Below are 72,089 nucleotides of genomic sequence, written 5' to 3' on the forward strand. Positions count from 1 at the left end.
TGGATGTTGTCAGAAAGTGGGGATAATTCTATTCTTCAGTATCTTAATAATTGTTTCTGGTATGTTGATAATTCTTATCTAGAAGATAGGAGAAGCAAAGCGAAGTGAAAGCTATATTTGGTTTAAAAAAAAAAAAGCAGGAGCCACTCATATTAGCCAAGATTGGGGAATGCTTGGTCTTTTTTGGACAAATTCTTATTTGAACAAATTCTTATCTTTGTCTGACTGTAGACGTGACTGCACAGTGGCTTTGTTCCTGTCTCAGTCTATCACAGTCACAGTGACCTTGCCTGATGCTGGTGTTTGGTGAGGTTATATTCAGTTGGAGAAAAGCAGGACCAAACTGTGACTGACAGCTTAGCTCTTAACAATACCAAGGTCCAGAGAAGTCAGGCCACTTCCATAGCATTTGGCTGTCAGACTGAAAAAGATGCCTTTGCTAGATGTTTCCATAGCCCCAGAGATGGATCTGTAATCCGCACCCATATCTCCCTTTGTAAGTGAAGACCCCGGCTGCTCGGGGTACTGTTAGTGAATAGCCTTCAGCTGTCGGCTGCATTCAGGGATTGCCTCAGCCAAAGTGAGCGGCCTCACCCAAGGTCATGCCCGCTTCGTGGAGAGACCTTCACTAAATCACTGGTTACCACAGGGGTACGAAAGCCCTGCACTCTTGCCCCAACTCAGAACAGTCCTGAAGGATTATCCTGTCATCAGACAATGCCAGCAGGTTACCCGAGGTTTCCAGTGAAAGTCTCAGTTCAGCTCAGTCAGTCGTGTCTGACTCTGTGACCCCATGGACTGCAGCATGCCCAGCTTCCCTGTCCATCATCAACTCCTACAGTCTACTCAAATTCATGTCCATTGAGTCGGTGATGCCATCCAACCATCTCATCCTCTGTCATCCCCTTCTCCTCCTGCCTTCAATCTTTCCCAGCATCAGGGTCTTTTCCAATGTGTCAGTTCTTCGCATCAGGTTGCCAAAGTTTTGGAGCTTCAGCTCTATCACAAGCCTAATTCTCTCCCTATTGGTTCCCACTTCCATCCCATCTCATCCTCAGGTGCTAATCCCAAAAGTCCTCTCTAAGCCTCTTGCAAGCTGTCTCTCTCATAGTCAGCCTCCTGGTAAACCTAGCCTGCAATAGCATCTCATACACATCTTTATTACTAGTCTTATAATTCTAGGCAGTAGTCATCTGTTACTAGGTGCAAAATCCTTAGCACCTAACAGAGCATCTTATTCATGGTGGTCCCCAATATATTATAAATAAACGAAAGCCCTGGGGAAGTAATCAGAAAGGTGTGCATTTAGCATCATACCATATGCAGAAGGATGATGGGAATGGACAGGCAAGAAAAGGGAAGACTTTGGAAAGCTCAGCACAGTAAGCAGAGTGTGTGATTAGTCACTCAGTCATGTCCGACTCTTTGCGACCCCATGGACTGTAGCCCGCCAGGCTCCTCTGTCCATGGGGATTCTCCATGCAAGAATACTGGAGAGGGTTGCTATGCCCTGCTCCAAGAAATCTTCCCAAATCAGGGATTGAACCCAGGTCTCCCTCATTGCAGGCAAATTCTTTGCCGTCTGAGCCACTAGGAAAGCCCAGTAAGCACAATAATGACCCTAAAAATGTCCATGGCATTCAGAACCTCTGAATATGTTAGTTTACATGGGAAGGCAGAAATAAGGTTGCAGATAGAATAAATTTGCTAATCAAGTGAGTTTAAAGTACAGAGATTATACTAGATTATTGGAGTTGATTCAGTGTAATCAGAAGGGTGTTTAAACTTGGAGGACAGAACAGAGCAGTCCAGAGAAAGGTATGTGGTGATAGAGGCGGAAGCAGACAGATGTCACATTTCTGGCTTTGAAGACAGAGAAACAGCACTGGGAACCTCTAAGAACTTTCAGTCGCCTAAATTAGGTGGCTTCTAGAAAATTTAAGAGGCAGGGACGTGGGTTCTCTCAGAAAGGAATGAAGCATTCATAAAGGATTTTAGCCCAATGAGACTTCTGTTGGCCTTCTGAGCTCTAGCATCACAAAAGAATACATTTTTGCTATTTTAAGCCACCAACTGTGTAGTAATTTGTTATGGCAGAAAGAGACAGCTAGAGGCTTCAGAATTTTTACAGACGTGGGCTTAAGGGGCTGTGGTCAGATGGCAGGGACTCTCCAGAAACAAGGTTGGCAAACTCATTGTTCTCTCCAAGACTGTGTGTTCACTTGGGCCACCGTGGCACTGCTTCTGCACAAGCACACTTATGGTTAAGCCACGAATGCAGTTCACTTATAACATGGAAGGTTTGCATGGTGATAAGGCGAAGGCTGAAGTCCTTCTTCAAGCCACAGCTTAATGTCACCAGATTGTTTCATTGCTGGCCAAAGCAGGAGGGAAGTTGGATGGATTTTGTGTTGTATGAGAGCTTACATGTGTATACATGCTCAGTCATGTCAGACTCTTTGAGACCCCATGGACCATAGCCCACACAACTTCTCTGTCCATGGGATTTCCCAGGCAAAAATACTGGAGTAGCTTGCCATTTCATCCTCCAGGGGACCTGTCCACAAGGGATCAAGCTCCAGCATCGCAGGAAGTCTTTTTTTTTTTTTTTTTTTTTTTTGATCACTGAGTCATCGGGAAGCCCTAAGAGCTTACATAGGAATAGTGTTTTGTTGTTTTGTTACAAAACATCTTCCCACCTGTGTGTGTCTGAAAGACAAAACTGGGACAAGAAGATAAAAAGTAAAATGTTGCAGATCACAAATCAATGCAAAAGATAACAATTTACCTCTTCCCCAAATGAGAGCTCGGTTTTGAAGGAGTATAGTACACATAAAGGAGAGCTGATATCTAGCTGAGAAAGGTGAAGGAGGGCGTGAGATAAAAAATGAAAAAAGTTTATCTTGAGATTTCTTCCAATTTTAATACTATATAATTGGAATTGTTTTTAAACTAAGACAATCCTAATATGCTTTTCAGACCTTACCTGTGATATCCTATGAAAAAAAGAAAACATTCATGCATTCCTAAAAGGCAAAAGGAGCACTTTCATAGGATTCCAAGGATGGTGACAGTTAGTTAAATAAAGCAAAGCTCATTTGTAACATTTTAATGTCTCCCCAAAGTGGTGTTTATCTTTAACTTTCACATCTAATGTAAACACCAGAAGTCAAACGGTAATAAAGATCCCTTTAACTCAAACTGTCAGCAAACACTCACTCGCCATATAGTTTATTCACGGGGGCCCAGGTTTTTTCTCCTTTTAAATTAGCTGTCCTAGTTACTATTTGGTCTCACTGCAAATTATAAAATGAATAAAATGCAATTTATAGTGTCTGTAAATGTAAAAGAGCATCTGGTCAACCCTGAAAGATTTTTTTTCTTTTTTGGTGAGGCAACACAGTCTAGCGAAAGTGCAGGAGCATTTGTATTTAGAAACCCGGCTTTGACTCTCAGCGTTTTAGTGGTTGTGACCAAGGCAAGTCACATCCCCTTCCTCATCTCAGTTTTCTCATCTGGATAACGGGTTAAAGAAAGTCATGCTCTTCTTCCTTCAGAGAGTCCAACGCCTCAAAGGACATCATGGGTATAAGAGCGATTTAAATGGGAATGTGACTCCCGATAACGACCCATTGAGTTTCTGTCCTGCTTGTAAAGTATTCCTCTGCCATGCTCCTTAAGGCTAATAAGGCGAGAGCTTCCATCCCACGCTAATACTATTCCAAGCTCTGCGGATCGCCAGTGCTGAAAGATTGCAAAATGCGATGATAATGTTTCAGCTCTGTGGAGGGAGGGAGGCTGTGTCCCTGCTTCATCAGCTGCAAGCTTGCCCATCAGATTCTGAATATCATGAATAGAAATGTGTGCACGGGAATGCGAAGAAACACTTCCCTATAAAATTGCTAATGAATTTAATCCTTTATGCTCTTTACCACTTACAAGATTTGCAGAGGGAATGGAGGGAAACAGGATTATTCTGGAGAATCTGAGAGCAGAGAGAGGGCCGGAAATGAGGTATCATTTGGTCGTTCATATATGGTACACAATTCATCCACAATGAATTGGAAAATAAGAACACCCTGTATTTTTTTAAGTCTTTATTGAATTTGTTATAATATTTCTTTTTTTGTTTTGTTTTGTTTTGTTTTTTGCTGTTTCGGCCATGAGGCTTGTGTGATGTTAGTTCCTTGACCAGGGACAGAACCCACAACCCCCGCATTGGAAGGCAAAGTCAATGCACTGTACTGCCAGGGAAGTCCCCACAGACAAGTCTACAGCTCATTTGAAGGCCATCTCGATCTTGACCTTCCTCTCAACTCTTTCTAGAGATAATCACCATTCAACTTCATATACATTTAAGTCTAAGACACTTTCTTCTGTGTTTGCATACATACATCACGTGTAACTACTCACAGAAGTCATATTGTGGAGAGGCTTTTTTTAGGACATAAATAATATCACACTGAATGTCTCATTCAGAAATATAAGAATGTAGACTTCAAGTTCAGACTGCCAGATTCAAATACCTTGACTTCATACATGAGTGACCTTGGGAATCACGTAGCTTCTATAACTCATGTATTCATCTGTAAAGTGGGGACAATAACGCAACTCAGCTCAGGAGATTTTGATGAGGGTTAAGTAAGCTCATTCACGTGATAAAGACAGTCCAGTGCCTCAGTTCAGTTCAGCTCAGTTCAGTCGCTCAGTCGTGTCCAACTCTTTGCGACCCCAAGAATCGCAGCATGCCAGGCCTCCCTGTCCATCACCAACTCCCGGAGTTCACCCAAACTCATGTGCATCAAGTCAGTGATGCCATCCAGCCATCTCATCTTCTGTTGTCCCCTTCTCCGCTTGCCCCCAATCCCTCCCAGCATCAGGGTCTTTTCCAATGAGTCAACTCTTTGCATCAGGTGGCCAAAGTATTGGAGTTTCAGCTTCAGTCCTTCCAATAAACACCCAGGACTGGTCTCCTTTAGAATAGACTGGTTGGATCTCCTTGCAGTCCAAGGGACTCTCAAGAGTCTTCTCCAACACCACAGTTCAAAAGCATCAGTTCTTCAGCACTCAGCTTTCCTTACAGTCCAAATCTCACATCCATACATGACCACTGGTAAAACCATAGCCTTGACTAGACGGACCCTTGTTGGCAAAGTAATGTCTTTACTTATTAATATGCTGTGTAGGTTGGTCATAACTTTCCTTCCAAGGAGTAAGCGTCTTTAAATTTCATGGCAGCAAGCACCATCTGCAGTGATTTTGGAGCCCAAAAAACATAAAGTCAGCCTCTGTTTCCCCATCTATTTCCCATGAAGTGACGGGACCAGATGCCATGATCTTAGTTTTCTGAATGTTGAGTTTTAAGCCAACTTTTTCACTCTCCTCTTTCACTTTCAACAAGAGGCTTTTTAGTTCCTCTTCACTTTCTGCCATAAGGGTGGTGTCATCTGCATATCTGAGGTTATTGATATTTCTCCCAGCAATCTTGATTCCAGGTTGTGCTTCTTCTAGCCCAGCGTTTCTCATGATGCACTCCGCATAGAAGTTAAATAAGCAAGGTGACAATATACAGCCTTGACGTACTCCTTTTCCTATTTGGAACCAGTCTGTTGTTCCATGTCCAGTTCAGTGCCTAGCAGATCACCAACATCCCATTAATGTTAGCAGCTAGTTTGCTGTTACTCTTGGACATGTGAGCATATATATTTCTTATTAAAGATTTGACAAGTCTCTGTTACTAGGATCTGTAGTGAGCACAGCAGATGTGTTGCAAATATGGCTCAACCATATTAAATTGTTCAGATAAAAGATTTCTTTTCACTAAAATAGGTTGTTGTAAAAAGAAACCTGGTACCTCTACATACTAACATTGAGTAAACATTAGCTTCAAAGATGCATTTCACATGTAAAATCAATGAATGCCAGTGGAAATGTCTTAGGTAAACTTGTGTGGAGAGCCTATGATGACAAAATCCAAATATAGTATCAGAAAAAAAAAAAAACCCACACCTGAATGGCAAGAGGTAGTCAGCATGAGAAGATCTGAGCAACAAATAAAGGGGATATCAAAACCAAGCAGGACCAGATGGGTCCTATAAAATTGAAATGATACATGCACCCTAATGTCCGTAGCAGCTTTATTTACAGTTGTGAAGATAGGGACACCATCAGTGTCCATCAACAGATGAAAGTATAAAGAAGATGCAGTATATGAACATAATGGAGTATTACTCGATGAGATGGTGGGATGGCATCATGGACTCGATGGACGTGAGTCTGAGTGACTCCGGGAGATGGTGATGGACAGGGAGGCCTGGCGTGCTGTGATTCATGGGGTCGCAAAGAGTCGGACACAACTGAGTGACTGAACTGAACTGAACTGAACTGACTCAACCTTAAAAGAATGACATTTTGCCATTTGCAACACGGACGTATTTGGAGGACATTATGCTAAGTGAAACAAGTCAGATGGAGAAAGACAAATATGGTGTGATATCACTTCCATGTGAAAACGAAGACACACAAGGAACTACTGAATATAACCAAAAAGAAGCCGACTCACAGATAGAGGTAACAAACTAGTGGCTCCCAGTGGGGAGTGGGAAGTCAGGGGCAGTAGGAGACAGGAGCAGGGGATTAAGAGGTACGAGCTATTATGTATAAAATAAGCTACAAGATACAGTGTAGAACACAGGGTCTATAGCCAATATTATATAATAACTATAAATGGAGTATAATCTTTAAAAACTGTGAGTCACTATACTGTACACCTACAATTTATATGATATGCATCAACTACACTTCAGTTCAAAAAAAAACAGTTACATAAGTTTATGTGATATTTCCATTGACTACATCAAAAAAATTAAAATTAAAAAATAAGGGAAAAAATTTCCAACAGTTGTACAGCAAATGCTCCTTGAATGTTGAAGAAACAAAAAATATTATGAGAAAAAAATGATATGGAGTCATATACACAGACATAATATGACCTTAATTAGATTCCCAATCTATGTGCTTGGGAAAATGAATTAAAGAGCACAGACTAAGACATTCAAATTGGTTAATTCTAGTAGGGAGAGGTGCTGATTGCACACAATTTCTTTTCTCTGCTTTAAGAGTCTTCTGTGCTTTCCAAGTTCTCTTCAGTAAGCAGATTTCGCTCTTATAAACAGAATAGTACTAAGCAAATATAAGTTGAACTGTGAAGGTGTGAACTTGCCCACCTCTCAAGCACCTTCTTTGGGCCCATTTATTGCCTCACGGTTCCTTCTGCGTTAACACCATGTTCATTTCATGCCGGGCTTCCAGCCTGTGGCATCTCCAGGGCTGTATTCGGACTCCGCTGAGCCTCACTGTCTCCACAGTCCCAACCACTCACCTCCTGGCATCCCACCTCCCAGACCCTGCCTTGCAGCAGACCCCCAAGGGTGCGCCAAGCCCAGGAAGCCCTTTTCTCTTAGGCTTCTCCAGCCTGAAGGGTCAAGACTCCCCATCCTGAGTCTAACAAAACAGGAGAGGTTGCATTTGTAGGTATGAAGGAAGCATTGTTTTTCCAAACATCTCCCTAAGTTTTTACCTGAAGTAGAACAACCAGGATTCTGTCTTACCTATCACATTAAATTGCAAAATTCAATCTCATAAACTATCTTAGGGAGCACATCCAACATAGTCACAAAATGAAGGTTAGAACATGTAAGGGAAGTAACCGAGCAACAAAGTCCCAACTCCGGGGGGAAAGATATGAAATTTCATACACTATTTATCCTGGGAGACTTTCTCACATTGTAGAGTTACCTTGCAGTCAACAGAAGAGTAAACAGGATAAATTATTTTTCTAAAAGATTCATCAGTATCTTTCCAATGTCTTAGATTGAGTTAAAAATGCCATTTCAAGCCCACTAAAATTTATTCTGATGGAGCATATAGTTACCAATAGGTGTTTTTATTTTATATTTTCACACACGTGTAAGAGTCAACCAAGAAAGGCCGAGGTTCACAAAAACAAAAGTATTTAGGATCTTGGAACTGCAATTTAGGAGACACGTTTTCAGATAAAAGTGTTCTGGGGAATAGAAAAAGTCAAGGGCTTACAAAGGTAAAAGCTACAAGCTTGCTAAACTTATCTGGCAAGAATAATGATCCACCCCGATGCAGAAAAGGAGAGTGTTTGTCCTTAATAGGTAGGCTGCCATGAGTTATTTTAGAGTAAGGGATTTGATAAGTACTTCGAGCTTCTGGAACATTGGGCAGATGGTCTAGATGGTCGAGGCAGCATTAAGACAATAAGTGGTCAAAGGTCATGAGAAATGGACGATTTCCCACTGAAGCAGTAAACAAAGAACATCCCGGTCAACACAGATCGCAGCCGTCCAGTGAGAACCCGGGAGCCCGGGAGACTCAGGAAGGAGAACGCCTGCCATCCAGCCGCCTTCCGAGGCAGGCTCTCCCGCGGAGAGCACTGAGGAGCTCCGGGTGTGGAGACAGGACACTCGCCTCAGACGAGCTGAGGTGCACGTCGAGGGAATGAGCTCACTGAGCCCAGACTCCTGCTTCTTACCAAACACACAAAGTGCTGAATTCCTCAGCCTGAGATATCTGGTTTTCCGTAATGAACAATGATCCTTTGGCGTTCAGACTGCCTGCCCTTTCTTGCAAGGCTTCTGTATAACCCGGCTCCTCTGCTCACCGCCTCAGAGTTCTCTCAGGGTTACCTGAGGCGCTGCTGCCCCTACCCGCCCAGGGTAGAAATTATGAAAGTCTGAGCAGAATAGAACGGAGCTCTCAACTCTTAGGTTGTGAATGTTTCATGGCATCCGGTCCCATCGCTTCATGGCAAATAGATGCGGAAACAGTGGAAACAGTGGCTGGCTTTATTTGGGGGAGGGTGCTCCAAAGTCACTGCAGACGGAGACTGCAGCCATGAACTTAAAAGGCACTTACTCCTTGGAAGGAAAGATATGACCAACTTAAACAGCATATCAAAAAACAGAAACATTATTTTGCCAACAAGGTCCATCTAGTCAAGTCTATGGTTTCTCCAGTAGTCATGCATGGGTGTGAGAGTCGGACTATAATGAAAGCTGAGTGCATATAGAGAACAGTGTGAAGGTTCCTTAAAAAACTGGAAATAGAACTGCCTTATGACCCAGCAATCCCACTGCTGGGCATACACACCAAGGAAACCAGAATTGAAAGAGACACGTGTACCCCAATGTTCATCGCAGCACTGTTTATAATAGCCAGGACATGGAAACAACCTAGATGTCCATCAGCAGATGAATGGATAAGAAAGCTGTGGTACATATACACAATGGAGTATTACTCAGCTGTTAAAAATAACACATTTGAATCCGTTCTACTGAGGTGGATGAAACTGGAGTCTATTATACAGAGTGAAGTAAGACAGAAAGAAAAACACCAATACAGTATACTAACACGTATATGTGGAATTTAGAAAGATGGTAACGATAACCTTGTGAGACAGCAAAAGAGACACAGATGTATAGAACAGTCTTTTGGACTCTGTGGGAGAGGGCAAGGGGGGGATGATTTGGGAGAATGGCATTGAAACACGTATAATATCATATAAGAAACGAATCGCCAGTCCAGGTCCAATGCAGGATATAGGATGCTTGGGGCTGGTGCACTGGGATGACCCAGAGGGATGGTATGGGGAGGGAGGAGGGTGGGGGGTTCAGGATGGGGAACACGTGTATACCCATGGCGGATTCATGTTGATGTATGGCAAAACCAATACAATATTATAAAGTAATTAGCCTCCAATTAAAATAAATAAATTTATATTTTTTAAAAAAGAAAGCTGAGTGAAGAAGAATTGCTGATTTTGAACTGTGGTGTTGGAGAAGACTCTTGAGAGTCCCTTGGACTGCAAGGAGATCCAACCAATCCATTCTGAAGGAGATCAGTCCTGGGTATTCATTGGAAGGGCTGATGTTGAAGCTGAAACTCCAATATTTTGGCCACCTGATGCAAAGAACTGACTCATTTGAAAAGACCCTGATGCTGGGAAAGATTGAGGGCAGGAGGAGAAGGGGATGACAGAGGATGAGATGGTTGGATGGCATCACTGACTCAATGGACATAATTTGCGTAAATTCCAGGAGCTGGTGATGGACAGGGGGACCTGGCATGCTGTGGTTCATGGGGTCGCAAAGAGTCAGACACGACTGAGTGACTGAACTGAACTGAACTGAGTCAGAGTCCATCCAGGCCGAGAAGCACGTGAGTCTCACGTTCTCAGTGGATGCCAAGCCCACTTTAGAGAGTTCTCTCAGCAACAGCAGCTCCATTCTGATCATCCTTCCGCCGTAGTGACAGTAGTTTTATGTTTTATTTCTGCCTTTAAAATATGGTCTTGCCTTTGATATTTAAATTGCAAATTACAACCCAAAGACAAAAGGGAAATATTCGGCAGCACTGAGAGAAGCACCCCTTTAACACCTACATACTCACGAGGCACTGCGTTTGTCACTGATCTCAGCAACCGGAATGTTTTGACAGCAGACCTCTCATCACCGGACGACTGTATTGCCGGTCATTCCTGATCTGAGAGACTGTGCAAGAGAAATTCCTATTTTCTCCTCACTATTTCCTACATTAGCGGGCACAAAGTCTGCCAACCTCCCATCTCATACAACCCTTCCAGAATCAGATTTTTAAAAAAAACTGAAATAAAAAGCTCACAGAAAATTCCAAAATAAAAATGAGATAGTGATGAGAACACTTGAGTAGAGAGTAACAAATCTCTACACTCTGATGGCAGTCCAATGCCTTCAAAAGAGCCACCCACAGCTTGGACAGCCTGCTTTAGGATAATATTTACAAATGATTTTATCCAGTTTTAATTGCCATGCATTCACAACAATCTATCAGCTTTTAACCAGTGAGACATCCTCACAGTCGGAGAGGACCCTCAAATCACCAGAGAACTCAAAGGGGCAAGCCAGAAAAATATCTTTCCCCCTGCTGGTCCCAGACATATTGTGGGAAGAAGCGTCCCTGTATAATTCTTGGCCTCTCCACACTGTGCTAAACAGCAGACCCCCAGGAGTTCCACCAAGTAGCTCTCTGGGAGTTGTTGTTGAACAAAACCATTCCTCCTACCATTCTAGGTTCTTCCAGCTGTTGAAGAGTTAAACTGACACAGAAGAGATTAATAGGAGCAAATCAGACAAAAATTTAATAACATGTACACCTGTGTCTACCAAAAAAGATACCCACAACCCCAAAGTTGAGTTACGTTTCATTCTGTGGACAAGCTGAGGACTTCATGCCTTGGAAGCAGCATCTCAAACAACCCTGAGAAAACTGCTTGAGGAGGTGAGGGTGGGGTGGGGGGGAGGATATATAGGAGTTTTTTGAGTAAGGGCAAGTAGAAGGAACAGAAGATATCTGTTAACAAAAGAAAGCTAGATATCTCAGGCTAGGGAGTTTAATGCTTTTCTAGGCATGAGATGATGAAAGAGTCTAGGTGCATGAAATCATTCCTTTTGAAAGAGAGCAGGACCCTATGGTCCTTGCCTCCCATGTCCTCAGCCTATGGAACAACTTTTGCCAAAGAGCACGTTTAATCAGCAAACTGAGAAAATGCAGAAACAAAGGGAAAGAGTCCAGCAAGACTGAACAGTATCAGTTTAGTCATTAAGGATAGTTAAGGACTTTAGTTTCTTCTCAAGAGCTGTAGATAACATTCCGAGCCATCTCCTGCGATCTGTCTTGTAGACACTGAAACCTCCACCAAGAGAAAGAAGCTAACCGCGTGATGCCCAGACTGTAGCCATGATATACGCTGCTGCAGTCCCAGGAACCAGCCTCTGATGGCTGCTGGATGGCAGGTATTCTTTATTTCCCTCCTGAGCTGCCTGAGGTCTCACCAGCTCACCTTAGATGATGGTTGCAGTTGCTGATGACTGTCCTGTTGTTTAATCACTAAGTCATGTCTGACTCATTTGCCACCCCAAGGACTGTCCATGGGAGTTCCCAGACAAGAATATCGGAGTGGATTGCCATTTCCTTCTCCAGAGGATATTCCAATTCCCAAACTTAACACACTTTTGTTTTCCTTTATGGCAGACCCATCTGTTGAGTTCAGCCCATTGACTTGATCTTTGTGGATGAACCATCAGAAAATGGGGCAACAAACCAGACTGAGATTAGCATGGACTGTATCCGCATGCAGGACTTGGACCTGAGCAACCCATGTGGGTGAGTGGCATGGGCTTCCCCTCTAAATCTGTGGGCCATGCTATCCACATCTTCCATGGCACATGAAAAAGCAGGTGACTCTGAATGGTCAAGGAGGGCATTGGAAAGAGAGTCGCTGTGGTCAGCAGAGAAATAATTAAGAGCCGTGGACTCTGAGTCTGCCTCAGCTCTGCATGACACATATGTTTCCATTGGCGTGGGGAAGAGGGTTGGAAGTAATTCCTTGCGTTCTTTACCTGAGATGCTCCTCCCAGTGTTTCACAGCTGGTGGAGACAGAACCAAAGTCAAGACCTTCAAGACCTTAAACTGGGATTGAACCTGCATCTCCTGCATTCCAGGCAGAATTATTACTGCTGAGCCACCAGAGAAGTCACCCTTTGTTTATTGATATGTCAGGAAATATTCCATTTCTCACAAGGGAAAGACCCCCGGAAACACATTTCTAAAAGGGATGAAGTGAAATTATTTGTTCTAGTTCTGTGAAAAATGTAGCTGGTAGCTTAATAGGGGTTGCATTGAATTTGTAAATTGCTTTGGGTAGTATACTCATTTTCACTATATTGATTCTTCCGATCCATGAACATGGTATATTTCTCCATCTATTAGTGTCCTCTTTGATTTCTTTCATCAGTGTTTTATAGTTTTCTATATATAGGTCTTTAGTTTCTTTAGGTAGATATATTCCTAAGTATTTTATTCTTTTCGTTGCAATGGTGAATGGAATTGTTTCCTTAATTTCTTTTTCTACTTTCTCATTATTCGTGTATAGGAATGCAAGGGATTTCTGTGTGTTGATTTTATATCCTGCAACTTTACTATATTCATTGATGAGCTCTAGTAATTTTCTGGTGGAGTCTTTAGGGTTTTCCATGTAGAGGATCATGTCATCTGCAAACAGTGAGAGTTTTACTTCTTCTTTTCCAATTTGGATTCCTTTTATTTCTTTTTCTGCTCTGATTGCTGTGGCCAAAACTTCCAGAACTATGTTGAATAGTAGCGGTGAAAGTGGACACCCTTGTCTTGTTCCTGACTTTAGGGGAAATGCTTTCAATTTTTCACCATTGAGGATAATGTTTGCTGTGGGTTTGTCATAGATAGCTTTTATTATGTTGAGGTATGTTCCTTCTATTCCTGCTTTCTGGAGAGTTTTTATCATAAATGGATGTTGAATTTTGTCAAAGGCCTTCTCTGCATCTATTGAGATAATCATATGGTTTTTATTTTTCAATTTGTTAATGTGGTGGATTACATTGATTGATTTGCGGATATTGAAGAATCCTTGCATCCCTGGGATAAAGCCCACTTGGTCATGGCTGTATGCAAGACAGGGAAAGAGACACAGATGTGTACAACGGACTTTTGGACTCAGAGGGAGAGGGAGAGGGTGGGATGATTTGGGAAAATGACATTCTAACATGTATACTATCATGTGAATTGAATCGCCAGTCTATGTCTGACGCAGGATGCAGCAGGCTTGGGGCTGGTGCATGGGGATGACCCAGAAAGATGTTATGGGGAGGGAGGTGGGAGGGGGGTTCATGTTTGGGAATGCATGTAAGAATTAAAGATTTTAAAATTTAAAAAATAAAAAACTAAAAAAAAAAAATCGTTAAAAAAAAAAATAATAAAATAAAAGGGATGAAGTGAGTGAAGTGAGGGCTTCCCTGGTGGCTCAGACGGTAAAGCGTCTGCCTGCAATGCGGGAGACCCAGGTTCGATCCCTGGGTTGGGAAGATCCCCTGGAGAAGGAAATGGCAACCCACTCCAGTACTCTTGCCTGGAAAATTCCATGGACTGAGGAGCCTGGTAGGCTACAGTCCATGGGGTCGCAAAGAGTCAGACACGACTGAGCGACTTCACTTTTTTTTTTCACTAAAATGGATGAAGGCACCGCCTTAAACCACCTTCAGTTAAAAGCGAAAGTAGAAGTGGAGGAGGGAGGCCAGCTCTAGGAGGAGACCAAGAGAAGTACAGTCAACAAGCATGAGACTGTGTGGAGGAGTCTGCCTGGTCAGTAGACAAAGGATGCTGAAGCCATCAGCCTCTGTGACCACGTCCAGCTGTGCACCCCGAAGGGATTCAGGATGAAGGAAAGCAGAATCCTAGGCTTGTACAGAGTTGGGCTACAAACAAAGCTGAGTGTCAAAGAACTGGTGCTTTCAGACTGTGGCACTTGGGAAGACTCTTGAGAGTCCCTTGGACAGCAAGGAGATCAAACCAGACAAGCCTTAAATAAATCAGCAAGAAATATTCACTGGAAGGACTGATGCTGAAGATGAAACTCCAATACTTTGGCCACCTGTTATGAAGAGCCTACTCACTGGAAAATACCCTGATGGTGTTTAGATTGAAGGCAGGAGGAGAAGGGGGCAACAGAGGACAGAGATGATTGAAGGGCACCATTGACTCAATGGACGTGAGTTTGAGCAAGCTCCAAGGGATAGCAGAGGACAGGGAAGCCTGGCATGCTGTAGTCCATGGGGTCACAAAGGGTCAGACACAATTTAATGACTAAACAACAAGTCAGCTAAGATGCATATAAAAGGACTGATTTTAATGAATCCAGATGCTTACATCAATCTTCCTGTACATAGAAAAGTACTAAATTCATTGATATGAGATGTCTGGTTTTCTCTAACTTTATCTGTTGATGTTTGACTACTCCTATATATTTTGGCTACTCCCCTACCCCTTGGGAGCAGTTCTTCAGAGCAATCTGAGAAGCTGTCTTCTGGACTTGAAATCCTCAGAAATCCACCAAATGAAGCATAATTCTCAACTTTTAGGTTGCTCTTTTTCTTTTCCCAGGCAACAGTTGCTTGGCACATTTAAATCCTTGTCTTCTCCACGTATGAGAGTTTCTAGAGATAAGACCAACCAAAGTCTGCCTTCCTCTGCTTGTCATTTGCAAAATTGGATCCTGTCTTTGTAATCCTACATTTCCGCTGGGCTCCATTTTCCTCGAAGTCTACTCCTAAAACTGCACAACCTGAACATCCTCTGGACACTCCAGGAGAGTCTGAATATGCCTACTTTCTCTCATTCTCATCCAGCGAAACCTCTTATAACACAGATAAAATGGGACTGGCCTTGGCGTGGTGTGATACTCATGGAAGATGCAAGCTGAACATTAAAAAAGCATTAATAAGCAATTTAAACTTTTACTGAAGTCTTGAATGAAAAACATATTTTATGCTTTTGTGATCTGTGTGTATATGCTGAGTCACTCAGTCATGTCTGACTCTTTGCAACCCCATGGACTGTAGCCCACCAAGCTCCTCTGTCCATGGGATTCTCCAGGCTAGAATGCTGGAGTGGATGACCATGCCCTCCTCCAGGGGATCTTCCAAACCCAGGGATAGAACCTGGGTCTCCCACGTTGCAGGCGGATTCTTTACCATCTGAGCCACCAGGGAAGCCCTGGCTACTGAATAAGTTTGTTGGCTATAAGAATGCATGTTCACCTATCCCTTCTCCAGGGGATTTTTCTGACTCAGGAATCGAACCAGGGTCTCCTGCATTGCAAGCAGATTCTTTACCAGCTGAGCTACCAAGGAAGCCCCAGAAAGCAACTAATGACTCCAGAGGCACCACTGGGAAGCCTATGACCTAAGTCAAGTCCCTTAAGGTTATGACTGGCCTCAGGTACTATAAACTCTCAAGAACAAAACCAAGACACATCAATGGTTGCTATAAGGCCCTTACTTTTTCAAAGGGTCTATAGTTTTCTGCTAAATTTCTGTAAACCAGAAAAGTCAACTAAGCAATTTATCCTTTAAGCATCCTGGTTTGTCGGAGGCTTTTGAAGTAATGATGCTGACATCACTCTATGAAAATAGGTGTCCCTCCACAGTCATCGTCCACTTTTACAAAGAAACCCACTTGCCTGGCCAGAATCACCCCGTCTTCTGAGTCACTTCACTTGCATTAGTTACCGAGCATCCAATAGCTTGCGATATTAGGACTTCAAATAGAATGAGACCAGCTCCCTCCACCCCTCTAGACACTCAGAGAAGTCTCCACAAGCGCTACCTTCAAGGTCAGAAATAACACATCCTCATCAAAACAATCTTAATTCCCTGCAGCCTCCAGGGCCCAAGTCCATCCACTTCAGAATCTATCCTGGACTAGAATGAGTGGCCGTTTTGAAATCAAAGCATGAACTTCAGGCCTTGGCTTCTTTAAAAAGCATCAAGAGAACAAAGTTTGGAAGAAGAGAGGAAAGAAAGTGTCTGAAAGGGATGAGAAGTGTGTGTGAATTACTGAAAATGGACCCTTGAAAGATTCTCAGTTGTCACCTCAAGACAGTGTGCAGCATCTCCTAGTGTGAGGGTCATTCCGGCTCCATTTCTGAGTGGCGTGGTGCTGGCGTGCCCACTGCAGGCTGGAGGAGGCTGTCCTGCAACGCAGCTGCTCCAGGCCTGGGGGTATTCCATCAGTTCCGCTAAGTGAAAGTGGAAGTCACTCAGTCATGTGCGACTCTTTGTGACCCCATGGACTCTACAGTCCATGGAATTCTCCAGGGCAGAATACTGGAGTGGGTGGCCTTTCCCTTCTCCAGGGGATCTTCCCAACCCAGGGATGGAACCCAGGTCTCCCGCACTGCAGGCGGATTCTTTACCAGCTGAGCCAGCAGGGGAAGCCTAAGAATACTGGAGTAGGTAGCGTTCCCTTCCCCAGGGGACCTTCCCAACCCAGGGATGGAACCCAGGTCTCCCGCACTGCAGGCAGATTCTTTACCAGCTGAGCCACGGGGGAAGTCCACTAAAGCACTTCCCTTTGTCCTTGTCTGAAAGGAGGGGTGACACTCTCCCACTCTGAGCACTAGGGGCACTTGTCTCCATTTCTGTACCTCAATTTCCTCACTGTCCTCTCAGGACAGAAAAACTACCAGCAAGTGTTCCTGAGAGGACTAACTATGGCCCTTAAAGTGCTGTGAAACTGATGATTAGTTCTATTATGTTTGGCCTCAGTTATTAACATCACCGCCATGCGCTTTCCTGGACAGAGCTTCTATTCCCAAGCTTGTGAGGAGTTTAAAGAAAGTTCCAGCTTCGTTTCTCTCTTTTGTAGGGTTTTTTTAATTTTTTAATTAAAAAAAAAAACTAATTTAATTTTTTAATTTAAAAAAACTAATTTAATTTTTTAATAATTTTTTTTAAATGTAATACCATTTTAAAGGTCACTTTCCACTTACAGTTGGGGCTTCCCTGATGGCTCAGAGGTTAAAGCGTCTGCCTGCAATGTGGGAGACCTAGGTTTGATCCCTGGATCGGGAAGATCTCCAGGAGAAGGAAATGGCAACCCACTCCAGTATTCTTGCCTGGAAAATCCTATGGATGGAGGAGGCTGGCGGACTATAGTCCATGGGGTCACAGAGTCGGACACGACTGAGTGACTTCACTGACTTCCATTCACAGTTGCTATGAAATCAGGGTTACATTCCCCATGTTGTCCAATGCACCTCTGCACCTGTCTTAGACCCAGTAGCTGGCACCTGCCATCCTTCCCCAGCGTAGCCCTTCCCCCAGTCCCCATCGGGAACCACTGAGTCTGCTTCATCCAGACAACAAGAGGCCTCCACTTCTCCTCTCTCTCCCTCTCCTTCACCCTTTCTCTCCTGTTTTTCTCTTTCTTGTTAATGGACAGAGCTGAAACTCTTTTCTATTTCTTCAATGCTTTGATTCCCTAAAGACTGTCATCTTTACTCGTGAATTGCCCCCATCTACCCTCCCAATATCAACACCCTGGGCAAATCCCTTGAAGGTGCCAGAGGAAGATGTCCTTGCAGGTCACGTAAAGTCCATCGCAGTACGACGGTCGAAGGAAGACAGCCAAGGTCTGAGGAACTCTAGTCACTGAGGACTTGGTTCAAATCCTCTCTCACCACGGATGACTGAAATGGACGCCAAGAAAGGGCTCCTAGCTGGTAAAGGAAATAGTAACATACCCATTCCGTAGACTACCAGGGAGCCGTAACAACACGCTGTAAAATAAAATGAGCTATTTTATTGTTGAAACATGTGTTGTTTGAAAAATGTGTTGTTTCATATTCCTGTTCTAAAGACTGTTTGTATTAGGTAAATATAATATACACAGTGGCATCACCAACTCAATGGACATGGGTTTGAATAGACTCCAGGAGCTGGTGGTGGACAGGGAGGCCTGGCGTGCTACAGTTCATGGGGTCACAAAGAGTTGGACATGACTGAGTGACTGAACTGACCTGAACTGAATATACACAAATATGTAAGTCTTAATAGAAAAACACTGGATTCATCAAAATAGGAACACAGATAACTCTGGGAGATGGAATTGTGACATTTATGAACTTCCTAAATTTTTGATAGTAAGAATTCGGAAAGTACGTATTTGTAAACTTACTGCTGCTAAGTCACTTCAGTTGTGTCTGACTCTGTGCGACCCCATAAACGGCAGCCCACCAGGCTCCCCCGCCCCTGGGATTCTCCAGGCAAGAACATTGACGCAGGTTGCCATTTCCTTCTCCAATGCATGAAAGGGAAAAGTGAAAGTGAAGTCGCTCAGTCGTGTCTGACTCTTCGCAACCCCACGGACTGCAGCCTACCAGGCTCCTCTGCCCCTGGGATTTTCCAGGCAAGAGCGCTGGAGTGGGGTGCCATTGCCTTCTCCTTGTAAACTTACTACAACCCAGCAACTCTTTGCACCATATTGAAGTGCTCACACATGCATGCAGATGGCCAGAGAGACCCACCACGCGCACACAGGCTTATTCCATGATCATTAGTTTTCTCTGCCCTGTGAGGTTGGGCTCAGTCTTCCCAGCCTCCCTGAGATCAACAATAAGGGAAGAAAGCATAATACAATCAGGTGAGATGAAGTTTAACTTGCCAAACTGCAGCAAGGGCCCAAAATCTCTCCTCTCTCCCTCCCTGGACAAATCCACAGCTGTTGCTCACGAGAGTTGAGCCGTCTATGGAAAACATTGGGTTCTCGCGTGGCAGGTTCCACAGTTTGCTCCAGGCCCCCAAAGTCTGAATTTGCAGAGCTGTTTTAAATTCTAAGAAACAGGGGCGTGGTCCTCAACTTTTTCATCAAAGGGATTCGAATCTCATTCTTCCCTGCAAATCTGAGATTAGCAGCCTTGTTTGGACCAGGCTTCTTGAGAAGGGAGTCAGTCAGTCACATGCTAAAGGAGAATGTTGGAAAGTAGATTCATGAAGCTACTTATTTTTCCTTTGGTTTTCTTTGTAATTTCGGCCATGCTGAGTCTTCATTGCAGTGCACAGGCTTCATTGGCCTGAGACATGTGGGATCTTAGTTCCCCGACTGGGGATCGAACCTGCATCTCCTGCATTGGAAGGTGAAGTCTTAACCCCTGGACCATGAGGGGGCCCTTCAGATAGATATTTGAACCAAATGAAAAGAGACAGGGCCTTGGAGCCTCAGTCATCCTACTTGAAGACGTTTGCTTTAAAAGGGATGTGTACTGGTTGAGAGCCTCAGCTTCAGGGTCAGACAGTCCAGAGCTTGATTCCCTGGGATCTCTATTGATCAGCCATGTGGGTTCTGATAAATTTGTCTGTTACATAAAATGAAACAATAATGGGAACTACCTCATTAAGACTATTGAGACCAAAATGGAGAGGGAGAGGGCGGGATGATTTGGGAGCATGGCATTGAAACATATATAATATCATATAAGAAATGAATCGCCAGTCTAGTTTCAATGCAGGATACAGGATGCTTGGAGCTGGTGCACTGGGGTAACCCAGAGGGATGGTATGGGGGAGGTGGGAGGGGGGTTCAGGAGTGGGAATTTATGTATCCCAGTGGCGGATTCATGTTGATGTATGGCAAAACCAATACAGTATTGCAAAGTAAAAAAAAAAAGAAAAAAAAATAATGTTTACTACCATGCCTGGCAGAGTCAGTAGGCCATATCAGTTACTGTTACCCCCATTCTAAACTTGTACACCCACAGCTTTAAGCATGCAAATGAACTGGGCATTGAATTAGGTGTGGTATAGGACATATGAAATAAGATATGGTTTCAGCCTAAATAACAGCATAATCCAGCTAAATAGTCTCTTCTCTCTTACCCTCTTTTTCTCTGTTTTTCTGCCTCTCTTTCTGTTTAAAGAACATTATGCGCACACATGTATGTGTTGAAAACCAAAAGATACATAAAGTTGTAAAACAATAGAGAAGCAGACAGGAAGAATTCAGGGGGAAAGATAGTGGTAAAATTCTCCTTCAAAAGCTGAATAAAATAAAACAAAAGACAAGGAAACAAATTGGTGATCCTTCTCTGACCCTCCTTGACCATCCTCTCTTCCCAGCTTCTCAGCCACCAGCTCTGTTCACATGTGCATCAAACAATTAAATGACAGAACAAGTGGGAAATACCCTTAACAAATATGGTTTCCCACCCTCCAAGCTTGTGCCCTAAGGAAATATTTGCACATTGCCCGTGAAAGCAAAGAAACAAAGTGAGATGCATCTAAGTACAGCTTAGGGGATCGAGAGGAAGTTCAGGACAGCACAGCTGACACTCAGGAGATGAACAAATGTGTTTAAATGAAGGGGGAGTGATATGCAAAGAACTGTTTACAAGCACAACAACAGAAAAGATGAAAAAGAGCAAATAGATGCCAATAAAGAAAGCAACCTTGGGAAGATGTACCTCCAGGAACGAAAAGAAATCTTTCAGCAACAGTGCTTTACGTCCTCAGAGAAATTAAAGGAACATATCCTCCATGAATTCAGATGAAAGAGGAAATAATAAAACAGTTTTTAATGGAAAAAGAGATGGAATTAAACAGAATAGTAGCATCAAAAACTGAATGAACACTGCATGAAAAGGAAAAATGGTATGGGCTTTGAAAAAAAATCACACACGATAGAAAGAAAATGGAAAAATTCAAAGTATTCAGAAGACGATGGTCCACATGGGGAACCCACTGTAGGGACCCAACATGTAACTATTTGACCTTGAAGAGAAAGAGAACAGAGGAGCCAGTGAACACACAGTGTTCAAAGGCGTAATGAAGGAGAATGCTTCTGAACCGAAATAACACGTGAATATAGATTCACCAGGGTGAAATCTATGTAACATTTACAAACATAAAGAATACTCCTTCATTCTTGAATAAGTAATTGAGTTTCAAAAGTAGCTTGCTTTAAAAAAAAAAAATGTAGATACTGGAAAATAGTGGACCTAGTCTACTAAATTCTGAAAGAATAAAGGGAAATACGATCCAAAAACTTTCCCCAGTTTAGGTGTTATTCCTTACAGCAGAGGCAGAAAGAAATTCTCAACTATGCAGGGATTCTGGAAGCATAAGTAATATATAATCTTCTTTAAAATATCATAGCAACATAGCCCTGCTGATTAAGATGAAAATCAAAATAAATAATCACAGAAGTATACATTTCTATATGAAGGGACTAGAAAGACCTTTGAACTATTTCAGCAGAAGATTTAGTCCAGAAAGTTATTTCTGACTATGGTTAGAAGACTGAATGCAAATATCTTAATTCTTATTAAAAAACATTTTATTCCAGTTTTATATTATAGTATTATGTTATAGCTTATAATAGCATTTTAGTTTTATTAATGTATTTACTATACCATTATAGTTTATTAAGGTTCCATTACAGTTCATTGTAAGTATTTATCATTTTAATTATAATGAGCTATAATAAAAACTCTTGAGTCTACTAATATAGAACAGAAGGTAGAAACGGATAGCGGGTATATTATGGGCCATTAAAAGTAAACTGATTTTTCACCTTTCATGGGAAGAGTCAATAGTCACCAATAATTTCAGAAACTGAAGTTCAGTGTAAGTGTTTTAAATATTCAAATCAATAATATGAAGAACAATAAATTTGACTATGTGTTCCAAATTACTGGAAGGAAAATTATTACTAAAAAACATAACATCCAGTTAAATGTAAATGGAAAATAATTGTCAAAAAATATGAATTATCTTGGGATCTGCCTGTTTAAAGATAATTGGGGGTTACCCTGATTGAAAGTTATTAAATAATGTTTTAAATAGCAAATCAAAAGATAGTGATTGAGTACATTATTTAGAAGTAAACATAAGAAACAAGTGACAAAAAGGTCTGAAAAGGGTTACACCTCATCCATGAAACTGGAGGCAGAATGGGGGCAGAGAAAACCAGAGACCGGCTTCCGTTATTGCTCTGTTTCACTTTAAATTAGCTTTGCAGAATGAGTTATTTTTATGAATGTATTGCCTTTTTTTCTTTAAGTGGAAAAAACTAATATATGCAAGTAAATTTAAACTTTTTTAAAAGGGATTATTATAATCACACCTGATAAAATTGAATTCAATGTAAAGAACATTAACTGAGCCTAAGATAGTCATAATTTTCAGAAGGATAAACAGAGGGGATAAAAAAGACTTGAAAACTTTTTGTCGAAAGAAGAAGACAACAAGGGGGAGCAGCCCTGCCAGGCAGGACTTCATCCCAGAGAGCAGGAGGGGGCTGGTTCGGAGACGCACGCCCAGAGCAGAAGGCAGAGCGGACGCTCACCAGTGGCGTCTAAACTCTGGGACAGCAACGGACTCTTGAACATTCACGTATTTACTGTTCTGTCCCAGGTCTAAGTTGCTGCACTTGCATCTTTGACCTGAGTTGTGCCATGTGGGATCGAGCTCCCTAAGCAGGTATCAAACCCAGGCCCCGCACTGGGAGCCTGGAGTCTGCATCACTGGACCACCAGGGCAGCCCCACAGTGGACTTTTTAAACCAGTGGTGATGCAGAAACTGTGCCGCCACTCAGAAGATGACCCATGCCTCACAGCATACAGGAGAACAACCCCCAGTGAAAAAATGGGTCAGGGATCTGAATACAGGAAGGAGGATGAGAAAGAGGAGGGGGCAGGGGGAGAGACGGGAGGACGGAGAGAGGAGGGCAGGATGGGGAGAGGAGGGGAGCTGCAGAGAAGAACACTAGGGAGTTCTCTCTTAACCTCAGTGCAGAGAAAAGCTTTCTAACTGTGACTCAGAACCAGCCACGAGAGAAGAAGCCTTGCAAAATGCGACCGCACAATTTTTCTGTTTCTCATAGAGAAAAACACTATAAAAAAGCAAAGTCAAAATACAATTGATTCACCAGAAGAAAATTTTTGGAAAGGATATCTTGAACAGAAGACTAAATTCCCAACCCGGGGACAAACAAACTCTTAAAAACAGACAGACCAAAATCCTAACAGAAAAGTGAGAAAGAGACATCAACAAAAATACACACACACACAAGCAAGATTAAAAATAGTACTTAAATACACTTAAATGCACTGGAAATATTAAGCTTCATTTCTAATGCGAGAAACGCAAATTGAAACAACACGGGACTGGTACTTCTCACCTGTTAGACTGACATAGATTAGTGTGTGAGGACACATTCTTTGGGTAAGGTTGGGAGGAGAGGCACCCTCAGACATCGCTGGTGAAAATACCAAATGGGAGCAACCTGTGGAAAGAAACCTGGCAAAATCTAACAAAACTACATATGTATTTACATCTGGACTCAGAAGGAAATGGCAACCCACTCCAGTATTCTTGCCTGGAGAATCCCAGGGACAGAGGAGCCTAGTGGGCTGCTGTCTATGGGGCCACACAGAGTCAGACACGACTGAAGCGACTTAGCAGTAGCAGCAGCCACCCACTTCTAGGGATTGGCACTACAAGTAAGCCTCCAACAATACAGAAGTAGACGTATTCAAAAGGTTACTTATTACAACAATATCTCTAATGTACAAAATGCTGGAAATAACCTAAATAATTATACCTTAGAGTATAAATAAAGCACAGGGTCCTGTTTGAATAAAGCACAGTGTTCTCACGCTGGAGTCCTTGACAACTGAAGAAGAGTAGAGAGGAGCGCTAAGAGCTGATACAAGGAGATGTTTAGGATCTGATGCTAAATAGAAAAGGCACAGTACAAAATACAGTAGGACCTTCCTTAGCTGTGGGTTCCAAATCCACAGATTCAACCAACCACAAATCAAAAATATTTTCTCTTTCAATTCCAGAAAGTTTCACAAAGCAAAACTTGAATTTGGTGCACCAATAACTGTTCACATAGCACATTTACATGGTACTTACAACTATTTACCTCTCATTTATATTGCCTTTGGTATTATAAGCAACCTAGATGTTTAACGTATGTGGGAGGATGTGTGTAGGTTGTACGCAAATACCATACCATTGTGCATAAGGGACTTGATGTGGATATTTGGTATTTGGGGTGGAGGGGAGGGGAGGAGTGCCCTGGAAACCAATCCACCATGGATAGCAAGGAATGACTACAAATCTATAGTATATTGTTTTTCCAGTAAGGAAATGTATAAAAACATAAATGTATCCATGCACCTCTTAGGAAAGAAATATAAGAATAGCTCAGAAACTACTGAGATAAGTGCCAATAAACTGGGTGGGAATGAGGTGGCAAAATGGGGACTTGGGAACAGGGTAAACACTTCTCTGGTTTACTTTTTTAATAAGCAAATAAGCAACCAAGATTAATCATGATGTAGAACTCCAAATGGAACAGCAACGAACGAACCCCAATGTACTGCAAATGAGTAGCATGCCTCACCGGTGGAGGCGGGGAAGGAAACCCTCCTCTAAGTGACTTTGAAAAACAGCATTTGACCGCATCCTGTGAGGCTAAAGACTCACAGCACTGTACATCAAAACTAGATTTTAGTACATTTTTCACAGGGCATTGGGTTAGCGATTGTAAAACTACATCATGTGTCTGCCAGGACTGAGCAAATAAGTCAATATATTGTGGGTAATCGGAATCTGATTTTTATAAACCTTGGCGATGTGGTAAGAATCTGGTTTCTCACTATCACAGAAAAGAGTAACAAGTAACGGGGAAAGAACAGATTGAAATCTAAGGTATCAGTTTGAACTCAAAGTTAGGCAGATGGAGACAGATAACAGATCCATGGATGATAGACAGATTCAGACAGGAGACAGAAATACATATGTGCACACGTTATACCTTTTACTACTGCCTACTGAAAGCTTACAAATGGTGGTGGTGGTGTTTTTGTTTTAGTCGCTTCGTCCAGTCTGACTCTTTCGTGACCACGTGGACTGTAGCCCGCCAGGCTCCTCTGTCTGCGGGATTGCCCAGGCAAGAATCCTGGTTGCCATCTTCTTCTCCAGGGATCTTCCCGACCCAGGGATCACATCCGTGCCTCCTGCACTGGCAGGCGGATTCTTCAGTGCTGAGCCCCCAGGGAAACCCAGAAACTATGGTGCCTAGTGGAAATGAGCACACCTGAGATCCAGATTTTGTTTTCTGACTATCATCTTAGATAAAAGGAATGAGAGCTCCTTGTGAAATCGGTTGATACCAGGACTAAGGCAAGCAAATTACATGAGGAACCCCTCAACATTCAAATCTGCGAGAACTTGATCATCAAATTAACTAGTAACAGTAATAGATTATAACCCAGAGAATAAAAATACGTATCCATGAGCCCTTACTCAAGTAAATAAGTGGATGAACAAATAAATAAATTGGAGAAATGGGGCAGCTTCTCCTTGCAACAGGATTCTAACTAATGGATAAAGGAAGAATGAAGGAAATACAAAGTCTCCATTAGACAAACACAGAGATAATGTCACAGGCAGGAGGCAACTGAAATTCCCTGGTGGCCCAGCGGTTAAAGCTCTATGCTTTGCCTTCAGGGGGCACAGGTTTGATCCCTGGTTGGGCTTCCCGTGTGGCTCAGCTGGTAAAAATCTGCCTGCAATGTGGGAGACCTGGGTTCAGTTCCTGGGTTGGGAAGATCCCCTGGAAAAAGGGATGGCTACCCACTCCAGTACTCTGGCCTGGAGAATTCCATGGACTGTGTAGTCAGTGGGGTCGCAAAGAGTCGGCCACAACTGAGAGACTTTCACTTGTGGATCTAAGGTCCCGCGTGCCTCCTCAGTACAGCCAAAAACGAAAAAGAGGCAAACAGAGAGAGAACCAATGAAGGGTGCTAAAACCAGTGGGTGAAGGGTTGGTGAGAAATGGAGTCTTTGTGTAGTCCCTAATACCTCCCCGTGAATTATTTATTAAATTCAAAGAGAAAAATAGTGACTCACTAGCGGAGAAACCTGGCAGACACTATGAGAAACAGGTGATCAAAGTAATAAGTCCTCACTGCTGAGAAGACTTAACACCCTGTGCACTCTGACACCATACACTGAGAAGGGCACGTCCCTTCTGTGGGATTCCTGCCCAAATACATGGCCTCAACTATCATGAGAACACATTGAACAAATACAACTGAAAGAAACACTGGAAAACAACCGGTCTGTCCTTTTGGAAAGTCTCAGGGTTGTGAAAGATGAAGAATAACTGAGAAACAGAGTACAGAGGCTAAAGCCTGATAAAGCCTACAGGCTGATTAACAGTGTTGCAACAGTGTGAACGCCCTATGTTTGGGTTATGTGCCTTGTCAACACTAGGGAATGGAGGTGAAAGATAGACGGGGACTTACACTATTTTTGTGATTTTCTATTAAATTTTTTGTTTTTACAAGGACAAATGAAATGTTTAAAATTGTGACATAAAATAACACAGAAATAGATGTATTTACTATCTCAATTTAATAACAAAGAGTAAATTTTATGATTAAGTGCAATCAAAATGAAACATGAAGTTGGTGGGCTTCAGACAAAGTGGACAGAGTCACACACACACACACACACACACACACACACGAGCACGCGTGCGTGTGTGAGCCTAGAAAGACAAAGAAATGTGAAAGAGCGACTTCCAGTGGCTTGGTGGTCAAAAGTCCCCCTGCTGATGCAGGAGACGCAGGTTTGATCCCTGTCCCGCTGAGATCCCACAGGCCACGGAGCAGCTAAGCCGGGGTGCCACAGCTCCCCACCTGTCCTCCAGAGCCGGGCAGCCGCAGCTCCTGAGCCCAGGAGCCCAACCCTGAAGCCCGCATGCTCTAGACCCCGGGTAAGGCAACAAGGAAAGTCACCCCAGGGAGAGGCCTCTGCCCCACAGCTAGAGAGGAGCCCCCACTCACCACAACTAGACAGGGACCCTCTCTCACCACAACTAGAGAAGAGGCCCCGCTCACCACAACTAGAGAGCCCTCACTCACCACAACTAGAGAGAGCCCCCCCCACGACAACTAGAGAGGGACCTCAGCTCACCACAACTAGAGAAGAGGCCCCGCTCACCACAACTAGAGAGCCCCCGCTCACCACAACTAGAGAAGAGCCCCCGCTCACAACAACTAGAGAGCCCCCGCTCAACACAACTAGAGAAGAGCCCCCGCTCACCACAACTAGAGAGCCCCCGCTCACCACAACTAGAGAAGAGCCCCCGCTCACCACAACTAGAGAAGAGCCCCCGCTCACCACAACTAGACAGAGCCCCCGCTCACCACAACTAGAGAGCCCCCGCTCACCACAACTAGAGAAGAGCCCCCGCTCACCACAACTAGAGAAGAGCCCCCGCTCACCACAACTAGAGAGCCCCCGCTCACCACAACTAGAGAAGAGCCCCCGCTCACCACAACTAGAGAGCCCCCGCTCACCACAACTAGAGAAGAGCCCCCGCTCACCACAACTAGAGAAGAGCCCCCGCTCAGCACAACTAGAGAGCCCCCGCTCACCACAACTAGAGAGCCCCCGCTCACCACAACTAGAGAAGAGCCCCCGCTCACCACAACTAGAGAAGAGCCCCCGCTCACCACAACTAGAGAAGAGCCCCCGCTCACCACAACTAGAGAAGAGCCCCCGCTCACCACAACTAGAGAAGAGCCCCCGCTCACCACAACGAGAGAGCCCCCGCTCACCACAACTAGAGAGCCCCCGCTCACCACAACTAGAGAAGAGCCCCCGCTCACCACAACTAGAGAAGAGCCCCCGCTCACCACAACTAGAGAAGAGCCCCCGCTCACCACAACTAGAGAAGAGCCCCCGCTCACCACAACTAGAGAAGAGCCCCCGCTCACCACAACTAGAGAAGAGCCCCCGCTCACCACAACTAGAGAGCCCCCGCTCACCACAACTAGAGAAGAGCCCCCGCTCACCACAACTAGAGAGAGCCCCCGCTCACCACAACTAGAGAGCCCCCGCTCACCACAACTAGAGAAGAGCCCCCGCTCACCACAACTAGAGAGCCCCCGCTCACCACAACTAGAGAAGAGCCCCCGCTCACCACAACTAGAGAAGAGCCCCCGCTCACCACAACTAGACAGAGCCCCCGCTCACCACAACTAGAGAGCCCCCGCTCACCACAACTAGAGAGCCCCCGCTCACCACAACTAGAGAAGCCCCCGCTCACCACAACTAGAGAGCCCCCGCTCACCACAACTAGAGAGCCCCCGCTCACCACAACTAGAGAAGAGCCCCCGCTCACCACAACTAGAGAAGAGCCCCCGCTCACCACAACTAGAGAGCCCCCGCTCACCACAACTAGAGAGCCCCCGCTCACCACAACTAGAGAGCCCCCACTCACCACAACTAGAGAAGAGCCCCCGCTCACCACAACTAGAGAGCCCCCGCTCACCACAACTAGAGAAGAGGCCCCGCTCACCACAACTAGAGAAGAGCCCCCGCTCACCACAACTAGACAGAGCCCCCGCTCACCACAACGAGAGAGCCCCCGCTCACCACAACTAGAGAAGAGCCCCCGCTCACCACAACTAGAGAGCCCCCGCTCACCACAACTAGAGAGCCCCCGCTCACCACAGCTAGAGAAGAGCCCCCGCTCACCACAACTAGAGAAGAGCCCCCGCTCACCACAACTAGAGAGCCCCCGCTCACCACAACTAGAGAGCCCCCGCTCACCACAACTAGAGAAGAGCCCCCGCTCACCACAACTAGAGAAGAGCCCCCGCTCACCACAACTAGAGAAGAGCCCCCGCTCACCACAACTAGAGAAGAGCCCCCGCTCACCACAACTAGAGAAGAGCCCCCGCTCACCACAACTAGAGAAGAGCCCCCGCTCACCACAACTAGAGAGCCCCCGCTCACCACAACTAGAGAGCCCCCGCTCACCACAACTAGAGAAGAGCCCCCGCCCACCACAACTAGAGAAGAGGCCCCGCTCACCACAACTAGAGAGCCCCCGCTCACCACAACTAGAGAGCCCCCGCTCACCACAACTAGAGAAGAGCCCCCGCTCACCACAACTAGAGAGCCCCCGCTCACCACAACTAGAGAAGAGCCCCCGCTCACCACAACTAGAGAAGAGCCCCCGCTCACCACAACTAGAGAAGAGCCCCCGCTCACCACAACTAGAGAGCCCCCGCTCACCACAACTAGAGAGCCCCCGCTCACCACAACTAGAGAGCCCCCGCTCACCACAACTAGAGAGAGCCCCCGCTCACCACAACTAGAGAGCCCCCGCTCACCACAACAACAGAGCCCCCGCTCACCACAACTAGAGAGGAGCCCCCGCTCACCACAACTAGAGAGAGTCCCCTGCTCACCACAACTAGAGAGCCCCCGCTCACCACAACTAGAGAAGAGCCCCCGCTCACCACAACTAGAGAAGAGCCCCCGCTCACCACAACTAGAGAAGAGCCCCCGCTCACCACAACTAGAGAAGAGCCCCCGCTCACCACAACTAGAGAGCCCCCGCTCACCACAACTAGAGAGCCCCCGCTCACCACAACTAGAGAGCCCCCGCTCACCACAACTAGAGAGCCCCCGCTCACCACAACTAGAGAAGAGCCCCCGCTCACCACAACTAGAGAAGAGCCCCCGCTCACCACAACTAGAGAAGAGCCCCCGCTCACCACAACTAGAGAGCCCCCGCTCACCACAACTAGAGAGCCCCCGCTCACCACAACTAGAGAAGAGCCCCCGCTCGCCACAACTACAGAGCCCCTGCTCACCACAACTAGAGAGCCCCTGCTCACCACAACTAGAGAGCCCCCGCTCACCACAACTAGAGAAGAGCCCCCGCTCACCACAACTAGAGAGCCCCCGCTCACCACAACTAGAGAAGAGCCCCCGCTCACCACAACTAGAGAGCCCCCGCTCACCACAACTAGAGAAGAGCCCCCGCTCACCACAACTAGAGAGCCCCCGCTCACCACAACTAGAGAAGAGCCCCCGCTCACCACAACTAGAGAGCCCCCGCTCACCGCAACTAGAGAAGAGCCCCCGCTCACCACAACTAGAGCGCCCCCGCTCACCACAACTAGAGAGCCCCCGCTCACCACAACTAGAGAAGAGCCCCCGCTCACCACAACTAGAGAAGAGCCCCCGCTCACCACAACTAGACAAGAGCCCCCGCTCACCACAACTAGAGAGCCCCCGCTCACCACAACTAGAGAGCCCCCGCTCACCACAACTAGAGAAGAGCCCCCGCTCGCCACAACTACAGAGCCCCTGCTCACCACAACTAGAGAGCCCCTGCTCACCACAACTAGAGAGCCCCCGCTCACCACAACTAGAGAAGAGCCCCCGCTCACCACAACTAGAGAGCCCCCGCTCACCACAACTAGAGAAGAGCCCCCGCTCACCACAACTAGAGAGCCCCCGCTCACCACAACTAGAGAAGAGCCCCCGCTCACCACAACTAGAGAGCCCCCGCTCACCACAACTAGAGAAGAGCCCCCGCTCACCACAACTAGAGAGCCCCCGCTCACTACAACTAGAGAAGAGCCCCCGCTCACCACAACTAGAGAGCCCCCGCTCACCACAACGAGAGAGCCCCCGCTCACCACAACTAGAGAAGCCCCCGCTCACCACAACTAGAGAGCCCCCGCTCACCACAACTAGAAGAGCCCCCGCTCACCACAACTAGAGAAGAGCCCCCGCTCACCACAACTAGAGAGCCCCCGCTCACCACAACTAGAGAAGAGCCCCCGCTCACCACAACTAGAGAGCCCCCGCTCACCACAACTAGAGAAGAGCCCCCGCTCACCACAACTAGAGAAGAGCCCCCGCTCACCACAACTAGAGAAGAGCCCCCGCTCACCACAACTAGAGAAGAGCCCCCGCTCACCACAACTAGAGAGCCCCCGCTCACCACAACTAGAGAGCCCCCGCTCACCACAACTAGAGAAGAGCCCCCGCTCACCACAACTAGAGAGCCCCTGCTCACCACAACTAGAGAGCCCCCGCTCACCACAACTAGAGAGCCCCCGCTCACCACAACTAGAGAGCCCCCGCTCACCACAACTAGAGAAGAGCCCCCGCTCACCACAACTAGAGAGCCCCCGCTCACCACAACTAGAGAAGAGCCCCCGCTCACCACAACTAGAGAGCCCCCGCTCACCACAACTAGAGAAGAGCCCCCGCTCACCACAACTAGAGAAGAGCCCCCGCTCACCACAACTAGAGAGCCCCCGCTCACCACAACTAGAGAGCCCCCGCTCACCACAACTAGAGAGCCCCCGCTCACCACAACTAGAGAAGAGCCCCCGCTCATCACAACTAGAGAGCCCCCGCTCACCACAACTAGAGAGCCCCCGCTCACCACAACTAGAGAAGAGCCCCCGCTCACCACAACTAGAGAAGCCCCCGCTCACCACAACTAGAGAGCCCCCGCTCACCACAACTAGAGAGCCCCCGCTCACCACAACTAGAGAGCCCCCGCTCACCACAACTAGAGAAGAGCCCCCGCTCACCACAACTAGAGAGCCCCCGCTCACCACAACTAGAGAGCCCCCGCTCACCACAACTAGAGAGTCCCCGCTCACCACAACTAGAGAAGAGCCCCCGCTCACCACAACTGGAGAGCCCCCGCTCACCACAACTAGAGAAGAGCCCCCGCTCACCACAACTAGAGAAGAGCCCCCGCTCACCACAACTAGAGAGCCCCCGCTCACCACAACTAGAGAGCCCCCGCTCACCACAACTAGAGAGTCCCCGCTCACCACAACTAGAGAGCCCCCGCTCACCACAACTAGAGAAGAGCCCCCGCTCACCACAACTAGAGAGAGTCCCCGCTCACCACAACTAGAGAAGAGCCCCCGATCACCACAACTAGAGAAGAGCCCCCGCTCACCACAACTAGAGAAGAGCCCCCGCTCAACACAACTAGAGAAGAGCCCCCGCTCACCACAACTAGAGAAGAGCCCCCGCTCACCACAACTAGAGAGCCCCCGCTCACCACAACTAGAGAGCCCCCGCTCACCACAACTAGAGAGCCCCCGCTCACCACAACTAGAGAGCCCCCGCTCACCACAACTAGAGAAGAGGCCCCGCTCACCACAACTAGAGAAGAGCCCCCGCTCACCACAACTAGACAGAGCCCCCGCTCACCACAAGTAGAGAGGAGCCTCAGCTCACCACAACTAGAGAGCGGCCTTCACACACCACAACTAGAGAGAGTACCGACTCACCACAACTAGAGAGGGGCCCCCACTCACCACAACTAGAGAGCGGCCCTCACTCACCACAACTAGAGAGCGGCCTTCACAAACCACAAATAGAGAGGGGCCTCAGCTCACCACAACTAGAGAGCCCCCGCTCACCACAACTAGAGAGAGTCCCCTGCTCACCACAACTAGAGAGGAGCCCCCGCTCACCACAACTAGAGAGCGGCCCTCGCTCACCACAACTAGAGAAGAGCCCCCGCTCACCACAACTAGAGAGCCCCCGCTCACCACAACTAGAGAGCCCCCGCTCACCACAACTAGAGAGCCCCTGCTCACCACAACTAGAGAAGAGCCCCCGCTCACCACAACTAGAGAAGAGCCCCCGCTCACCACAACTAGAGAGCCCCCGCTCACCACAACTAGAGAGCCCCCGCTCACCACAACTAGAGAGCCCCCGCTCAACACAACTAGAGAGCCCCCGCTCACCACAACTAGAGAAGAGCCCCCGCTCACCACAACTAGAGAAGAGCCCCCGCTCACCACAACTAGAGAGCCCCCGCTCACCACAACTAGAGAAGAGCCCCCGCTCACCACAACTAGAGAGCCCCCGCTCAGCACAACTAGAGAGCCCCCGCTCACCACAACTAGAGAGCCCCCGCTCACCACAACTAGAGAGCCCCCGCTCACCACAACTAGAGAAGAGCCCCCGCTCACCACAACTAGAGAAGAGCCCCCGCTCACCACAACAAGAGAGCCCCCGCGCACCACAACTAGAGAGCCCCCGCTCACCACCACTAGAGAGCCCCCGCTCACCACAACTAGAGAGCCCCCGCTCACCACAACTAGAGAGCCCCCGCTCACCACAACTCGAGAGCCCCCGCTCACCACAACTAGAGAAGAGCCCCCGCTCACCACAACTAGAGAGCCCCCGCTCACCACAACTAGAGAGCCCCCGCTCACCACAACTAGAGAAGAGCCCCCGCTCACCACAACTAGAGAAGAGCCCCCGCCCACCACAACTAGAGAGCCCCCGCTCACCACAACTAGAGAAGAGCCCCCGCTCACCACAACTAGAGAAGCCCCCGCTCACCACAACTAGAGAAGAGCCCCCGCTCACCACAACTAGAGAAGAGCCCCCGCTCACCACAACTAGAGAGCCCCCGCTCACCACAACTAGAGAGCCCCCGCTCACCACAACTAGAGAAGAGCCCCCGCTCACCACAACTAGAGAAGCCCCCGCTCACCACAACTAGAGAGCCCCTGCTCACCACAACTAGAGATCCCCCGCTCACCACAACTAGAGAAGAGCCCCCGCTCACCACAACTAGAGAAGAGCCCCCGCTCACCACAACTAGACAAGAGCCCCCGCTCACCACAACTAGAGAAGAGCCCCCGCTCACCACAACTAGAGAAGAGCCCCCGCTCACCACAACTAGAGAAGAGCCCCCGCTCACCACAACTAGAGAGCCCCCGCTCACCACAACTAGAGAGCCCCCGCTCACCACAACTAGAGAGCCCCCGCTCACCACAACTAGAGAAGAGCCCAAGCTCACCACAACTAGAGAAGAGCCCCCGCTCACCACAACTAGAGAGCCCCCGCTCACCACAACTAGAGAGCCCCCGCTCACCACAACTAGAGAGCCCCCGCTCACCACAACTAGAGAGGAGCCCCCGCTCACCACAACTAGAGAGCCCCCGCTCACCACAACTAGAGAAGAGCCCCCGCTCACCACAACTAGAGAAGAGCCCCCGCCCACCACAACTAGAGAGCCCCCGCTCACCACAACTAGAGAAGAGCCCCCGCTCACCACAACTACAGAAGAGCCCCCGCTCACCACAACTAGAGAAGAGCCCCCGCTCACCACAACGAGAGAGCCCCCGCTCACCACAACTAGAGAGCCCCCGCTCACCACAACTAGAGAGCCCCCGCTCACCACAACTAGAGAGCCCCCGCTCACCACAACTAGAGAGCCCCCGCTCACCACAACTAGAGAGCCCCCGCTCACCACAACTAGAGAAGAGCCCCCGCTCACCACAACTAGAGAAGAGCCCCCGCTCACCACAACTAGAGAGCCCCCGCTCACCACAACTAGAGAGCCCCCGCTCACCACAACTTGAGAGCCCCCGCTCACCACAACTAGAGAGCCCCCGCTCACCACAACTAGAGAAGAGCCCCCGCTCACCACAACTAGACAGAGCCCCCGCTCACCACAACTAGAGAAGAGCCCCCGCTCACCACAACTAGAGAAGAGCCCCCGCTCACCACAACTAGAGAGCCCCCGCGCACCACAACTACAGAGCCCCCGCTCACCACAACTAGAGAGCCCCCGCTCACCACAACTAGAGAGCCCCCGCTCACCACAACTAGAGAGGCCCCGCTCACCACAACTAGAGAAGAGCCCCCGCTCACCACAACTAGAGAAGAGCCCCCGCTCACCACAACTAGAGAGCCCCCGCTCACCACAACTAGAGAGCCCCCGCTCACCACAAATAGAGAAGAGCCCCCGCTCACCACAACTAGAGAGCCCCCGCACACCACAACTAGAGAGCCCCCGCTCACCACAACTAGAGAAGCCCCCGCTCACCACAACTAGAGAGCCCCCGCTCACCACAACTAGAGAGCCCCCGCTCACCACAACTAGAGAGCCCCCGCTCACCACAACTAGAGAGCCCCCGCTCACCACAACTAGAGAGGAGCCCCCGCTCACCACAACTAGAGAGCCCCCGCTCACCACAACTAGAGAAGAGCCCCCGCTCACCACAACTAGAGAAGAGCCCCCGCCCACCACAACTAGAGAGCCCCCGCTCACCACAACTAGAGAAGAGCCCCCGCTCACCACAACTAGAGAAGAGCCCCCGCTCACCACAACTAGAGAAGAGCCCCCGCTCACCACAACTAGAGAGCCCCCGCTCACCACAACTAGCGAAGAGCCCCCGCTCACCACAACTAGAGAGCCCCAGCTCACCACAACTAGAGAGCCCCCGCTCACCACAACTAGAGAGCCCCCGCTCACCACAACTAGAGAGCCCCCGCTCACCACAACTAGAGAAGAGCCCCCGCTCACCACAACTAGAGAAGAGCCCCCGCTCACCAAAACTAGAAAGCCCCCGCTAACCACAACTAGAGAGCCCCCGCTCACCACAACTTGAGATCCCCCGCTCACCACAACTAGAGAGCCCCCGCTCACCACAACTAGACAAGAGCCCCCGCTCACCACAACTAGAGAGCCCCCGCTCACCACAACTAGAGAAGAGCCCCCGCTCACCACAACTAGAGAAGAGCCCCCGCTCACCACAACTAGAGAGCCCCCCCTCACCACAACTAGAGAGCCCCCGCTCACCACAAGTAGAGAGCCCCCGCTCACCACAACTAGAGAGCCCCCGCTCACCACAACTAGAGAGGCCCCGCTCACCACAACTAGAGAAGAGCCCCCGCTCACCACAACTAGAGAAGAGCCCCCGCTCACCACAACTAGAGAAGAGCCCCCGCTCACCACAACTAGAGAGCCCCCGCTCACCACAACTAGAGAGCCCCCGCTCACCACAACTAGAGAGCCCCCGCTCACCACAACTAGAGAGGAGCCCCCGCTCACCACAACTAGAGAGCCCCCGCTCACCACAACTAGAGAAGAGCCCCCGCTCACCACAATTAGAGAAGAGCCCCCGCCCACCACAACTAGAGAGCCCCCGCTCACCACAACTAGAGAAGAGCCCCCGCTCACCACAACTAGAGAGCCCCCGCTCACCAAAACTAGAGAGCCCCCGCTCACCACAACTAGAGAAGAGCCCCCGCTCACCACAACTAGAGAAGAGCCCCCGCTCACCACAACTAGAGAGCCCCCGCTCACCAAAACTAGAGAGCCCCCGCTCACCACAACTAGAGAGCCCCCGCTCACCACAACTAGAGAGGAGCCCCCGCTCACCACAACTAGAGAGCCCCCGCTAACCACAACTAGAGAAGAGCCCCCGCTCACCACAACTAGAGAAGAGCCCCCGCCCACCACAACTAGAGAGCCCCCGCTCACCACAACTAGAGAAGAGCCCCCGCTCACCACAACTAGAGAAGAGCCCCCGCTCACCACAACTAGAGAAGCCCCCGCTCACCACAACTAGAGAGCCCCCGCTCACCACAACTAGAGAGCCCCCGCTCACCACAACTTTAGAGCCCCCGCTCACCACAACTAGAGAGCCCCCGCTCACCACAACTAGAGAAGAGCCCCCGCTCACCACAACTAGACAAGAGCCCCCGCTCACCACAACTAGAGAGCCCCCGCTCACCACAACTAGAGAGCCCCCGCTCACCACAACTTGAGAGCCCCTGCTCACCACAACTAGAGAGCCCCCGCTCACCACAACTAGAGAAGAGCCCCCGCTCACCACAACTAGAGAAGAGCCCCCGCTCACCACAACTAGAGAGCCCCTGCTCACCACAACTAGAGATCTCCCGCTCACCACAACTAGAGAAGAGCCCCCGCTCACCACAACTAGAGAAGAGCCCCCGCTCACCACAACTAGAGAAGAGCCCCCGCTCACCACAACTAGAGAGCCCCCGCTCACCACAACTAGAGAGCCCCCGCTCACCACAACTAGAGAGCCCCCGCTCACCACAACTAGAGAAGAGCCCAAGCTCACCACAACTAGAGAAGAGCCCCCGCTCACCACAACTAGAGAGCCCCCGCTCACCACAACTAGAGAGCCCCCGCTCACCACAACTAGAGAGCCCCCGCTCACCACAACTAGAGAGGAGCCCCCGCTCACCACAACTAGAGAGCCCCCGCTCACCACAACTAGAGAAGAGCCCCCGCTCACCACAACTAGAGAAGAGCCCCCGCCCACCACAACTAGAGAGCCCCCGCTCACCACAACTAGAGAAGAGCCCCCGCTCACCACAACTAGAGAAGAGCCCCCGCTCACCACAACTAGAGAAGAGCCCCCGCTCACCACAACGAGAGAGCCCCCGCTCACCACAACTAGAGAGCCCCCGCTCACCACAACTAGAGAGCCCCCGCTCACCACAACTAGAGAGCCCCCGCTCACCACAACTAGAGAGCCCCCGCTCACCACAACTAGAGAGCCCCCGCTCACCACAACTAGAGAAGAGCCCGCGCTCACCACAACTAGAGAAGAGCCCCCGCTCACCACAACTAGAGAGCCCCCGCGCACCACAACTAGAGAGCCCCCGCTCACCACAACTTGAGAGCCCCCGCTCACCACAACTAGAGATCCCCCGCTCACCACAACTAGAGAAGAGCCCCCGCTCACCACAACTAGACAAGAGCCCCCGCTCACCACAACTAGAGAAGAGCCCCCGCTCACCACAACTAGAGAAGAGCCCCCGCTCACCACAACTAGAGAGCCCCCGCTCACCACAACTAGAGAGCCCCCGCTCACCACAACTAGAGAGCCCCCGCTCACCACAACTAGAGAGCCCCCGCTCACCACAACTAGAGAGGCCCCGCTCACCACAACTAGAGAAGAGCCCCCGCTCACCACAACTAGAGAAGAGCCCCCGCTCACCAAAACTAGAGAGCCCCCGCTAACCACAACTAGAGAGCCCCCGCTCACCACAACTTGAGAGCCCCCGCTCACCACAACTAGAGAGCCCCCGCTCACCACAACTAGAGAAGAGCCCCCGCTCACCACAACTAGACAGAGCCCCCGCTCAACACAACTAGAGAGCCCCCGCTCACCACAACTAGAGAAGAGCCCCCGCTCACCACAACTAGAGAGCCCCCGCTCACCACAACTAGAGAAGAGCTCCCGCTCACCACAACTAGAGAAGAGCCCCCGCTCACCACAACTAGAGAGCCCCCGCTCACCACAACTAGAGAGCCCCCGCTCACCACAACTAGAGAAGAGCCCCCGCTCACCACAACTAGAGAAGAGCCCCCGCTCACCACAACTAGAGAGCCCCCGCTCACCACAACTAGAGAAGCCCCCGCTCACCACAACTAGAGAGCCCCCGCTCACCACAACTAGAGCAGAGCCCCCGCTCACCACAACTAGAGAGCCCCCGCTCACCACAACTAGAGTAGAGCCCCCGCTCACCACAACTAGAGAAGAGTCCCCGCCCACCACAACTAGAGAGCCCCCGCTCACCACAACTAGAGAAGAGCCCCCGCTCACCACAACTAGAGAAGAGCCCCCGCTCACCACAACTAGAGAAGAGCCCCCGCTCACCACAACTAGAGAGCCCCCGCTCACCACAACTAGAGAGCCCCCGCTCACCACAACTAGAGAGCCCCCGCTCACCACAACTAGAGAGCCCCCGCTCACCACAAATAGACAGAGCCCCCGCTCACCACAACTAGAGAGCCCCCGCTCACCACAACTAGAGAAGAGCCCCCGCTCACCACAACTAGAGAAGAGCCCCCGCTCACCAAAACTAGAGAGCCCCCGCTAACCACAACTAGAGAGCCCCCGCTCACCACAACTTGAGAGCCCCCGCTCACCACAACTAGAGAAGCCCCCGCTCACCACAACTAGAGAAGAGCCCCCGCTCACCACAACTAGACAAGAGCCCCCGCTCACCACAACTAGAGAAGAGCCCCCGCTCACCACAACTAGAGAAGAGCCCCCGCTCACCACAACTAGAGAGCCCCCGCTCACCAAAACTAGAGAGCCCCCGCTCACCACAACTAGAGAGCCCCCGCTCACCACAACTAGAGAGCCCCCGCTCACCACCACTAGAGAGGCCCCGCTCACCACAACTAGAGAAGAGCCCCCGCTCACCACAACTAGAGAAGAGCCCCCGCTCACCACAACTAGAGAAGAGCCCCCGCTCACCACAACTAGAGAGCCCCCGCTCACCACAACTAGAGAGCCCCCGCTCACCACAACTAGAGAGCCCCCGCTCACCACAACTAGAGAGGAGCCCCCGCTCACCACAACTAGAGAGCCCCCGCTCACCACAACTAGAGAAGAGCCCCCGCTCACCACAACTAGAGAAGAGCCCCCGCCCACCACAACTTGAGAGCCCCCGCTCACCACAACTAGAGAAGAGCCCCCGCTCACCACAACTAGAGAGCCCCCGCTCACCACAACTAGAGAGCCCCCGCTCACCACAACTAGAGAAGAGCCCCCGCTCACCACAACTAGAGAAGAGCCCCCGCTCACCACAACTAGAGAGCCCCCGCTCCCCACAACTAGAGAGCCCCCGCTCACCACAACTAGAGAGCCCCCGCTCACCACAACTAGAGAGGAGCCCCCGCTCACCACAACTAGAGAGCCCCCGCTCACCACAACTAGAGAAGAGCCCCCGCTCACCACAACTAGAGAAGAGCCCCCGATCACCACAACTAGAGAGCCCCCGCTCACCACAACTAGAGAAGAGCCCCCGCTCACCACAACTAGAGAAGAGCCCCCGCTCACCACAACTAGAGAAGAGCCCCCGCTCACCACAACTAGAGAGCCCCCACTCACCACAACTAGAGAGCCCCCGCTCACCACAACTAGAGAGCCCCCGCTCACCACAACTAGAGAGCCCCCGCTCACCACAACTTTAGAGCCCCCGCTCACCACAACTAGAGAGCCCCCGCTCACCACAACTAGAGAAGAGCCCCCGCTCACCACAACTAGAGAAGAGCCCCCGCTCACCACAACTAGAGAGCCCCCGCTCACCACAACTAGAGAGCCCCCGCTCACCACCACTTGAGAGCCCCCGCTCACCACAACTAGAGAGCCCCCGCTCACCACAACTAGAGAAGAGCCCCCGCTCACCACAACTAGACAGAGCCCCCGCTCACCACAACTAGAGAAGAGCCCCCGCTCACCACAACTAGAGAAGAGCCCCCGCTCACCACAACTAGAGAGCCCCCGCTCACCACAACTAGAGAGCCCCCGCTCACCACAACTAGAGAGCCCCCGCTCACCACAACTAGATAGGCCCCGCTCACCACAACTAGAGAAGAGCCCCCGCTCACCACAACTAGAGAAGAGCCCCCGCTCACCACAACTAGAGAGCCCCCGCTCACCACAACTAGAGAGCCCCCGCTCACCACAACTAGAGAAGAGCCCCCGCTCACCACAACTAGAGAAGAGCCCCCGCTCACCACAACTAGAGAGCCCCCGCTCACCACAACTAGAGAGCCCCCGCTCACCACAACTAGAGAGCCCCCGCTCACCACAACTAGAGAGGAGCCCCCGCTCACCACAACTAGAGAGCCCCCGCTCACCACAACTAGAGAAGAGCCCCCGCTCACCACAACTAGAGAAGAGCCCCCGCCCACCACAACTAGAGAGCCCCCGCTCACCACAACTAGAGAGCCCCCGCTCACCACAACTAGAGAGCCCCCGCTCACCACAACTAGAGAGCCCCCGCTCACCACTACTAGAGAGCCCCCGCTCACCACAACTAGAGAGCCCCCGCTCACCACAACTAGAGAAGAGGCCCCGCTCACCACAACTAGAGAGCCCCCGCTCACCACAACTAGAGAGCCCCCGCTCACCACAACTAGAGAAGAGCCCCCGCTCACCACAACTAGAGAGCCCCCGCTCACCACAACTAGAGAAGAGCCCCCGCTCACCACAACTAGAGAAGAGCCCCCGCTCACCACAACTAGAGAGCCCCCGCTCACCACAACTAGAGAAGAGCCCCCGCTCACCACAACTAGAGAGCCCCCGCGCACCACAACGAGAGAGCCCCCGCTCACCACAACTAGAGAAGAGCCCCCGCTCACCACAACTAGAGAGCCCCCGTTCACCACAACTAGACAGAGCCCCCGCTCACCACAACTAGAGAGCCCCCGCTCACCACAACTAGAGAAGAGCCCCCGCTCACCACAACTAGAGAAGAGCCCCCGCTCACCACAACTAGAGAAGAGCCCCCGCTCACCACAACTAGAGAAGAGCCCCCGCTCACCACAACTAGAGAAGAGCCCCCGCTCACCACAACTAGAGAAGAGCCCCCGCTCACCACAACTAGAGAGCCCCCGCTCACCACAACTAGAGAGCCCCCGCTCACCACAACTAGACAGAGCCCCCGCTCACCACAACTAGAGAGCCCCCGCTCACCACAACTAGAGAAGAGCCCCCGCTCACCACAACTAGAGAGCCCCCGCTCACCACAACTAGAGAGCCCCCGCTCACCACAACTAGAGAAGAGCCCCCGCTCACCACAACTAGAGAAGAGCCCCCGCTCACCACAACTAGAAGAGCCCCCGCTCACCACAACTAGAGAAGAGCCCCCGCTCACCACAACTAGAGAGCCCCCGCTCACCACAACTACAGAAGAGCCCCCGCTCACCACAACTAGAGAGCCCCCGCTCACCACAACTAGACAGAGCCCCCGCTCACCACAACTAGAGAGCCCCCGCTCACCACAACTAGAGAAGAGCCCCCGCTCACCACAACTAGAGAAGAGCCCCCGCTCACCACAACTAGAGAGCCCCCGCTCACCACAACTAGAGAGCCCCCGCTCACCACAACTAGAGAAGCCCCCGCTCACCACAACTAGAGAGCCCCCGCTCACCACAACTAGAGAAGAGCCCCCGCTCACCACAACTAGAGAAGAGCCCCCGCTCACCACAACTAGAGAGCCCCCGCTCACCACAACTCCAGAGCCCCCGCTCACCACAACTAGAGAGCCCCTGCTCACCACAACTAGAGAGCCCCCGCTCACCACAACTAGAGAAGAGCCCCCGCTCACCACAACTAGAGAAGAGCCCCCGCTCACCACAACTAGAGAGCCCCCGCTCACCACAACTAGAGAAGAGCCCCCGCTCACCACAACTAGAGAGCCCCCGCTCACCACAACTAGAGAGCCCCCGCTCACAACAACTAGAGAGCCCCCGCTCACCACAACTAGAGAGCCCCCGCTCACCACAACTAGAGAAGAGCCCCCGCTCACCACAACTAGAGAGCCCCCGCTCACCACAACTAGAGAAGAGCCCCCGCTCACCACAACTAGAGAGCCCCCGCTCACCACAACTAGAGAAGAGGCCCCGCTCACCACAACTAGAGAAGAGCCCCCGCTCACCACAACTAGACAGAGCCCCCGCTCACCACAACTAGAGAGCCCCCGCTCACCACAACTAGAGAGCCCCCGCGCACCACAACTAGACAGAGCCCCCGCTCACCACAACTAGAGAAGAGCCCCCGCTCACCACAACTAGAGAAGAGCCCCCGTTCACCACAACTAGAGAGCCCCCGCTCACCACAACTAGAGAGCCCCCGCTCACCACAACTAGAGAAGAGCCCCCGCTCACCACAACTAGAAGAGCCCCCGCTCACCACAACTAGAGAAGCGCCCCCGCTCACCACAACTAGAGAGCCCCCGCTCACCACAACTAGAGAGCCCCCGCTCACCACAACTAGAGAGCCCCCGCTCACCACAACTCGAGAGCCCCCGCTCACCACAACTAGAGAGCCCCCGCTCACCACAACTAGAGAGCCCCCGCTCACCACAACTAGAGAGCCCCCGCTCACCACAACTAGAGAGCCCCCGCTCACCACAACAAGAGAGGAGCCCCCGCTCACCACAACTAGAGAGCCCCCGCTCACCACCACTAGAGACGAGCCCCCGCTCACCACAACTAGAGAAGAGCCCCCGCCCACCACAACTAGAGAAGAGCCCCCGCTCACCACAACTAGAGAAGAGCCCCCGCTCACCACAACTAGAGAGCCCCCGCTCACCACAACTAGAGAAGAGCCCCCGCTCACCACAACTAGAGAAGAGCCCCCGCTCACCACAACTAGAGAGCCCCCGCTCACCACAACTAGAGAGCCCCCGCTCACCACAACTAGAGAGCCCCCGCTCACCACAACTAGAGAGCCCCCGCTCACCACCACTCGAGAGCCCCCGCTCACCACAACTAGAGAGCCCCCGCTCACCACAACTAGAGAAGAGCCCCCGCTTACCACAACTAGAGAGCCCCCGCTCACCACAACTAGAGAGCCCCCGCTCACCACAACTAGAGAAGAGCCCCCGCTCACCACAACTAGAGAGCCCCCGCTCACCACAACTAGAGAAGAGCCCCCGCTCACCACAGCTAGAGAGCCCCCGCGCCCCACAACTAGAGAGCCCCCGCTCACCACAACTAGACAGCCCCCGCTCACCACAACTAGAGAGCCCCCGCTCACCACAACTAGAGAGCCCCCGCTCACCACAACTAGAGAACAGCCCCCGCTCACCACAACTAGAGAAGAGCCCCCGCTCACCACAACTAGAGAGCCCCCGCTCACCACAACTAGAAGAGCCCCCGCTCACCACAACTAGAGAGCCCCCGCTCACCACAACTAGAGAGCCCCCGCTCACCACAACTAGAGAAGAGCCCCCGCTCACCACAACTAGAGAGCCCCCGCTCACCACAACTAGAGAAGAGCCCCCGCTCACCACAACTAGAGAGCCCCCGCTCACCACAACTAGAGAAGAGCCCCCGCTCACCACAACTAGAGAAGAGCCCCCGCTCACCACAACTAGAGAGCCCCCGCTCACCACAACTAGAGAGCCCCCGCTCACCACAACTAGAAAAGAGCCCCCGCTCACCACAACTAGAGAAGAGCCCCCGCTCACCACAACTAGAGAAGAGCCCCCGCTCACCACAACTAGAGAGCCCCCGCTCACCACAACTAGAGAAGAGCCCCCGCTCACCACAACTAGAGAAGAGCCCCCGCCCACCACAACTAGAGAAGAGACCCCGCTCACCACAACTAGAGAGCCCCCGCTCACCACAACTAGAGAGAGCCCCCGCTCACCACAACTAGAGAGCCCCCGCTCACCACAACTAGAGAAGAGCCCCCGCTCACCACAACTAGAGAGCCCCCGCTCACCACAACTAGAGAGCCCCCGCTCACCACAACTAGAGAAGAGCCCCCGCTCACCACAACTAGAGAGCCCCCGCTCACCACAACTAGACAGAGCCCCCGCACACCACAACTAGAGAGCCCCCGCTCACCACAACTAGAGAAGAGCCCCCGCTCACCACAACTAGAGAAGAGCCCCCGCTCACCACAACTAGAGAGCCCCCGCTCACCACAACTAGAGAGCCCCCGCTCACCACAACTAGAGAGGAGCCCCCGCTCACCACAACTAGAGAGCCCCCGCTCACCACAACTAGAGAAGAGCCCCCGCTCACCACAACTAGAGAAGAGCCCCCGCCCACCACAACTAGAGAGCCCCCGCTCACCACAACTAGAGAAGAGCCCCCGCTCACCACAACTAGAGAAGAGCCCCCGCTCACCACAACTAGAGAAGAGCCCCCGCTCACCACTACTAGAGAGCCCCCGCTCACCACAACTAGAGAGCCCCCGCTCACCACAACTAGAGAGCCCCCGCTCACCACAACTAGAGAGCCCCCGCTCACCACAACTAGAGAGCCCCCGCTCACCACAACTAGAGAGCCCCCGCTCACCACAACTAGAGAAGAGCCCGCGCTCACCACAACTAGAGAAGAGCCCCCGCTCACCACAACTAGAGAGCCCCCGCTCACCACAACTCGAGAGCCCCCGCTCACCACAACTTGAGAGCCCCCGCTCACCACAACTAGAGAGCCCCCGCTCACCACAACTAGAGAAGAGCCCCCGCTCACCACAACTAGACAGAGCCCCCGCTCACCACAACTAGAGAAGAGCCCCCGCTCACCACAACTAGAGAAGAGCCCCCGCTCACCCCAACTAGAGAGCCCCCGCTCACCACAACTAGAGAGCCCCCGCTCACCACAACTAGAGAGCCCCCGCTCACCACAACTAGAGAGCCCCCGCTCACCACAACTAGAGAGGCCCCGCTCACCACAACTAGAGAAGAGCCCCCGCTCACCACAACTAGAGAAGAGCCCCCGCTCACCAAAACTAGAGAGCCCCCGCTAACCACAACTAGAGAGCCCCCGCTCACCACAACTTGAGAGCCCCCGCTCACCACAACTAGAGAGCCCCCGCTCACCACAACTAGAGAAGAGCCCCCGCTCACCACAACTAGACAGAGCCCCCGCTCACCACAACTAGAGAGCCCCCGCTCACCACAACTAGAGAAGAGCCCCCGCTCACCACAACTAGAGAGCCCCCGCTCACCACAACTAGAGAAGAGCCCCCGCTCACCACAACTAGAGAAGAGCCCCCGCTCACCACAACGAGAGAGCCCCCGCTCACCACAACTAGAGAGCCCCCGCTCACCACAACTAGAGAAGAGCCCCCGCTCACCACAACTAGAGAAGAGCCCCCGCTCACCACAACTAGAGAAGCCCCCGCTCACCACAACTAGAGAGCCCCCGCTCACCACAACTAGAGAGCCCCCGCTCACCACAACTAGAGCGGAGCCCCCGCTCACCACAACTAGAGAGCCCCCGCTCACCACAACTAGAGAAGAGCCCCCGCTCACCACAACTAGAGAAGAGCCCCCGCCCACCACAACTAGAGAGCCCCCGCTCACCACAACTAGAGAAGAGCCCCCGCTCACCACAACTAGAGAAGAGCCCCCGCTCACCACAACTAGAGAAGCCCCCGCTCACCACAACTAGAGAGCCCCCGCTCCCCACAACTAGAGAGCCCCCGCTCACCACAACTAGAGAGCCCCCGCTCACCACAACTAGAGAGCCCCCGCTCACCACAACTAGAGAGCCCCCGCTCACCACAACTAGAGAGCCCCCGCTCACCACAACTAGAGAAGAGCCCCCGCTCACCACAACTAGAGAAGAGCCCCCGCTCACCAAAACTAGAGAGCCCCCGCTAACCACAACTAGAGAGCCCCCGCTCACCACAACTTGAGAGCCCCCGCGCACCACAACTAGAGAGCCCCCGCTCACCACAACTAGAGAAGAGCCCCCGCTCACCACAACTAGACAGAGCCCCCGCTCACCACAACTAGAGAAGAGCCCCCGCTCACCACAACTAGAGAAGAGTCCCCGCTCACCACAACTAGAGAGCCCCCGCTCACCACAACTAGAGAGCCCCCGCTCACCACAACTAGAGAGCCCCCGCTCACCACAACTAGAGAGCCCCCGCTCACCACAACTAGAGAGGCCCCGCTCACCACAACTAGAGAAGAGCCCCCGCTCACCACAACTAGAGAAGAGCCCCCGCTCACCACAACTAGAGAAGAGCCCCCGCTCACCACAACTAGAGAGCCCCCGCTCACCACAACTAGAGAGCCCCCGCTCACCACAACTAGAGAGCCCCCGCTCACCACAACTAGAGAGGAGCCCCCGCTCACCACAACTAGAGAGCCCCCGCTCACCACAACTAGAGAAGAGCCCCCGCGCACCACAACTAGAGAAGAGCCCCCGCGCACCACAACTTGAGAGCCCCCGCTCACCACAACTAGAGAGCCCCCGCTCACCTCAACTAGAGAGCCCCCGCTCACCACAACTAGAGAGCCCCCGCTCACCACAACTAGAGAAGAGCCCCCGCTCACCACAACTAGAGAAGAGCCCCCGCTCACCACAACTAGAGAGCCCCCGCTCACCACAACTAGAGAGCCCCCGCACACCACAACTAGAGAGCCCCCGCTCACCACAACTAGAGAGCCCCCGCTCACCACAACAAGAGAGCCCCCGCTCACCACAACTAGAGAAGAGCCCCCGCTCACCACAACTAGAGAAGAGCCCCCGCCCACCACAACTAGTGAAGAGCCCCCGCTCACCACAACTAGAGAAGAGCCCCCGCTCACCACAACTAGAGAAGAGCCCCCGCTCACCACAACTAGAGAAGCCCCCGCTCACCACAACTAGAGAGCCCCCACTCACCACAACTAGAGAGCCCCCGCTCACCACAACTAGAGAGCCCCCGCTCACCACCACTAGAGAGCCCCCGCTCACCACAACGAGAGAGCCCCCGCTCACCACAACTAGAGAGCCCCCGCTCACCACAACTAGAGAAGAGCCCCCGCTCACCACAACTAGAGAAGAGCCCCCGCTCACCACAACTAGAGAGCCCCCGCTCACCACAACTAGAGAGCCCCCGCTCACCACAACTTGAGAGCCCCCGCTCACCACAACTAGAGAGCCCCCGCTCACCACAACTAGAGAAGAGCCCCCGCTCACCACAACTAGACAGAGCCCCCGCTCACCACAACTAGAGAAGAGCCCCCGCTCACCACAACTAGAGAAGAGCCCCCGCTCACCACAACTAGAGAGCCCCCGCTCACCACAACTAGAGAGCCCCCGCTCACCACAACTAGAGAGCCCCCGCTCACCACAACTAGAGAGGCCCCGCTCACCACAACTAGAGAAGAGCCCCCGCTCACCACAACTAGAGAAGAGCCCCCGCGCACCACAACTAGAGAGCCCCCGCTCACCACAACTAGAGAGCCCCCGCTCACCACAACTAGAGAAGAGCCCCCGCTCACCACAACTAGAGAAGAGCCCCCGCTCACCACAACTAGAGAGCCCCCGCTCACCACAACTAGAGAGCCCCCGCTCACCACAACTAGAGAGCCCCCGCTCACCACAACTAGAGAGGAGCCCCCGCTCACCACAACTAGAGAGCCCCCGCTCACCACAACTAGAGAAGAGCCCCCGCTCACCACAACTAGAGAAGAGCCCCCGCGCACCACAACTAGAGAGCCCCCGCTCACCACCACTAGAGAGCCCCCGCGCACCACAACTAGAGAGCCCCCGCGCCCCACAACTAGAGAGCCCCCGCTCACCACAACTAGACAGAGCCCCCGCTCACCACAACTAGAGAGCCCCCGCTCACCACAACTAGAGAAGAGGCCCCGCTCACCACAACTAGAGAGCCCCCGCTCACCACAACTAGAGAGCCCCCGCTCACCACAACTAGAGAAGAGCCCCCGCTCACCACAACTAGAGAGCCCCCGCTCACCACAACTAGAGAAGAGCCCCCGCTCACCACAACTAGAGATCCCCCGCTCACCACAACTAGAGAGCCCCCGCTCACCACAACTAGAGAAGAGCCCCCGCTCACCACAACTAGAGAGCCCCCGCTCACCACAACTAGAGAGCCCCCGCTCACCACAACTAGAGAAGAGCCCCCGCTCACCACAACTAGAGAGCCCCCGCTCACCACAACTAGACAGAGCCCCCGCTCACCACAACTAGAGAGCCCCCGCTCACCACAACTAGAGAAGAGCCCCCGCTCACCACAACTAGAGAAGAGCCCCCGCTCACCACAACTAGAGAAGAGCCCCCGCTCACCACAACTAGAGAAGAGCCCCCGCTCACCACAACTAGAGAAGAGCCCCCGCTCACCACAACTAGAGAAGAGCCCCCGCTCACCACAACTAGAGAGCCCCCGCTCACCACAACTAGAGAGCCCCCGCTCACCACAACTAGACAGAGCCCCCGCTCACCACAACTAGAGAGCCCCCGCTCACCACAACTAGAGAAGAGCCCCCGCTCACCACAACTAGAGAGCCCCCGCTCACCACAACTAGAGAGCCCCCGCTCACCACAACTAGAGAAGAGCCCCCGCTCACCACAACTAGAGAAGAGCCCCCGCTCACCACAACTAGAGAGCCCCCGCTCACCACAACTAGAGAAGAGCCCCCGCTCACCACAACTAGAGAGCCCCCGCTCACCACAACTACAGAAGAGCCCCCGCTCACCACAACTAGAGAGCCCCCGCTCACCACAACTAGACAGAGCCCCCGCTCACCACAACTAGAGAGCCCCCGCTCACCACAACTAGAGAAGCCCCCGCTCACCACAACTAGAGAAGAGCCCCCGCTCACCACAACTAGAGAGCCCCCGCTCACCACAACTAGAGAGCCCCCGCTCACCACAACTAGACAAGAGCCCCCGCTCACCACAACTAGAGAGCCCCCGCTCACCACAACTAGAGAAGAGCCCCCGCTCACCACAACTAGAGAAGAGCCCCCGCTCACCACAACTAGAGAGCCCCCGCTCACCACAACTAGAGAGCCCCCGCTCACCACAACTAGAGAGCCCCTGCTCACCACAACTAGAGAGCCCCCGCTCACCACAACTAGAGAAGAGCCCCCGCTCACCACAACTAGAGAAGAGCCCCCGCTCACCACAACTAGAGAGCCCCCGCTCACCACAACTAGAGAAGAGCCCCCGCTCACCACAACTAGAGAGCCCCCGCTCACCACAACTAGAGAGCCCCCGCTCACAACAACTAGAGAGCCCCCGCTCACCACAACTAGAGTGCCCCCGCTCACCACAACTAGAGAGCCCCCGCTCACCACAACTAGAGAAGAGCCCCCGCTCACCACAACTAGAGAGCCCCCGCTCACCACAACTAGAGAAGAGGCCCCGCTCACCACAACTAGAGAAGAGCCCCCGCTCACCACAACTAGACAGAGCCCCCGCTCACCACAACTAGAGAGCCCCCGCGCACCACAACTAGAGAGCCCCCGCTCACCACCACTAGAGAGCCCCCGCTCACCACAACTAGAGAAGAGCCCCCGCTCACCACAACTAGAGAAGAGCCCCCGCTCACCACAACTAGAGAGCCCCCGCTCACCACAACTAGAGAGCCCCCGCTCACCACAACTAGAGAAGAGCCCCCGCTCACCACAACTAGAGAAGAGCCCCCGCTCACCACAACTAGAGAAGAGCCCCCGCTCACCACAACTAGAGAGCCCCCGCTCACCACAACTAGAGAGCCCCCGCTCACCACAACAAGAGAGCCCCCGCTCACCACAACTAGAGAGCCCCCGCTCACCACAACTAGAGAGCCCCCGCTCACCACAACTAGAGAGCCCCCGCTCACCACAACTAGAGAGCCCCCGCTCACCACAACTAGAGAGCCCCCGCTCACCACAACAAGAGAGGAGCCCCCGCTCACCACAACTAGAGAGCCCCCGCTCACCACAACTAGAGAAGAGCCCCCGCTCACCACAACTAGAGAAGAGCCCCCGCCCACCACAACTAGAGAAGAGCCCCCGCTCACCACAGCTAGAGAAGAGCCCCCGCTCACCACAACTAGAGAGCCCCCGCTCACCACAACTAGAGAAGAGCCCCCGCTCACCACAACTAGAGAAGAGCCCCCGCTCACCCCCACTAGAGAGCCCCCGCTCACCACAACTAGAGAGCCCCCGCTCACCACAACTAGAGAGCCCCCGCTCACCACAACTAGAGAGCCCCCGCTCACCACAACTAGAGAGCCCCCGCTCACCACAACTAGAGAGCCCCCGCTCACCACAACTAGAGAAGAGCCCCCGCTTACCACAACTAGAGAGCCCCCGCTCACCACAACTAGAGAGCCCCCGCTCACCACAACTAGAGAAGAGCCCCCGCTCACCACAACTAGAGAGCCCCCGCTCACCACAACTAGAGAAGAGCCCCCGCTCACCACAACTAGAGAGCCCCCTCTCACCACAACTAGAGAGCCCCCGCTCACCACAACTAGACAAGAGCCCCCGCTCACCACAACTAGAGAGCCCCCGCTCACCACAACTAGAGAGCCCCCGCTCACCACAACTAGAGAAGAGCCCCCGCCCAGCACAACTAGAGAAGAGCCCCCGCTCACCACAACTAGAGAGCCCCCGCTCACCACAACTAGAGAAGAGCCCCCGCTCACCACAACTAGAGAGCCCCCGGTCACCACAACTAGAGAGCCCCCGCTCACCACAACTAGAGAAGAGCCCCCGCTCACCACAACTAGAGAGCCCCCGCTCACCACAACTAGACAGAGCCCCCGCTCACCACCACTAGAGAGCCCCCGCTCACCACAACTAGAGAAGACCCCCCGCTCACCACAACTAGAGAAGAGCCCCCGCTCACCACAACTAGAGAGCCCCCGCTCACCACAACTAGAGAGCCCCCGCTCACCACAACTAGAAAAGAGCCCCCGCTCACCACACCTAGAGAGCCCCCGCTCACCACAACTAGAGAAGAGCCCCCGCTCACCACAACTAGAGAAGAGCCCCCGCTCACCACAACTAGAGAGCCCCCGCTCACCACAACTAGAGAGCCCCCGCTCACCACAACTAGAGAGCCCCCGCTCACCACAACTAGAGAGCCCCCGCTCACCACAACTCCAGAGCCCCCGCTCACCACAACTAGAGAGCCCCCGCTCACCACAACTAGAGAGCCCCCGCTCACCACAACTAGAGAAGAGCCCCCGCTCACCACAACTAGAGAAGAGCCCCCGCTCACCACAACTAGAGAGCCCCCGCTCACCACAACTAGAGAAGAGCCCCCGCTCACCACAACTAGAGAGCCCCCGCTCACCACAACTAGAGAAGAGCCCCCGCTCACCACAGCTAGAGAAGAGCCCCCGCTCACCACAACTAGAGAGCCCCCGCTCACCACAACTAGAGAGCCCCCGCTCACCACAACTAGAGAGCCCCCGCTCACCACAACTAGAGAAGAGCCCCCGCTCACCACAACTAGAGAAGAGCCCCCGCTCACCACAACTAGAGAAGAGCCCCCGCTCACCACAACTAGAGAGCCCCCGCTCACCACAACTAGAGAAGAGCCCCCGCTCACCACAACTAGAGAAGAGCCCCCGCTCACCACAACTAGAGAAGAGCCCCCGCCCACCACAACTAGAGAAGAGACCCCGCTCACCACAACTAGAGAGCCCCCGCGCACCACAACTAGAGAGCCCCCGCTCACCACACCTAGAGAGCCCCCGCTCACCACCACTAGAGAAGAGCCCCCGCTCACCACAACTAGAAGAGCCCCCGCTCACCACAACTAGAGAGCCCCCGCTCACCACAACTAGAGAAGAGCCCCCGCTCACCACAACTAGAGAGCCCCCGCTCACCACAAATAGACAGAGCCCCCGCTCACCACAACTAGAGAGCCCCCGCTCACCACAACTAGAGAAGAGCCCCCGCTCACCACAACTAGAGAAGAGCCCCCGCTCACCACAACTAGAGAGCCCCCGCTCACCACAACTAGAGAGCCCCCGCTCACCACAACTAGAGAGCCCCCGCTCACCACAACTAGAGAGCCCCCGCTCACCACAACTAGAGAAGAGCCCCCGCTCACCACAACTAGAGAAGAGCCCCCGCTCACCACAACTAGAGAGCCCCCGCTCACCACAACTAGAGAGCCCCCGCTCACCACAACTAGAGAAGAGCCCCCGCTCACCACAACTAGAGAAGAGCCCCCGCTCACCACAACTAGAGAAGAGCCCCCGCTCACCACAACTAGAGAGCCCCCGCTCACCACAACTAGAGAGCCCCCGCTCACCACAACTAGAGAGCCCCCGCTCACCACAACTAGAGCCCCCGCTCACCACAACTAGAGAGCCCCCGCTCACCACAACTAGAGCCCCCGCTCACCACAACTAGAGAGCCCCCGCTCACCACAACAAGAGAGGAGCCCCCGCTCACCACAACTAGAGAGCCCCCGCTCACCACAACTAGAGCCCCCGCTCACCACAACTAGAGAGCCCCCGCGCACCACAACTAGAGAAGAGCCCCCGCTCACCACAACTAGAGAAGAGCCCCCGCTCACCACAACTAGAGAGCCCCCGCTCACCACAACTAGAGAAGAGCCCCCGCTCACCACAACTAGAGAAGAGCCCCCGCTCAACACAACTAGAGAGCCCCCGCTCACCACAACTAGAGAGCCCCCGCTCACCACAACTAGAGAGCCCCCGCTCACCACAACTAGAGAGCCCCCGCTCACCACAACTAGAGAGCCCCCGCTCACCACAACTAGAGAGCCCCCGCTCACCACAACTAGAGAAGATCCCCCGCTCACCACAACTAGAGAGCCCCCGCTCACCACAACTAGAGAGCCCCCGCTCACCACAACTAGAGAAGAGCCCCCGCTCACCACAACTAGAGAGCCCCCGCTCACCACGACTAGACAGAGCCCCCGCTCACCACAACTAGAGAGCCCCCTCTCACCACAACTAGAGAGCCCCCGCTCACCACAACTCGACAGAGCCCCCGCTCACCACAACTAGAGAGCCCCCGCTCACCACACCTAGAGAGCCCCCGCGCACCACAACTAGAGAAGAGCCCCCGCTCACCACAACTAGAGAAGAGCCCCCGCTCACCACAACTAGAGAGCCCCCGCTCACCACAACTAGAGAAGAGCCCCCGCTCACCACAACTAGAGAAGCCCCCGCTCACCACAACTAGAGAGCCCCCGCTCACCACAACTAGAGAAGAGCCCCCGCTCACCACAACTAGAGAGCCCCCGCTCACCACACCTAGACAGAGCCCCCGCTCACCACAACTAGAGAGCCCCCGCTCACCACAACTAGAGAAGAGCCCCCGCTCACCACAACTAGAGAAGAGCCCCCGCTCACCACAACTAGAGAGCCCCCGCTCACCACAACTAGAGAGCCCCCGCTCACCACAACTAGAAAAGAGCCCCCGCTCACCACAACTAGAGAGCCCCCGCTCACCACAACTAGAGAAGAGCCCCCGCTCACCACAACTAGAGAAGAGCCCCCGCTCACCACAACTAGAGAGCCCCCGCTCACCACAACTAGAGAGCCCCCGCTCACCACAACTAGAGAGCCCCCGCTCACCACAACTAGAGAGCCCCCGCTCACCACAACTAGAGAGCCCCTGCTCACCACAACTAGAGAGCCCCCGCTCACCACAACTAGAGAGCCCCCGCTCACCACAACTAGAGAATAGCCCCCGCTCACCACAACTAGAGAAGAGCCCCCGCTCACCACAACTAGAGAGCCCCCGCTCACCACAACTAGAGAAGAGCCCCCGCTCACCACAACTAGAGAGCCCCCGCTCACCACAACTAGAGAAGAGCTCCCGCTCACCACAACTAGAGAAGAGCCCCCGCTCACCACACCTAGAGAGCCCCCGCTCACCACAACTAGAGAGCCCCCGCTCACCACAACTAGAGAGCCCCCGCTCACCACAACTAGAGAAGAGCCCCCGCTCACCACAACTAGAGAAGAGCCCCCGCTCACCACAACTAGAGAAGAGCCCCCGCTCACCACAACTAGAGAGCCCCCGCTCACCACAACTAGAGAAGAGCCCCCGCTCACCACAACTAGAGAAGAGCCCCCGCCCACCACAACTAGAGAAGAGACCCCGCTCACCACAACTAGAGAGCCCCCGCTCACCACAACTAGAGAGAGCCCCCGCTCACCACAACTAGAGAGCCCCCGCACACCACAACTCGAGAGCCCCCGCTCACCACAACTAGAGAGCCCCCGCTCACCACAACTAGAGAGCCCCCGCTCACCACAACTAGAGAAGAGCCCCCGCTCACCACAACTAGAGAGCCCCCGCTCACCACAACTAGACAGAGCCCCCGCTCACCACAACTAGAGAGCCCCCGCTCACCACAACTAGAGAAGAGCCCCCGCTCACCACAACTAGAGAAGAGCCCCCGCTCACCACAACTAGAGAGCCCCCGCTCACCACAACTAGAGAGCCCCCGCTCACCACAACTAGAGAGCCCCCGCTCACCACAACTAGAGAAGAGCCCCCGCTCACCACAACTAGAGAGCCCCCGCTCACCACAACTAGAGAAGAGCCCCCGCTCACCACAACTAGAGAAGAGTCCCCGCTCACCACAACTAGAGAAGAGCCCCCGCTCACCACAACTAGAGAGCCCCCGCTCACCACAACTAGAGAGCCCCCGCTCACCTCAACTAGAGAGCCCCCGCTCACCACAACTAGAGAGCCCCCGCTCACCACAACTCTAGAGCCCCCGCTCACCACAACTAGAGAAGAGCCCCCGCTCACCACAACTAGAGAAGCCCCCGCTCACCACAACTAGAGAGCCCCCGCTCACCACAACTAGAGAAGAGCCCCCGCTCACCACAACTAGAGAAGAGCCCCCGCTCACCACTACTAGAGAGCCCCCGCTCACCACTACTAGAGAGCCCCCGCTCACCACAACTAGAGAGCCCCCGCTCACCACAACTAGAGAAGAGCCCCCGCTCACCACAACTAGAGAAGAGCCCCCGCTCACCACAACTAGAGAAGAGCCCCCGCTCACCACAACTAGAGAAGAGCCCCCGCTCACCACAACTAGAGAGCCCCCGCTCACTACAACTAGAGAGCCCCCGCTCACCACAACTAAAGAAGAGCCCCCGCTCACCACAACTAGAGAAGAGCCCCCGCTCACCACAACTAGAGAGCCCCTGCTCACCACAACTAGAGATCCCCCGCTCACCACAACTAGAGAAGAGCCCCCGCTCACCACAACTAGAGAAGAGCCCCCGCTCACCACAACTAGAGAAGAGCCCCCGCTCACCACAACTAGAGAAGAGCCCCCGCTCACCACAACTAGAGAAGAGCCCCCGCTCACCACAACTAGAGAAGAGCCCCCGCTCACCACAACTAGAGAGCCCCCGCTCACCACAACTAGAGAGCCCCCGCTCACCACAACTAGAGAGCCCCCGCTCACCACAACTAGAGAAGCCCCCGCTCACCACAACTAGAGAAGAGCCCCCGCTCACCACAACTAGAGAGCCCCCGCTCACCACAACTAGAGAGCCCCCGCTCACCACAACTAGAGAGCCCCCGCTCACCACAACTAGAGAGGAGCCCCCGTTCACCACAACTAGAGAAGAGCCCCCGCCCACCACAACTAGAGAGCCCAACTCACCACAACTAGAGAAGAGCCCCCCCCCACCACAACTAGAGAGCCCCCGCTCACCACAACTAGAGAAGAGCCCCCGCTCACCACAACTAGAGAAGAGCCCCCGCTCACCACAACTAGAGAAGAGCCCCCGCTCACCACAACTAGAGAGCCCCCGCTCACCACAACTAGAGAGCCCCCGCTCACCACAACTAGAGAGCCCCCGCTCACCACAACTCCAGAGCCCCCGCTCACCACAACTAGAGAGCCCCCGCTCACCACAACTAGAGAGCCCCCGCTCACCACAACTAGAGAAGAACCCCCGCTCAACACAACTAGAGAAGAGCCCCCGCTCACCACAACTAGAGAGCCCCCGCTCACCACAACTAGAGAGCCCCCGCTCACCACAACTTGAGAGCCCCCGCTCACCACAACTAGAGAGCCCCCGCTCACCACAACTAGAGAAGAGCCCCCGCTCACCACAACTAGACAGAGCCCCCGCTCACCACAACTAGAGAAGAGCCCCCGCTCACCACAACTAGAGAAGAGCCCCCGCTCACCACAACTAGAGAGACCCCGCTCACCACAACTAGAGAGCCCCCGCTCACCACTACTAGAGAGCCCCCGCTCACCACAACTAGAGAGCCCCCGCTCACCACAACTAGAGAGGCCCCGCTCACCACAACTAGAGAAGAGCCCCCGCTCACCACAACTAGAGAAGCCCCCGCTCACCACAACTAGAGAGCCCCCGCTCACCACAACTAGAGAGCCCCCGCTCACCACAACTAGAGAAGAGCCCCCGCTCACCACAACTAGAGAAGAGCCCCCGCTCACCACAACTAGAGAGCCCCCGCTCACCACAACTAGAGAGCCCCCGCTCACCCCAACTAGAGAGCCCCCGCTCACCACAACTAGAGAGGAGCCCCCGCTCACCACAACTAGAGAGCCCCCGCTCACCACAACTAGAGAAGAGCCCCCGCTCACCACAACTAGAGAAGAGCCCCCGCCCACCACAACTAGAGAGCCCCCGCTCACCACAACTAGAGAAGAGCCCCCGCTCACCACAACTAGAGAGCCCCCGCTCACCACAACTAGAGAGCCCCCGCTCACCACAACTAGAGAGCCCCCGCTCACCACAACTAGAGAGCCCCCGCTCACCACAACTAGACAGAGCCCCCGCTCACCACAACTAGAGAGCCCCCGCTCACCACAACTAGAGAAGAGCCCCCGCTCACCACAACTAGAGAGCCCCCGCTCACCACAACTAGAGAGCCCCCGCTCACCACAACTAGAGAAGAGCCCCCGCTCACCACAACTAGAGAGCCCCCGCTCACCACAACTAGAGAAGAGCCCCCGCTCACCACAACTAGAGAAGAGCCCCCGCTCACCACAACTAGAGAGCCCCCGCTCACCACAACTAGAGAAGAGCCCCCGCTCACCACAACTAGAGAGCCCCCGCTCACCACAACTAGAGAGCCCCCGCTTACCACAACTAGAGAAGAACCCCCGCTCACCACAACTAGAGAGCCCCCGCTCACCACAACTAGACAGAGCCCCCGCTCACCACAACTAGAGAGCCCCCGCTCACCACAACTAGAGAAGAGCCCCCGCTCACCACAACTAGAGAAGAGCCCCCGCTCACCACAACTAGAGAGCCCCCGCTCACCACAACTAGAGAGCCCCCGCTCACCACAACTAGAGAAGAGCCCCCGCTCACCACAACTAGAGAGCCCCCGCTCACCACAACTAGAGAAGAGCCCCCGCTCACCACAACTAGAGAGCCCCCGCTCACCACAACTAGAGAAGAGCCCCCGCTCACCACAGCTAGAGAAGAGCCCCCGCTCACCACAACTAGAGAGCCCCCGCTCACCACAACTAGAGAGCCCCCGCTCACCACAACTAGAGAGCCCCCGCTCACCACAACTAGAGAAGAGCCCCCGCTCACCACAACTACAGAAGAGCCCCCGCTCACCACAACTAGAGAAGAGCCCCCGCTCACCACAACTAGAGAGCCCCCGCTCACCACAACTAGAGAAGAGCCCCCGCTCACCACAACTAGAGAAGAGCCCCCGCCCACCACAACTAGAGAAGAGCCCCCGCTCACCACAACTAGAGAGCCCCCGCTCACCACAACTAGAGAGAGCCCCCGCTCACCACAACTAGAGAGCCCCCGCTCACCACAACTAGAGAAGAGCCCCCGCTCACCACAACTAGAGAGCCCCCGCTCACCACAACTAGAGAGCCCCCGCTCACCACAACTAGAGAAGAGCCCCCGCTCGCCACAACTAGAGAGCCCCCGCTCACCACAACTTTAGAGCCCCCGCTCACCACAACTAGAGAGCCCCCGCTCACCACAACTAGAGAAGAGCCCCCGCTCACCACAACTAGAGAAGAGCCCCCGCTCACCACAACTAGAGAGCCCCCGCTCACCACAACTAGAGAGCCCCCGCTCACCACAACTAGAGAAGCCCCCGCTCACCACAACTAGAGAAGAGCCCCCGCTCACCACAACTAGAGAGCCCCCGCTCACCACAACTAGAGAAGAGCCCCCGCTCACCACAACTAGAGAAGAGCCCCCGCTCACCACAACTAGAGAGCCCCCGCTCACCACAACTAGAGAGCCCCCGCTCACCACAACTTGAGAGCCCCCGCTCAACACAACTAGAGAGCGGCCTTCACACACCACAACTAGAGAGCCCCCGCTCACCACAACTAGAGAGCCCCCGCTCACCACAACTAGAGAGCCCCCGCTCACCACAACTAGAGAAGAGCCCCCGCTCACCACAACTAGAGAAGAGCCCCCGCTCACCACAACTAGAGAGCCCCCGCTCACCACAACTAGAGAGCCCCTGCTCACCACAACTAGAGAGCCCCCGCTCACCACAACTAGAGAAGAGCCCCCGCTCACCACAACTAGAGAAGAGCCCCCGCTCACCACAACTAGAGAAGAGCCCCCGCTCACCACAACTAGAGAGCCCCCGCTCACCACAACTTGAGAAGAGCCCCCGCTCACCACAACTAGAGAGCCCCCGTTCACCACAACTAGAGAAGAGCCCCCGCTCACCACAACTAGAGAGCCCCCGCTCACCACACCTAGAGAGCCCCTGCTCACCACAACTAGAGAGCCCCCGCTCACCACAACTAGAGAAGAGCCCCCGCTCACCACAACTAGAGAAGAGCCCCCGCTCACCACAACTAGAGAAGAGCCCCCGCTCACCACAACTAGAGAAGAGCCCCCGCTCACCACAACTAGAGAAGAGCCCCCGCTCACCACAACTAGAGAAGAGCCCCCGCTCACCACAACTAGAGAGCCCCCGCTCACCACAACTAGAGAAGAGCCCCCGCTCACCACAACTAGAGAGCCCCCGCTCACCACAACTAGAGAGCCCCCGCTCACCACAACTCGAGAAGAGCCCCCGCTCACCACAACTAGAGAGCCCCCGCTCACCACAACTAGAGAGCCCCCGCTCACCACAACTAGAGAGAGCCCCCGCTCACCACAACTAGAGAGCCCCCGCTCACCACAACTAGAGAGCCCCCGCTCACCACAACTAGAGAGCCCCCGCTCACCACAACTAGAGAGCCCCCGCTCACCACAACTAGAGAGGAGCCCCCGCTCACCACAACTAGAGAGCCCCCGCTCACCACAACTAGAGAAGAGCCCCCGCTCACCACAACTAGAGAAGAGCCCCCGCCCACCACAACTAGAGAAGAGCCCCCGCTCACTACAACTAGAGAAGAGCCCCCGCTCACCACAACTAGAGAGCCCCCGCTCACCACAACTAGAGAAGAGCCCCCGCTCACCACAACTAGAGAAGAGCCCCCGCTCACCACAACTAGAGAAGAGCCCCCGCTCACCACAACTAGAGAGCCCCCGCTCACCACAACTAGAGAGCCCCTGCTCACCACAACTAGAGAGCCCCCGCTCACCACAACTAGAGAAGAGCCCCCGCTCACCACAACTAGAGAAGAGCCCCCGCTCACCACAACTAGAGAAGAGCCCCCGCTCACCACAACTAGAGAGCCCCCGCTCACCACAACTTGAGAAGAGCCCCCGCTCACCACAACTAGAGAGCCCCCGTTCACCACAACTAGAGAAGAGCCCCCGCTCACCACAACTAGAGAGCCCCCGCTCACCACAACTAGAGAGCCCCTGCTCACCACAACTAGAGAGCCCCCGCTCACCACAACTAGAGAAGAGCCCCCGCTCACCACAACTAGAGAAGAGCCCCCGCTCACCACAACTAGAGAAGAGCCCCCGCTCACCACAACTAGAGAAGAGCCCCCGCTCACCACAACTAGAGAAGAGCCCCCGCTCACCACAACTAGAGAAGAGCCCCCGCTCACCACAACTAGAGAGCCCCCGCTCACCACAACTAGAGAAGAGCCCCCGCTCACCACAACTAGAGAGCCCCCGCTCACCACAACTAGAGAGCCCCCGCTCACCACAACTAGAGAGGAGCCCCCGCTCACCACAACTAGAGAGCCCCCGCTCACCACAACTAGAGAGCCCCCGCTCACCACACCTAGAGAGCCCCCGCTCACCACAACTCGAGAGCCCCCGCTCACCACAACTAGAGAGCCCCCGCTCACCACACCTAGAGAGCCCCCGCTCACCACAACTAGAGAGCCCCCGCTCACCACAACTAGAGAGGAGCCCCCGCTCACCACAACTAGAGAGCCCCCGCTCACCACAACTAGAGAAGAGCCCCCGCTCACCACAACTAGAGAAGAGCCCCCGCCCACCACAACTAGAGAAGAGCCCCCGCTCACTACAACTAGAGAAGAGCCCCCGCTCACCACAACTAGAGAGCCCCCGCTCACCACAACTAGAGAAGAGCCCCCGCTCACCACAACTAGAGAAGCCCCCGCTCACCACAACTAGAGAGCCCCCGCTCACCACAACAAGAGAGCCCCCGCTCACCACAACTAGAGAGCCCCCGCTCACCACAACTAGAGAGCCCCCGCTCACCACAACTAGAGAAGAGCCCCCGCTCACCACAACTAGAGAAGAGCCCCCGCTCACCACAACTAGAGAAGAGCCCCCGCTCACCACAACTAGAGAGCCCCCGCTCACCACAACTAGAGAAGAGCCCCCGCTCACCACAACTAGAGAGCCCCCGCTCACCACAACTAGAGAAGAGCCCCCGCTCACCACAACTAGAGAAGTGCCCCCGCTCACCACAACTAGAGAGCCCCCGCTCACGACAACTAGAGAGCCCCCGCTCACCACAACTAGAGAGCCCCCGCTCACCACAACTAGAGAAGAGCCCCCGCTCACCACAACTAGAGAAGAGCCCCCGCTCACCACAACTAGAGAAGAGCCCCCGCTCACCACAACTAGAGAGCCCCCGCTCACCACAACTAGAGAAGAGCCCCCGCTCACCACAACTAGAGAAGAGCCCCCGCGCACCACAACTAGAGAAGAGCCCCCGCTCACCACAACTAGAGAGCCCCCGCTCACCACAACTAGAGAGAGCCCCCGCTCACCACAACTAGAGAGCCCCCGCTCACCACAACTAGAGAAGACCCCCCGCTCACCACAACTAGAGAGCCCCCGCTCACCACAACTAGAGAGCCCCCGCTCACCACAACTAGAGAAGAGCCCCCGCTCACCACAACTAGAGAGCCCCCGCTCACCACAACTAGACAGAGCCCCCGCTCACCACAACTAGAGAGCCCCCGCTCACCACAACTAGAGAAGAGCCCCCGCTCACCACAACTAGAGAAGAGCCCCCGCTCACCACAACTAGAGAGCCCCCGCTCACCACAACTAGAGAGCCCCCGCTCACCACAACTAGAGAGCCCCCGCTCACCACAACTAGAGAAGAGCCCCCGCTCACCACAACTAGAGAGCCCCCGCTCACCACAACTAGAGAAGAGCCCCCGCTCACCACAACTAGAGAAGAGCCCCCGCTCACCACAACTAGAGAGCCCCCGATCACCACAACTAGAGAGCCCCCGCTCACCACAACTTGAGAGCCCCCGCTCACCACAACTAGAGAAGAGCCCCCGCTCACCACAACTAGAGAAGAGCCCCCGCTCACCACAACTAGAGAAGAGCCCCCGCTCACCACAACTAGAGAGCCCCCGCTCACCACAACTAGAGAGCCCCCGCTCACCGCAACTAGAGAGCCCCCGCTCACCGCAACTAGAGAGCCCCCGCTCACCACAACTCTAGAGCCCCCGCTCACCACAACTACAGAAGAGCCCCCGCTCACCACAACTAGAGAGCCCCCGCTCACCACAACTAGACAAGAGCCCCCGCTCACCACAACTAGAGAAGAGCCCCCGCTCACCACAACTAGAGAAGCCCCCGCTCACCACAACTAGAGAGCCCCCGCTCACCACAACTAGAGAGCCCCCGCTCACCACAACTAGAGAGCCCCCGCTCACCACAACTAGAGAAGAGCCCCCGCTCACCACAACTAGAGAAGAGCCCCCGCTCACCACAACTAGAGAAGAGCCCCCGCTCACCACAACTAGAGAAGAGCCCCCGCTCACCACAACTAGAGAGCCCCCGCTCACCACAACTAGAGAGCCCCCGCTCACCACAACTAGAGAAGAGCCCCCGCTCACCACAACTAGAGAAGAGCCCCCGCTCACCACAAGTAGAGAGCCCCCGCTCACCACAACTAGAGATCCCCCGCTCACCACAACTAGAGAAGAGCCCCCGCTCACCACAACTAGAGAAGAGCCCCCGCTCACCACAACTAGAGAAGAGCCCCCGCTCACCACAACTAGAGAAGAGCCCCCGCTCACCACAACTAGAGAAGAGCCCCCGCTCACCACAACTAGAGAAGAGCCCCCGCTCACCACAACTAGAGAAGAGCCCCCGCTCACCACAACTAGAGAGCCCCCGCTCACCACAACTAGAGAGCCCCCGCTCACCACAACTAGAGAGCCCCCGCTCACCACAGCTAGAGAAGAGCCCCCGCTCACCACAACTATAGAAGAGCCCCCGCTCACCACAACTAGAGAGCCCCCGCTCACCACAACTAGAGAGCCCCCGCTCACCACAACTAGAGAGCCCCCGCTCACCACAACTAGAGAGGAGCCCCCGCTCACCACAACTAGAGAGCCCCCGCTCACCATAACTAGAGAAGAGCCCCCGCTCACCACAACTAGAGAAGAGCCCCCGCCCACCACAACTAGAGAGCCCCCGCTCACCACAACTAGAGAAGAGCCCCCGCTCACCACAACTAGAGAAGAGCCCCCGCTCACCACAACTAGAGAAGAGCCCCCGCTCACCACAACTAGAGAGCCCCCGCTCACCACAACTAGAGAGCCCCCGCTCACCACAACTAGAGAGCCCCCGCTCACCACAACTAGAGAGCCCCCGCTCACCACAACTAGAGAGCCCCCGCTCACCACAACTAGAGAGCCCCCGCTCACCACAACTAGAGAAGAGCCCCCGCTCACCACAACTAGAGAAGAGCCCCCGCTCACCACAACTAGAGAGCCCCCGCTCACCACAACTAGAGAGCCCCCGCTCACCACAACTTGAGAGCCCCCGCTCACCACAACTAGAGAGCCCCCGCTCACCACAACTAGAGAAGAGCCCCCGCTCACCACAACTAGACAGAGCCCCCGCTCACCACAACTAGAGAAGAGCCCCCGCTCACCACAACTAGAGAAGAGCCCCCGCTCACCACAACTAGAGAGCCCCCGCTCACCACAACTAGAGATCCCCCGCTCACCACAACTAGAGAAGAGCCCCCGCTCACCACAACTAGAGAAGAGCCCCCGCTCACCACAACTAGAGAAGAGCCCCCGCTCACCACAACTAGAGAAGAGCCCCCGCTCACCACAACTAGAGAAGAGCCCCCGCTCACCACAACTAGAGAAGAGCCCCCGCTCACCACAACTAGAGAAGAGCCCCCGCTCACCACAACTAGAGAGCCCCCGCTCACCACAACTAGACAGAGCCCCCGCTCACCACAACTAGAGAAGAGCCCCCGCTCACCACAACTAGAGAGCCCCCGCTCACCACAACTAGAGAGCCCCCGCTCACCACAACTAGAGAGCCCCCGCTCACCACAACTAGAGAAGAGCCCCCGCTCACCACAACTAGAGAAGAGCCCCCGCTCACCACAACTAGAGAAGAGCCCCCGCTCACCACAACTAGAGAAGAGCCCCCGCTCACCACAACTAGAGAGCCCCCGCTCACCACAACTAGAGAGCCCCCGCTCACCACAACTAGAGAAGAGCCCCCGCTCACCACAACTAGAGAAGAGCCCCCGCTCACCACAACTAGAGAGCCCCCGCTCACCACAACTAGAGAGCCCCCGCTCACCACAACTAGAGAAGAGCCCCCGCTCACCACAACTAGAGAAGAGCCCCCGCTCACCACAACTAGAGAAGAGCCCCCGCTCACCACAACTAGAGAAGAGCCCCCGCTCACCACAACTAGAGAAGAGCCCCCGCTCACCACAACTAGAGAAGAGCCCCCGCTCACCACAACTAGAGAAGCCCCCGCTCACCACAACTAGAGAGCCCCCGCTCACCACAACTAGAGAGCCCCCGCTCACCACAACTAGAGAGCCCCCGCTCACCACAGCTAGAGAAGAGCCCCCGCTCACCACAACTAGAGAAGAGCCCCCGCTCACCACAACTAGAGAGCCCCCGCTCACCACAACTAGAGAGCCCCCGCTCACCACAACTAGAGAGCCCCCGCTCACCACAACTAGAGAGGAGCCCCCGCTCACCACAACTAGAGAGCCCCCGCTCACCATAACTAGAGAAGAGCCCCCGCTCACCACAACTAGAGAAGAGCCCCCGCCCACCACAACTAGAGAGCCCCCGCTCACCACAACTAGAGAAGAGCCCCCGCTCACCACAACTAGAGAAGAGCCCCCGCTCACCACAACTAGAGAAGAGCCCCCGCTCACCACAACTAGAGAGCCCCCGCTCACCACTACTAGAGAGCCCCCGCTCACCACAACTTGAGAGCCCCCGCTCACCACAACTAGAGAGCCCCCGCTCACCACAACTAGAGAGCCCCCGCTCACCACAACTAGAGAGCCCCCGCTCACCACAACTAGAGAAGAGCCCCCGCTCACCACAACTAGAGAAGAGCCCCCGCTCACCACAACTAGAGAGCCACCGCTCACCACAACTAGAGAGCCCCCGCTCACCACAACTTGAGAGCCCCCGCTCACCACAACTAGAGAGCCCCCGCTCACCACAACTAGAGAAGAGCCCCCGCTCACCACAACTAGACAGAGCCCCCGCTCACCACAACTAGAGAAGAGCCCCCGCTCACCACAACTAGAGAAGAGCCCCCGCTCACCACAACTAGAGAGCCCCCGCTCACCACAACTAGAGAGCCCCCGCTCACCACAACTAGAGAAGAGCCCCCGCTCACCACAACTAGAGAAGAGCCCCCGCTCACCACAACTAGAGAGCCCCCGCTCACCACAACTAGAGAGCCCCCGCTCACCACAACTAGAGAGCCCCCGCTCACCACAACTAGAGAGGAGCCCCCGCTCACCACAACTAGAGAGCCCCCGCTCACCACAACAAGAGAAGAGCCCCCGCTCACCACAACTAGAGAAGAGCCCCCGCTCACAACAACTAGAGAGCCCCCGCTCACCACAACTAGAGAAGAGCCCCCGCTCACCACAACTAGAGAGCCCCCGCTCACCACAACTAGAGAGCCCCCGCTCACCACAACTAGAGAGCCCCCGCTCACCACAACTAGAGAGCCCCCGCTCACCACAACTAGACAGAGCCCCCGCTCACCACAACTAGAGAGCCCCCGCTCACAACAACTAGAGAAGAGCCCCCGCTCACCACAACTAGAGAGCCCCCGCTCACCACAACTAGAGAGCCCCCGCTCACCACAACTAGAGAAGAGCCCCCGCTCACCACAACTAGAGAGCCCCCGCTGACCACAACTAGAGAAGAGCCCCCGCTCACCACAACTAGAGAAGAGCCCCCGCTCACCACAACTAGAGAGCCCCCGCTCACCACAACTAGAGAAGAGCCCCCGCTCACCACAACTAGAGAGCCCCCGCTCACCACAACTAGAGAGCCCCCGCTCACCACAACTAGAGAAGAGCCCCCGCTCACCACAACTAGAGAAGAGACCCGCTCACCACAACTAGAGAGCCCCCGCTCACCACAACTAGAGAAGAGCCCCCGCTCACCACAACTAGAGAGGCCCCCGCTCACCACAACTAGAGAGCCCCCGCTCACCACAACTAGAGAGCCCCCGCTCACCACAACGAGAGAAGAGCCCCCGCTCACCACAACTAGAGAAGAGCCCCCGCTCACCACAACTAGAGAGCCACCGCTCACCACAACTAGAGAGCCCCCGCTCACCACAACTTGAGAGCCCCCGCTCACCACAACTAGAGAGCCCCCGCTCACCACAACTAGAGAAGAGCCCCCGCTCACCACAACTAGACAGAGCCCCCGCTCACCACAACTAGAGAAGAGCCCCCGCTCACCACAACTAGAGAAGAGCCCCCGCTCACCACAACTAGAGAGCCCCCGCTCACCACAACTAGAGAGCCCCCGCTCACCACAACTAGAGAAGAGCCCCCGCTCACCACAACTAGAGAAGAGCCCCCGCTCACCACAACTAGAGAGCCCCCGCTCACCACAACTAGAGAGCCCCCGCTCACCACAACTAGAGAGCCCCCGCTCACCACAACTAGAGAGGAGCCCCCGCTCACCACAACTAGAGAGCCCCCGCTCACCACAACTAGAGAAGAGCCCCCGCTCACCACAACTAGAGAAGAGCCCCCGCCCACCACAACTAGAGAGCCCCCGCTCACCACAACTAGAGAAGCCCCCGCTCACCACAACTAGAGAGCCCCCGCTCACCACAACTAGAGAGCCCCCGCTCACCACAACTAGAGAGCCCCCGCTCACCACAACTAGAGAGCCCCCGCTCACCACAACTAGACAGAGCCCCCGCTCACCACAACTAGAGAGCCCCCGCTCACCGCAACTAGAGAAGAGCCCCCGCTCACCACAACTAGAGAGCCCCCGCTCACCACAACTAGAGAGCCCCCGCTCACCACAACTAGAGAAGAGCCCCCGCTCACCACAACTAGAGAGCCCCCGCTGACCACAACTAGAGAAGAGCCCCCGCTCACCACAACTAGAGAAGAGCCCCCGCTCACCACAACTAGAGAGCCCCCGCTCACCACAACTAGAGAAGAGCCCCCGCTCACCACAACTAGAGAGCCCCCGCTCACCACAACTAGAGAGCCCCCGCTCACCACAACTAGAGAAGAGCCCCCGCTCACCACAACTAGAGAGCCCCCGCTCACCACAACTAGACAGAGCCCCCGCTCACCACAACTAGAGAGCCCCCGCTCACCACAACTAGAGAAGAGCCCCCGCTCACCACAACTGGAGAAGAGCCCCCGCTCACCACAACTAGAGAAGAGCCCCCGCTCACCACAACTAGAGAAGAGCCCCCGCTCACCACAACTAGAGAAGAGCCCCCGCTCACCACAACTAAAGAGCCCCCGCTCACCACAACTAGAGAGCCCCCGCTCACCACAACTAGAGAGCCCCCGCTCACCACAACTAGAGAGCCCCCGCTCACCACAACTAGAGAGCCCCCGCTCACCACAACTAGAGAGCCCCCGCTCACCACAACTAGAGAAGAGCCCCCGCTCACCACAACTAGAGAAGAGCCCCCGCTCACCACAACTAGAGAGCCACCGCTCACCACAACTAGAGAGCCCCCGCTCACCACAACTTGAGAGCCCCCGCTCACCACAACTAGAGAGCCCCCGCTCACCACAACTAGAGAAGAGCCCCCGCTCACCACAACTAGACAGAGCCCCCGCTCACCACAACTAGAGAAGAGCCCCCGCTCACCACAACTAGAGAAGAGCCCCCGCTCACCACAACTAGAGAGCCCCCGCTCACCACAACTAGAGAGCCCCCGCTCACCACAACTAGAGAAGAGCCCCCGCTCACCACAACTAGAGAAGAGCCCCCGCTCACCACAACTAGAGAGCCCCCGCTCACCACAACTAGAGAGCCCCCGCTCACCACAACTAGAGAGCCCCCGCTCACCACAACTAGAGAGGAGCCCCCGCTCACCACAACTAGAGAGCCCCCGCTCACCACAACTAGAGAAGAGCCCCCGCTCACCACAACTAGAGAAGAGCCCCCGCCCACCACAACTCGAGAGCCCCCGCTCACCACAACTAGAGAAGAGCCCCCGCTCACCACAACTAGAGAGCCCCCGCTCACCACAACTAGAGAGCCCCCGCTCACCACAACTAGAGAGCCCCCGCTCACCACAACTAGAGAGCCCCCGCTCACCACAACTAGACAGAGCCCCCGCTCACCACAACTAGAGAGCCCCCGCTCACCGCAACTAGAGAAGAGCCCCCGCTCACCACAACTAGAGAGCCCCCGCTCACCACAACTAGAGAGCCCCCGCTCACCACAACTAGAGAAGAGCCCCCGCTCACCACAACTAGAGAACCCCCGCTCACCACAACTAGAGAAGAGCCCCCGCTCACCACAACTAGAGAAGAGCCCCCGCTCACCACAACTAGAGAGCCCCCGCTCACCACAACTAGAGAAGAGCCCCCGCTCACCACAACTAGAGAGCCCCCGCTCACCACAACTAGAGAGCCCCCGCTCACCACAACTAGAGAAGAGCCCCCGCTCACCACAACTAGAGAGCCCCCGCTCACCACAACTAGACAGAGCCCCCGCTCACCACAACTAGAGAGCCCCCGCTCACCACAACTAGAGAAGAGCCCCCGCTCACCACAACTAGAGAAGAGCCCCCGCTCACCACAACTAGAGAGCCCCCGCTCTCCACAACTAGAGAGCCCCCGCTCACCACAACTAGAGAAGAGCCCCCGCTCACCACAACTAGAGAGCCCCCGCTCACCACAACTAGAGAAGAGCCCCCGCTCACCACAACTAGAGAAGCCCCCGCTCACCACAACTAGAGAAGAGCCCCCGCTCACCACAACTAGAGAAGAGCCCCCGCTCACCACAACTAGAGAAGAGCCCCCGCTCACCACAACTAAAGAGCCCCCGCTCTCCACAACTAGAGAGCCCCCGCTCACCACAACTAGAGAAGAGCCCCCGCTCACCACAACTAGAGAGCCCCCGCTCACCACAACTAGAGAAGAGCCCCCGCTCACCACAACTAGAGAAGAGCCCCCGCTCACCACAACTAGAGAGCCCCCGCTCACCACAACTAGAGAAGAGCCCCCGCTCACCACAACTAGAGAGCCCCCGCTCACCACAACTAGAGAGCCCCCGCTCACCACAACTAGAGAAGAGCCCCCGCTCACCACAACTAGAGAGCCCCCGCTCACCACAACTAGACCGAGCCCCCGCTCACCACAACTAGAGAGCCCCCGCTCACCACAACTAGAGAAGAGCCCCCGCTCACCACAACTAGAGAAGAGCCCCCGCTCACCACAACTAGAGAGCCCCCGCTCACCACAACTAGAGAAGCCCCCGCTCACCACAACTAGAGAAGAGCCCCCGCTCACCACATCTAGAGAAGAGCCCCCGCTCACCACAACTAGAGAGCCCCCGCTCACCACAACTAGAGAGCCCCTGCTCACCACAACTAGAGAGCCCCCGCTCACCACAACAAGAGAAGAGCCCCCGCTCACCACAACTAGAGAAGAGCCCCCGCTCACCACAACTAGAGAAGAGCCCCCGCACACCACAACTAGAGAGCCCCCGCTCACCACAACTAGAGAGCCCCCGCTCACCACAACTAGAGAGCCCCCGCTCACCACAACTAGAGAGCCCCCGCTCACCACAACTAGAGAGCCCCCGCTCACCACAACTAGAGAAGAGCCCCCGCTCACCACAACTAGAGAGCCCCCGCTCACCACAACTAGAGAAGAGGCCCCGCTCACCACAACTAGAGAAGAGCCCCCGCTCACCACAACTAGACAGAGCCCCCGCTCACCACAACTAGAGAGCCCCCGCTCACCACAACTAGAGAGCCCCCGCTCACCACAACTAGAGAGCCCCCGCTCACCACAACTAGAGAAGAGCCCCCGCTCACCACAACTAGAGAAGAGCCCCCGCTCACCACAACTAGAGAGCCCCCGCTCACCACAACTAGAGAGCCCCCGCTCACCACAACTAGAGAGCCCCCGCTCACCACAACTAGAGAGGAGCCCCCGCTCACCACAACTAGAGAACCCCCGCTCACCACAACTAGAGAAGAGCCCCCGCTCACCACAACTAGAGAAGAGCCCCCGCTCACCACACCTAGAGAAGAGCCCCCGCCCACCACAACTAGAGAAGAGCCCCCGCTCACCACAACTAGAGAGCCCCCGCTCACCACAACTAGAGAAGAGCCCCCGCTCACCACAACTAGAGAAGAGCCCCCGCTCACCACAACTAGAGAGCCCCCGCGCACCACAACAAGAGAGCCCCCGCTCACCACAACTAGAGAGCCCCTGCTCACCACAACTAGAGAGCCCCCGCTCACCACAACTAGAGAGCCCCCGCTCACCACAACTAGAGAGCCCCCGCTCACCACAGCTAGAGAGCCCCCGCTCACCACAACTAGAGAGCCCCCGCTCACCACAACTAGAGAGCCCCCGCTCACCACAACTAGAGAAGCCCCCGCTCACCACAACTAGAGAGCCCCCGCTCACCACAACTAGAGAAGAGCCCCCGCTCACCACAACTAGAGAAGAGCCCCCGCTCACCACAACTAGAGAGCCCCCGCTCACCACAACTAGAGAGCCCCCGCTCACCACAACTAGAGAAGAGCCCCCGCTCACCACAACTAGAGATCCCCCGCTCACCACAACTAGAGAAGAGCCCTCGCTCACCACAACTAGAGAGCCCCCTCTCACCACAACTAGAGAGCCCCCGCTCACCACAACTAGAGAGCCCCCGCTCACCACAACTAGACAGAGCCCCCACTCACCACAACTAGAGAGCCCCCGCTCACCACAACTAGAGAGCCCCCGCTCACCACAACTAGAGAAGAGCCCCCGCTCACCACAACTAGAGAAGAGCCCCCGCTCACCACAACTAGAGAGCCCCCGCTCACCACAACTAGAGAAGAGCCCCCGCTCACCACAACTAGAGATCCCCCGCTCACCACAACTAGAGAGCCCCCGCTCACCACAACTAGAGAAGAGCCCCCGCTCACCACAACTAGAGAGCCCCCGCTCACAACAACTAGACAGAGCCCCCGCTCACCACAACTAGAGAGCCCCCGCTCACCACAACTAGAGAAGAGCCCCCGCTCACCACAACTAGAGAAGAGCCCCCGCTCACCACAACTAGAGAGCCCCCGCTCACCACAACTAGAGAGCCCCCGCTCACCACAACTAGAGAAGAGCCCCCGCTCACCACAACTAGAGAGCCCCCGCGCACCACAACTAGAGAGCCCCCGCTCACCACAACTAGAGAGCCCCCGCGCACCACAACTAGAGAGCCCCCGCTCACCACAACTAGAGAGCCCCTGCTCACCACAACTAGAGAGCCCCCGCTCACCACAACTAGAGAAGAGCCCCCGCTCACCACAACTAGAGAAGAGCCCCCGCTCACCACAACTAGAGAAGAGCCCCCGCTCACCACAACTAGAGAGCCCCCGCTCACCACTACTAGAGAAGAGCCCCCGCTCACCACAACTAGAGAGCCCCCGCTCACCACAACTAGAGACGAGCCCCCGCTCACCACAACTAGAGAAGAGCCCCCGCTCACCACAACTAGAGAGCCCCCGCTCACCACAACTAGAGAGCCCCCGCTCACCACAACTAGAGAGCCCCCGCTCACCACAACTAGAGAAGAGCCCCCGCTCACCACAACTAGAGAAGAGCCCCCGCTCACCACAACTAGAGAAGAGCCCCCGCTCACCACAACTAGAGAGCCCCCGCTCACCACAACTAGAGAAGAGCCCCCGCTCACCACAACTAGAGAAGAGCCCCCGCCCACCACAACTAGAGAAGAGCCCCCGCTCACCACAACTAGAGAGCCCCCGCTCACCACAACTAGAGAGAGCCCCCGCTCACCACAACTAGAGAAGAGCCCCCGCTCACCACAACTAGAGAGCCCCCGCTCACCACAACTAGAGAGCCCCCGCTCACCACAACTAGAGAAGAGCCCCCGCTCACCACAACTAGAGAGCCCCCGCTCACCACAACTAGACAGAGCCCCCGC

The sequence above is a fragment of the Ovis canadensis genome, chromosome 7, assembly GCF_042477335.2.
Source record: "Ovis canadensis isolate MfBH-ARS-UI-01 breed Bighorn chromosome 7, ARS-UI_OviCan_v2, whole genome shotgun sequence".
Lineage (NCBI taxonomy): Eukaryota > Metazoa > Chordata > Mammalia > Artiodactyla > Bovidae > Ovis > Ovis canadensis.